General features: G+C 40.7%; 2 protein-coding genes and 1 long non-coding RNA gene across 4 annotated transcripts in view; 2 read left to right on the forward strand and 1 right to left on the reverse strand.

Annotated features, from left to right (window-relative positions):
• Positions 1 to 3,426: 3,426 nt before the first annotated feature.
• Positions 3,427 to 26,098, reverse strand: GPR161 (G protein-coupled receptor 161). 2 transcript variants are annotated; one of them, XM_063450154.1, is made up of 6 exons: positions 26,010 to 26,098; positions 13,651 to 14,056; positions 12,102 to 12,820; positions 9,850 to 9,954; positions 7,754 to 7,870; positions 3,427 to 5,281 (listed from the first exon to the last, which is right to left on the reverse strand). In XM_063450154.1, exons 2-6 carry the CDS (start codon positions 14,013 to 14,015, stop codon positions 5,040 to 5,042), a joined length of 1,548 nt encoding a protein of 515 aa, XP_063306224.1. In that variant the 5' UTR covers positions 14,016 to 14,056; positions 26,010 to 26,098; the 3' UTR covers positions 3,427 to 5,039. The 2 variants fall into 2 exon arrangements, with proteins under 2 accessions (XP_063306224.1, XP_063306225.1); XM_063450155.1 differs by having other exon boundaries at positions 25,956 to 26,088.
• A 13,855-nt stretch (positions 26,099 to 39,953) lies between these two features.
• Positions 39,954 to 72,089, forward strand: part of GPR143 (G protein-coupled receptor 143) — a 32,829-nt gene continuing 693 nt past the window's right edge. The window contains exons 1-8 of the mRNA XM_063444278.1: positions 39,954 to 40,267; positions 44,517 to 44,626; positions 48,904 to 48,998; positions 52,846 to 52,938; positions 54,601 to 54,710; positions 58,840 to 58,948; positions 61,558 to 61,675; positions 66,009 to 66,261. Coding sequence (XP_063300348.1) covers positions 40,012 to 40,267; positions 44,517 to 44,626; positions 48,904 to 48,998; positions 52,846 to 52,938; positions 54,601 to 54,710; positions 58,840 to 58,948; positions 61,558 to 61,675; positions 66,009 to 66,261 — 1,144 coding nt within the window. The 5' untranslated portion in view covers positions 39,954 to 40,011. The remainder of the gene's footprint in view (positions 40,268 to 44,516; positions 44,627 to 48,903; positions 48,999 to 52,845; positions 52,939 to 54,600; positions 54,711 to 58,839; positions 58,949 to 61,557; positions 61,676 to 66,008; positions 66,262 to 72,089) is intronic.
• LOC134588532 (uncharacterized) lies at positions 66,728 to 67,868 on the forward strand. Its single transcript, XR_010086641.1, has 2 exons — positions 66,728 to 66,782; positions 66,824 to 67,868. It is a non-coding gene; the product is annotated as an uncharacterized LOC134588532 (long non-coding RNA).

A 72,089-nucleotide genomic window follows, 5' to 3' on the forward strand; every position in this document is an offset into this window, starting at 1 on the left:
CGAGCTCTGTCCAGCTAAGTCTAATGAATGTTGTTTACAATAAGCAAACAATCCGCATGTATTTGTAAATTGTACTAAGAAGTACTAAGATTGTTTTTTAAGATCATGTAGAATTCTGTCTTTAAATTATAATAATCCATATGCTAATAAACTCATATGGTTCCTTATAATTTAACAAATAGTAACATTCTATTTGCTGATTGTCTCAACAGTGTATGAAGAACATATTCCATATTCTAACCCGGTTGATTGAATTTATCATGAAATAACAATCCTATCACTCTAAAGAGTTTGAAATTGTTACTGAGATTGTGATACTGTACTATACCATTTCTTGTTCAATATTATTGAAAAACTGTTGACAAATTTAATGTATAATTACACGTAACAAAAAACTATATAATTTTTATAAAAAGTTGTGATGTTGATTTATGAAATATTAAATTTGAACAACGTACTCCAGATCTAAAAAGAGTTAAAATAGTGAGTAACTCTTTGGTTTAAATAATAAATGAGAATAGCGACAATAAAATATTAACCCCTGATATTTTAATAAAGATAATTTTTATGAAAATATTTTTCATTAATGAAAATTAATAATTAATCCCCATAAATATCCTCACAGTGTGTATGTCTGTCAGTGAGTGTGTGTGTCTGTCAGTAAATTTATCTGTCAGTGTGTGTAAGTAAGTGGTTTTCGGTCAGTGAGTTTGTGTGTCTGTCAGTAGGACCAGTCTTTGGGGTGGGCCAGCTGTGCAGTTACGCAGGGTGCCATGACAACAGAGGCGCCTGGCAGCCAACACAGCTTGCAAGTTGGAGACACCAGCATATTAAATTTAAATGATTCCCTGCTAGTCCACTGGTGTGCACCAGCCGTAGGTGCAGTCAGATCATATCCTCTCCTTTGTGGTTCCGGAGCTCAGTTAGTTAGAGAACAGGCTCAGAGATTCTCAGCCTGCGCTATGACAACATTGAAAGCCAGTGCCGTGAAGGAGTGGGTATTATGATCTGAAACAACAGGACGTGCGCTTCCTGCTATTCACCACCAGACTGCCAGGCAACGGGTATAGGATACCACTGGACCACCAAGGTCAATTGAGGGGGCATTTGTGACCAAGCACTAGAATGAGTGGGGTGCTGCAGGGAAGAGTGTCACAGCTTGGAACATGGTAGGGCTCAGGAGAGTGAGTGACTGCTTTAGAATGCAGTCGTGAAAACCTCCCAGCCCTAGAAACTCCCCCAGTATGTAGCTGGCAAATGAGCTGCTGAGTGTAGGTGGTGTTACACCAGCAATACTCTGCTGAGTAACTACCTACCAACACACCTGAACACCAATTCAGTTAACCTACCAACCAACCTGCTATACATAAGCCTGTGTCTATGTGACTGAGTGTGTTGTGTGTCTTTATGTGCCTTTGTTTTTTTTTTTTTGTTTAAATGAATGTTTGTAATTGTGTTAATGCGTGTATGTGTTTGACTGGGTTTTGGTGCGTCTGTGCCTGTTTGGTGTGTGATAATTCATGTCTGACAAGATTATTCACTAAAACAATTGTCAGGTATACAATGCTTCCAGTTTTACTATTCTGTCATCCACTTTGAAATCCATTATGAATTCCTGACAATTCTTATTTTTGTGAATTACCCGGTATGTATGTATGTATGTATGTGACTGTGTATATTGGTATGTGCCTCTGTATGTGACAGTGTGTGTCTATATGTGAGTGTGCACATGTCTATTTATGTATGAAATATGATCTGTGGATTTATATGTATGTGTTAATTTGTGTATGGGGTGCATACATCACTGTACATATACAGCATCTGAAATAAGGAAAACAATTTTACATAGAAGCTTTGCATTAAAAAGTAACTTATACAAATGAGTTTATAGAGATAAATGTTTAAGAGGGCGTCACCAAGTCTAGAACTGCTGCTGCACAGAGGGAAAGCAGAAAGGAATACCTGCCTCCCACTAGACACAGGGGACCCTGGCCGCCTTTCCTCCTCTTAGTGTTCATGACAGCAAGGACTGTGTATATGTGACACTGGAGAGTGTGTGTATGTGTGTGACTGATACCGTGTCCATGTGACAGTGTGAATGTGGGTGTATTGTATGTGACTGTCTAGGTATGCATAGGGCAGTGTGTGTGTGATTATGTATGTTGTGATTTAAAACGCTGAGTGCTGGACTTCCTTGTTTTGTGTACCACTATGTGACTGTCAGTGAGTATTTCAAATCGGTGAGATTGTGTATCGGTCATTGAGAGTGTATGTCAATGTTTCTGTCTGAGTATCTTTCTGACAGTGTGTGACACATCATTGAGTGTGTGTGTGCGCCTCTCAGTGAGAGTGTGTGACTGTCAGTGAGTGAGTGTCTAGATGGAGCGGTGGAGTCGTTGCGATATATATATATATATATATATATATATATATATATATATAACACACACTATACTATGTAGCCATTTCTCTTTATGTAGAATCTAAATCTGATATAGATTGCCCTTACCCCTTACTTATCCTGCTGCTTTCAACACTAGAGCCCAGTGTCTAAACTAGCTCTTCTTGTGTGTTATAAATACACACTGTATATCTCATAACTAGTTGTACCATCTGCACTATTTTCTCTCCATGTTTTTTTATGTTTCCTGTAGCCTTCGTAACATCAGAAGTATTGTGTGCTCAACCTACTTTTTGTTTACTGGTAATATTCCTCTAAACACCAGTTGTTTCTTAATGTGAACTATTAAGTAATGTTAATGTAAAATCCAGAGAAAGAAGTAAGCAATTAAATGGCACACCTTGATTTCACAGAGAAAAAAAAAACACACACACCACACCAGACAGCTTGGATATTTTTTTTACTGCCAAAATTCTAAAAAATAGTAGAAAAATGTTTTTTTAAAAAAGAAATTGCATAAGAAAAAATATAAAAAAAATCAAAACTATTTTAAAAAACATGCATGCAGAACTAAAACATAAAAAAAGGAATTTGCAGTTTTACAGTACCACTTGCTGAATACAGATATATTCATACAAAGAAATCAAAGAAATTGAATTTAGAAAATGTGGTCCAAAGCACATTTGGAAGAAGAAAACAAATTAAGGCAAGTCAGTCTTTTCCATTAAAAAAAAAATAGAACAATAAATAAGTAAACATATGTCTGCATTATAGGCATTGTACAATGTTTTAAATTGTAATCCACTTTTGTGCACGGTGAGTTTATACAATAAATGATTGCAGTACACAGTACTGGATTATCACACCTTTCCTATGTCAATCAAAACATGATAAGTAACACTTTCAAAACAATTTGAACAATAGCATTTGTAGTGACGGATATATAGGATATACAGTTGCAATCAAAGTTATTCAACCCTCATTGATAACCAGGTTTATCATCAACATTTGCAGAATTTACAGGTATCTCAAGCACACCTGATGCAACTCATCAAGGGCTTCATTAGTTGCACCAGGTGTGCTTGAGCAGGAACACTTGAGATACCTTAACTGGCTATGGGTTTGTTGAGTGTCACCTTTAACTGCATGTTAGAAATATGACTAAAAGAATGGTCCACAAAGTTAAGAGAAGAGATCATCGCCCTTCACAAACAAGGAACAGGATGCAAAAAGATAGGCATCTTTGGAAGCATAGTCCGCAAGTTCAAAGATGAAGAAACAATGGTTACACTACCCAGACGGGGCATGCAGCCATTGATGGCTTCCTTTGTAACCAGATTTCTCAGAAGGTAGGTTGTAAAAAACCTGTGAGTGACTGCAAAAGACCTGCAGCAAGACTTGCTGGCAACAACCACTGAGATATCAGTGAGCACAGTAAGGTGCGTACTAAAACGCAGAAGGTTTTCCATGTCAGAACTCCAAGACATACACCACTATTTAAACAAAAGCACTGGAAAAGTCAGCTCCAATTTGCTCAAAATCATATAAAGAAGCCACAGAACTTTAGGGATTCTGTTCTGTGTAGTGATAAAATAAAACTGGAAATATTCAGCCCAATGGATCAGTGGTATATGTCAGGAAGAAGAAGAATAAAGCATACACTTTGCATCCTCTGGCACTGGAAACCTGCAGCGTGTGAAAGGCAAGGTGGATTTATTAAAGTATCAGGAAATCCTAGGAGAAAACGTCATGCCATCAGTGAGGAAGCTGAAACATAAGCGTCATTGGACCTTCCAACACAAAAAAGTATTGGAAAATTCTACAGTGGCCAAGTCACCTGACTTGAAACCCAATTTCTGGTGTGATATTAAGGCGGCGGTGCAGCACGCAATCCCAAGAATATAACCAAACTGGGGGCCATTGCTCATGAACAATGGGCTAAGATTACTCAAGAATGCTGCCAGAAGCTGGTTTCTGGCTATGCATCTTGTTTGCAGCAGGTCATAACAACAAAAAGCTGCTCTACTAGGTACAAAATATGCTTGCCATGAAGGGGTTGAATAATTTGAGATTGACGAAGTTGCATTTTCAGTTGAATTTGCCGAAACCACTTGAATCATTGGTTGTGTTGAGCTATTTTAATTGCTTTTGTTTGATGTGTTCATTGCAAACAGCTGAAAGTCTGGCGGTTGAATAATTTTGATTACAACAGTATATATAAATAAACACTATGAAAAATGCATGTTACGTGGCACACAATAAATTGATCCCAATGTAACTGATCCCAGTGATTTGCTCCACTTGTCCCAGTGACTATATTGATAAGTGGTTATTACTGTAAGAGAAACACTTCCATTTAAGAATACCATGTCTTATATGTTATACTTTATATTAAGACAATACTTTAGGGCTATTTAGCATTGCAGTTAGGTTTGGTGAATGGAACACAATTTCTCCACAAACCAGTGTAACATTCAGAACACATTCTAGCCAAATATTCCTATTGTAAACTTTTAAGTCAACAAGGACTCCTAATACTAACACTTGCAATATTAAACCGTTCTCGACATACCCCCTGGGTACATGTACCACAGATAGAGAAGCACAGTCGTATACAAAACAGCACACATCAGGCTATTTACAGATTTCCTTCATCAATACTTTGCAGTATGAGCCTCTGCTTTGGGATAACATGATTTCGGCTGCCTTTGTTTATACTGCTGTTCCCTGGTGTACTTCGTAGTACAGAGGAAGCTTGCATTGCGTCTTCCCCAAATAAACTTATTTTAGCATCCATTTCAATGGCTTTGGCTAAACTAGATGCAAAGGATTCCAAAGAGGTATCACATGCCTCCATTTCAGCTGGCACTGGGTGAACATCTGTAGGGGAGGAGAAAAAAATAATCAAAAAGTGAAAACATAATGAAATCTTTCACATCACAATTAAAATCAACTTGCAACCTGGCTAGAACAAGATATACCTGTCCATGAGATTTAAAAGCTTGCTAAAAGAATGCTCCAAATACATAAAGCAGTTAGGTATGCTGAAGTGCTTTATATGTCTGGAGTCTGACATTTTTTTGACAGTTTATAGAAGTGTCAATTTCAAAAGAAATTACAATTGTTTTATAAATCTGTTCAATGGAAATCAGCACTTTTGTAACAGCGCCATAACACCTTTCCAACTATAAAGTAGACACCCAGAGTCGTCCCCCGCCCCCTTTTCCGTTAGCTCCACAGAGCTAAAGGAAGTGGCATGTGTGCCTGCCTTCACCACGTCTTAGAAAGCTGTGATCATGTGTGTACACACAGCTCCAGTACAAAAGATTCTTAATGAGAATCCTCTGATTGATCAATGGCGATAAAAGGTAGAGTTTGCAAAAGATAAACAAAGCAGGTGTGCAGCTTTTGCAAGCTGTTTATATATAAAATGCACATTTTTATTTTTTTCTTTGGGGGTATATGTATTAAATAGTAATACAATAAAAATTGAAGGGAGTATTTATTTAAAATAGAAGCTGAACTAATTTTCCATATGTCAATTTTTTTTTAAGTATATCCATTAAGTAGAAAATATATTTTCAACATATTTTTCCGCCTCCTTTTAAACACTGACATACTTAACTACTTCAAAAGGTAACCACTTCTAAAATAATTGAGTGGCTAAAGGCTACAGGAAGTATATTAATCAATTCTATTAGTAGCCAACAGATACTTCACTGGCTGGGATTAACAAACTCCCTTGGTTCATAGACATGTGATGCACTCATAAAACCTAGCTGAGCAGCATACTGCTATGTAATCAGGTGTAATAAATAAGCAATATTTTCATATCATAATTTAAAGAAATGTAGAAGTGTGTTAAAGGGACACTACAGTCGCCAGAACAACTACAGCTTAATGTAATTGTTCTGGTGTGTATAGCCTGTCCCTGCAGGCTTTTTAATGTAAACATTGCTTTTTCAGAGAAGATGCAGTGTTTACATTGCTGCCTAGAACAAGGGTCTGCAACCTATGGTACGTGGGTCATGCGTGAGGCTCTGGCCCATCAGGAGTCCCAGTAGGACTTCAGATATCTTCTAATTCAAACTGAGCAGTGATTCCAGGTGGTAAGAGACAATCCTCAATTTACACATTGCAGCACATATAGGAAGTGATCTCAGATCACTTTCTCCCAGCATTTGTTAACAGGAATCCGCACTGGAGAAGAGCAGCTCACAGCAAATATTGAGCTCCTGTCCTTGACCTGACCAGCCCAGTCCAGACTGGATCCCGGGAAGCCAACCACACTGCTAGATATACACAGAGCTTCAGAAGAAACCTGCACCTCATACAAATAATCCTCACACACACACACACACACACACACACACACACACCACTGACAATCCACACACACAAACCAAAAGCAGCCTGTCACATGCAATACCACAAGCAGTCCCACACATACACACAACCAAACACACTATGTGACATATCATACAGACACACACACAAGCAGCCTCCATACAAAATCCCATAGGTATCATACACAATACCACAAACCAATCATGAACATATACAATGTAACAGTCCACATACACACATACATACAACACATACAATAACACAAGCGGAATACAGCAACATACATACCTCGATTTAACACAAACACAATTTGGCAACATACACACCTCAATTTTAAAAAATAGGACCGGCACACCAAGAGACTTCAAGATCTTGTTTTGGCACAGCACTAAAAAAAGGTTGCCTACCGCTGGGCTAGGAACACCTCTAGTGGCAGTCACAGCCAGACCACCATAGAGGTGCTTCCTGTATCATGACGTTCAGCGTCGCTCTGCATGGAGCCGCTAAACGCTCCACATAGACATGCATTGATTCAAAGCATCTCTATTAGGAGATGTTGACTGGTGCAGCGCAGAATTTTGTCACACATGCGCAATAACCTCCCAAAGCTTTCCTAAGGAAAAAGCATTAGATAGGCAGGGATTGGTAATTTTGGTGATCTCAGCCATGGGGCATAGCTAGCCACAGCAAGACTGGAATAGCAATGGAATAAATGCAAGTTTTATACTTTAATTTTTTTTTTTTTTTTTTTTTAAAGAGGCAAGGGGAGGCCAGCCACCTAAAATGTGTTTTTAACACTATAGTGTCAGGAATACACATTTGTATTCCTGACACTGCAGTGTTCCTTTAAGTGTTTTTTTTTTTTTTCTAATTCCAGTAATTGCATGTGACTGAGCTAGAATTTTCCTATTTTATTTAATGCTTTTACCGGTTCAGGGTACAAAAAGTCAGTCGGATCCCTTTTTGTTCACACCTATCTCTAAAATTGTACATTTAATTGCTTACCACATTTCTGTTCCACCTCATCTTCAAATGTTACAGAACTTTTTCTTCTAGAGTAAATAGATCTAGTGTGCTGGGTACTGTCCGAGCTGTAGTCATCCAGCAACATAACATCTGTACCTAGAAAAAAGAAAAACAGATATTTAACCAGCTAGAAAAAACAAACAAACAAACAAACAAAAAATAAAATAAAAACAACAGTCATCTATAGCTCTACTTTAACTCAATAACTAAGTGGATTATTTCATTTTGGATATGATCTATAAACAACAGATTGTTTTGACGGCAGACCGCACTGGTACTTAAAAGGATAAGCAATAAAAATATACGGATAGTATGGTAAAATATGGTCAACACAAACGAATTATAAAATCTTATGTTATTGGATATTTGACAATGTTAAATGTAAAAAAAAATATGCCATGTTCTTAATCCATCTGGTTAGATTCAGAAAGCTTGCATGGAACTCAAAAGGGTAAAAGACAAAATAATATGATTTGGTATAAGGTAATGGTAATTTACTAAACAGTGATGTGTGGTAGGCTGACTACAGGCTTCTGACTTTTCTGGAACACAAAACTCCACCGGCATGTTTTGTTTACATTCTGCAAAACTGGCAGTCAACTCAACACAAATTTATTGGACATTGCACTGTTTAAGGCTAAATGCATAACTACTAAATCTGGTGCTTCAAAACAGCCTAACAAGTCAGAATGCTTTAGTCTGTGGGTGCAAATTATACAGTGTCCCCATTTTAATGCCAAACTGTATTACTCTATGATCTATTGTGACTGGCATTTATATAGTGACAACATATCCCACAATGCTTTACAATATCATAAAGGGGGAAACACAATAATAAATATGTACACTCGTATCTTATAAAGTTATGATACAAAACAAACAGGCAATATCTGAAGGAATTAAAAATCGGAATTCTAAACAAAGAAATAAATGGCATTAGAAATTTCAGATCCCTGGTGGGGAAAATGTCCACACCAGCCATCTAGTTTAAGGCTATGCAAACTATTCACTATTGAGCTTCCTCACGATGATTACTAAAACCGTAAATGCTTGTTTTAGAATGTTACCTACAATTGCATAGTGTGCAACAGTTGAATTGTCATTAGACAGACAGAATATCATTCTAGACACACACAAAAAATTCCCTGCACTCTTTTTTCGCTCCATTTAATTTTTCTTTTTTTGTTTTTAGTTAAAAGGAAAACACTTTCACTTTACTTTTATTAAATGTTATTTACTTTTCCTTTGTATATAAATCGCTGAAGCTTTTCTTTTTTCTTCCATTAGCAGAATAAAGAGACACATTGTCAGTGTAAAGGGGCAGATGATAGCCTGAGGCAAACACAGCCTCTTGTCAAAACATCAAAATATATAAATAGTCAGAATCCCAGAATTTAAACAGAATTGATCCAGGTATTTCTATATTTACTTTGTCTAGACAGGTAGTTTGAAAGATAGATGCTATTCCTTTCTATAGGGAAACACTATGCTAGGAATTATTTGCCTGTAAAGAGAGACTTTTCGATGTCCAAGGGATGTCTGGTGCATGTGTAACCCTTTCCCAGTGTAAGGGCATGCCATCCTACAAAAGGAGGGCCTTATGACATTAGGGTCTTGCTGCAGGACAAATACTCACCCTCGGCTTCGGATCAGATTAGGTATTTTGCCCCTAATCAAGCTGAAGAGCTTTAATAGTGCTGATGATTTCAGCCAATGAGTGCAACACGACAGGACTCAATATAGCGTGCAGACATTCCTGCTTAGTAATAGGGAAAGGGAGCACACCTGAAAATTCCAGGTAAGAAAACGTCTAACCGTTCAAAAAATATAGCTTGGCTTCTTTCACTAGATGTGGGGAGGCCTGGGCACGTCTGACACCATAACCACTAGAGAGAACTGTTTCTTTATTATATTTTCTGTAACAAGAGATACAAGATATTTTATGGTTTGGTCATTTTCCCATGAAATTTAAATAGCGTGTTCATACCTGTGTGGTCTCTGTACATACATTTTAACAGCCATAGATCATTGGGTGTCAAGAACTGAACTACACATTATCAAACCAAGAAAATTACCGGAATCGTTTGAGTAGCTGAAGGCTGTGTTGGTCGTAGTACTTTGGTGGTCAGAATCTTTTCCAGCTGTCATAAGACTAGTGAGATGAGGAGGCAATCCAAGATCTAATGGGGGGAAAAAAGTTCAATCCATAATTAACAATACAAACAATACTTAGTTTATATAGATTTGCAATATGATAAAGGCAAACGGGGTGGAAAAAACATTTGAAAATTGGGTAACTTGAGGAAAACAGAACTGTAGGAAGTTTACATTTCTGATCTCTAACACCTTCATGGATCAATGTACCAAAAAGTGGGGCAATTACCATGTAAATTTATGAGCATCTTCTCTAACGTTCTAAAATTAAATTATCCCCATGGAAACAGTAATCCTTCCAGTTGATAAATACGTCTTTATGGTGATGTCTCCAATTTTAGAGTTTTGACATATTTTCCAATGTCAGGAGAAAATCTACCCATACAGGTGTTTTATGAGAATCTCCAATAACCTCAAACTTCCTATTTTGCTTCAGTAATTCTGTGTGTACCATGGAGTAACCAACTGACTGTTTCAAAGAATTCTACAAGCTAAACAGCACAGGAAGAATAAATGTGGGAAAAAAATTATATATATATATATATATATATAAAAAAAAGAAAAAATACCTTGCACTCCAACTCACATCAATATGGACCCGGTGCTTGATTGCACAAAATAGATACAAGCAAAGAAAAATCAGCACTCCCAGGATTTATCCAAAATGAAATGTTATTTCTTTATTCCAGTAGTCTGACTGGAATAAAGAAATAACATTTCATTTTGGATAAATCCTGGGAGTGCTGATTTTTCTTTGCTTGTATATATATATATATATATATATAAATGCCCTGACTACAAGATAAGATACCAAATGTAGAAAATAACCAACAGAACAGATATATATACATAAATATTGTTGGAAGTTTCAAGAGGAGGCAAATATCTGGGACAATAAAAAATAGCTTGTGTTTAAAAATGTATTTTCATTTTCTGGTAAAATGCTGTGATCAAAGAACAAAAAGAAACTCCTCCACCCTTTTAATTGCTAGAAGTGCTGTGCAGGGAAAGTTCTGAGATAATGTTAGCAATAATACTCATGTAAACTGCTGTGGAATGGAATGTCTCTCCACTAGAAACATACAATATCAATGTAAGTTGTACCGCCAAAAATCCATCTTAACAAGCAGAGCAAAAATAAAAACAGAAACAAATATTAAAAAGGGGCACCATAATGACTTTATTACAATAAAGCTATTGTGATGTGAGGTGGTCGGGCATCAGGTTACTAGAAGAGGTTAAACCATTATCAGTTTTACCCCAAAATCTTAAAACAGGTGCCTGATTGCACTGCCCCTGTACTCCCGCTCCAAGTCTGAGGCTTCAATCAGGAAGCCTCCGAGCAGCAATCTGCTAATAGGCTAAGAGTGTGTATCTATTGAGAAAAATAAGAAAACTGGTCCCTTACTTTTTCACACTTAGGGGGCTCTTCTTATCAAGAAGTGACCAATCCCATGTGCAGTAAAGTGTAGCATTTATAGCAGTACCAACATAACCTCTACATTTACAGCAATGCATACTACAAGTATATTGCTAAAGGTGTATTGCGCACGAAACATATAGATGTTATGATGTTGCTTCATTTAAAACGTATTTTGATGAGGATAAGGATTTAAACACTATATGAAAAAGAATATCACTTTCTTATATTTAAAGGGACACTTTAGTCACCAGAACAATTACAGCTTATTGAATTGTTTTGGTGAGTATAATCATTCCATTCAGGCTTTTTGCAGTAAACACTGTCTTTTCAGAGAAAATGCAATGTTTACATTACAGTCTAGCGATACCTCCACTGGCCACTCCTCAGATGGCTGCTAGATTTGCTTCCTGGGGCAGTGTTGCACAGTGTGCAGCAATGCCATTCAGGGTCTCCACCCACTGCATGGAGACACTGAACTTTCCTCATTGAGATGCATTGATTAAATGCATCGCTATGAAATGCTGAATAGCCAGGGCAGTGTTTGACTTGTGCTGGCTCTGCCTCTGATCTGCCTCCCTGACAGTCTAGGTCAATCCTAAGGGAAAGCACTGCGATTGGCTAAGTTCACTTTCCCAAAGATTGTTTGAGGATCCCAGCTACTACTTGGTTACAGGATCACATAGCTAAAGCTTCTACTGATCAACGCGAAACACTGATCTACAGGTTACCAATAAAGATGTATTACATTACCTGTTATTCGGTTGGAAATGCTAAACATTCTCGATGTTCTAGGCTGATGAAATGGATCTCGATACCGGTTTCCAAAGCACATGCTTAGGAGTTCTTTGCGTACCGTTTTATTCCAAAGTCCATAAATAAGTGGGTGGCATACTGCACTAGTAAACGATAGCCAGGTAGCTAATGTCTCCAGCATTGGAGAAACACTGTTTTTCCCCCATAAGGCCTCCGTGCTTATGACAATCATGTATGGTCCCCAAGTAAGAACAAAAGTACCAATAACAACAAGTATAGTGATGAAGGCTTTGCATTGGTTGGCTGAATAAACAATACTGGAAAAGCCATTTCTCTTGCTTCCTGAAGAGGATGTAGAAGTACTGGAATTTTTTCTTCCATTCTTTTGGGAAACATCTTGGACAATAATAACAGTTCCACAATGAATTTTACGTGCTTTTATCCTAGCCACTCGAAATATAAAGCCATAGCAAATCATCATTGTCAAGAATGGCAGCAAGGCACACCATATTTGCCAAAACGCAGTATATCCTGCCTCTTTGTGCCAGGCGGCTACACACATCCATTTGAAGTGATCAAACTCTAAAGAAGACCATCCAAAGAGAGGTGGTATACATCCGATGAGAGAGTGCAGCCAAACATATGCTATGGCCAGAACAGCTCGGTTCCCAGTGATCTTCATAGGATACACCATAGGATAAAGAACAGCATAATACCTAGAATAGAATAAATCACACTAAATAAAGGTAAAAATGCAAAAGGCATAGTAGAACATCAAAATTAGAACACATTTCATGATGAGAGAGACCAATATTAAAACGGATACTCTAAGCACCAAGACAACTTTACCGTACAGAAGTAATTTTGGTGTAAAGATCATACACCTGCAGACTCACAGGTCAATTCTCTGTCATTCAGGAGTTACTTCTCTGTCATTCAGGAGTTACAGTATCTCACAAAAGTGAGTACACCCCTCACATTTTTGTAAATATTTTATTATATCTTTTCATGTGACAACACTGAAGAAATGACACTCTGCTACAATGCAAAGTAGTAAGTGTACAGCCTGTATAACAGTGTAAAATTGCTGAGTGCATGTGGTATATTGACTATCACACAATGCTGAACAATGTAATCTTCTGAAATAAGAAAGAGGGTGCGATAAAGCTATCATTGTAGATCTGAGATTAATTATTTTTCAATAATTACCTGTGGTTATGAGCATCACTTCATGAGGATATTATTCCTCAATCTATGGATTTAAATAATATGCAAATAGAGCAAGACCTACATCTAAGCCCTGAATATTCTATTACCAGATATTATCCATCAATGATATCTGGAGAAACCAAGAACTGGCTGAGACTTCTCATGGAATGCCTTTTAATGAAGAATTAGTAATCATGCAAGTGTATGTCTCATAAACATGGCCCTAGCCCAATCCCCCTCACCCAACAAACAAAACAAAAACAGGACTCTAATGAAAAATGTAGGAAGGGGACATGTAAGGTTCTCCATACAACATGTAAACAGAAATATAACTTACCGATCAATTGCTATAATCCCTAGAGTAAGCATACTGGCAGAACTGATCAGCATGTACAGTAGTGCAGAAAAATTGCACCAAACTACTCCAAAGATCCATTCCCTAAGTATTGAGCTGACGACAACAAAAGGAAGAACGAACATAGACATAAGCAGGTTTGAAAGAGTCAAACTGAAGACAAACTTATTGCTGAGGGAGAGCAGGTAGGATTTCTTGTACAGGGTTACCACAATGACAAGGTTTCCCAAGCATATTAGAATATCAATAATAATTATGGCAATGGACTCAGCTACTATAGTAGCTCCATTTTCAACAGCAGTGCCAGTTCTCAAACCATTCCCATCTTCAGAAGTATTGATGCCCATTGTAAGTCACAATAGTATTCGATTTGAAACATGCTGGGAACCTAAAATAACAGAGAGGAAAAAAAAAATATTAAAATACCAACAGTCATACACTATACATAATTTATAACAATGTAATAATAGGAATATGAAGAAATAGCTTAATCTAATATCTCGCTTATTAGAGAAACACTATAGTCACCCAGACCACTTAATCTCAATTAAGTGGTCTGGGTGCAGTGTCCCTGTCCCTTAACCATGCCATGTTTACATTGCAGGGCTAAGACTGCCGCCTCTGGATGCTGTCATCCTACGTGCAAGGCCTCATGCTCATATCGGAGGACATGAAACCAGCATTGAGGGGGGAATGGAGCAGAGGGACATTGTAGCACTATAACTATTTCATCTCATTGAATTGGTTATAGGGGCTAGAGTCCCCTGGTGCGCTCTCTCTTTTCAGTATTAAAAACGATTTTCAAGCAGTTTAACACTGATTTAGAGTTCCTGTATTCCCATGGTCCTGCCTCCACTGGAGATGTTGCTCAGGCAGAGAATTATACACTTCCTTTTAGCCATACTGATTCATACCGGAATGCTGAATGGGCACTGTGATACGCTGAAAGCAGTCAGCTGACACGCTCATCCAATCACAGCCGACCAGACTAATGCTTCCTTATTAGCCTGGGCAGCTAATCGGGATGGGCTTCTGGGGACTCTCGTATAGCATTAAAACATTAAAATCTGTTTAACAGAGAATAGAAGGATGGTGCCACGTGACTCCAGACACTGTAGCCACTGCAATAAGATGAAATAGTTACAGTGCCTACAGTGTTTCTTTAATTAACCCCTTAAGGACACATGACATGTGTGACATGTCATGATTCCCTTTTATTCCAGAAGTTTGGTCCTTAAGGGGTTAAGCAAAGCTTCATTTAGCAGCGGTAAGGACAGTGTTGCGTATACTAAGTTAGTAGTAAATTCCATTATTCTATAGAGAATAAGGGGTCAGACAGGGAAATTAAGATATGGATAGCAGGCTTAAACATCTATACAAATTGATTTGTTTCCTTACCGTATTCCACAAACTGAATAAAGTATGCATCAATAAATTAAATGCAAACATGACTACTGTTTACTTGCGTGACAATTCCCCACCCTCAATTAATTGGATGCTAGTCACATAAGAAAGCTGTTCCTCATAAGAAAATAACTGCATGGTTTATAGAATATAGCTGTAATTGCAAAACCATGGCATGGGTGTAAGCACTTAAATGCTACGGAGGTAGCACTCAGTGTCCTCGGCAGAGGGGCCATTATTACTGTAAGGCCAAATAAACATGTGCTAAACCACTGAAATGATAACAGCCATTTTGTTTGTTTATATAAAAAAAATTTAAAGTTCGAAGCACTTTTATTTTGTTTATTTTCTAAAATCTTGTAAACTATCCTTTTTTTTTTTGCCCACTTCTTCCAACACCTTTTTTCCCCTACGTGCGCGGCCATTTTGTGTAATCTTCAGTTGGAATCAGCTGTTATTCGACTCAAAATCCCCCCCTTTCCCTCTCCTGTCCTGTCCTGTCCAGCTGCTGCACGTTCACAGAGAAATGATGTCACCAGTCATTGCTATGTGCAAGCAGGTTACAGCTTTCTGTGTTGGGTTTGCTTTTTCATCTCTTCTGAGCCTGTGGTATTTACTGCCGCTCAGAATTGTGTTTGGCAAGGATCAAGGATAGCTGCCCGAAGGGATATGGATTAAGAAACATAGTTCCTAACAGAATGTGCATGGATATGGAAGGGGTTGAGAGTAAATAAGGCATGGCAACTTGTAGGAACTGGAAGATGAAAAGAAATGGGAGATAAAGGGTGATGTGTTGTGAAAGTGGGAAAATTATGGAAATGGTGGGAAAAGCGAGGACAACTAGAATGAAAGGGGGGGGGGAGTGGAATTTACATCAGATGGTCGTTGGGATAAGGGAGCATTACATGGAGGAGGTAAGAAACTCATATAGAAGGGGATGCTGAAACTCATTTAAAAAAAGAGGATACTAAAACTCATATAGAAGAGGATACTAAATTGCAGGAAGCAAAAAAACAAGAAACATAAGAATGAAGAGACAAGGAAACTTTAATGGGGAAAGTGTCATAAAAATGGGTTTGTTACTTGCTTACTACAGAGAATCTGTCACTTATTATCAAGAACTTCTGCTACCATTGGGATATGGCCACCACCTAGGTTTCCAGTCTGAATCCAAGATACACACTTCTTTCATTTAAAAATAACAAGTGTATAAGAAGTATTGCAGAGAACTGCTTTTTTCCCCCTTTATTATTAAGCAGCAATATTTAAAATTTGTACTAAAGCAGTTTGAAAGAAAAATTATCATATATATATATATTTGTGGTCGGTTATTATCGTATAGTGAAGTACCTTGTGATTGGAATTAAGTCGGTGTGGTGTGCCGGAACCGACGTAGAGGGTAGGCCTGAAAAAGAGGGCCCCCTGAATGAATTGTATAAGAGGGAGAGGTGGGTGGGGTGAACAGCGTGCGTACGGCAGGTAGGAAGGGGGGGAGTAGCGTTTATATGGAACGCTTAACTCCTCCCACAAATACAGGCCTTACGGCCTTAAAACTTGTGGTCGGTTATTATCGTATAGTGAAGTACCTTGTGATTGGAATTAAGTCGGTGTGGTGTGCCGGAACCGACGTAGAGGGTAGGCCTGAAAAAGAGGGCAAAAGGAAATGCCAGAAAACACACTTATAGCACTATATAAAATCCATGTCTTGCTACTCCTGTGTTGGGAATGTTCCTGTATAATATATAGCCGATTCCTAGTGCCTCTAATGTTTGTTCCGGCGTACTGCTACTGGATGTCGTTCTTATAGAATGGATGTGAAAATAGCAGCTAGTGGTCCTACTAACTCTAATGACGGAACGTGAACGTAGAATCGTATTTAGAAGTAGATAGGGAGTGATTAGTGGTTAAGTGTCTCGATTGTCTGGTTCGAACGTTGACGTGACGCGGTGTAGTGTTTGTACCTTCTTAAATTTTCCTTGGGGAGACATGACTTACCTGTCTGATTAGTTGACTTACCTGTCTGATTAGTTGTGATCATGGAGTTGTAGGGTTCCCGAACCCTTGTATGGTTGCAGGCACATAGATTTAAGACCTGGTTGTGTGGCGCGAATGCTGTTTTTAGGGAGTCTGATACTGCCCGGTATTCCCATCTGTGTACGTACGTTACTGTGGAGCGATAAACCAATCATCTTTGATGTCTTGTGTAAAAAATGGGGTATGGTTTGAAAGGCTTGTCAGAAACGTGTATGTCAGTTCGGAATAGTGCGATCATGTACGTATGAAGGTTTGAATAAAAGGTGGCAAAAATGTAGAAAAGACTACAGGGTGATCAGTATGCCTGTGGAAGTCATGCTCCACTGATTCTTGGAAGAATGTCACGATTCTGTTATATGTATCTTAGAGCAAACGAATAATGTTCTAGATGATAACTTGTGTCGAGCCCCAACAGCCGAGTGACCGGAAGGGGATGCCAAAATGCGGATTATGCCTGAGAGATGTGAGTTGGGTGAGGTACGAGACTGAGCGACTCTTGGATAGTCGACCCTAATAGACACGAAAATACTGCAATCCCTCGTCTGACGTTGTCTTTGTAGGACATCCTGAAAAAGAACATGACAACAACAATGAACTCAAATAACAACAATACGGTTAAGAAAAATAGAACTGGCTGGCTAACTAGTGCCGAAGCGAAAAGCTCACTACCCCGTGACAAGTGAGGCCCTGCTAGTAGCCAAGCGGCTGGTGAGAGGCTCTACCTATGATTTGGGCGTGGGGCTCGAGCCACTAGCGTGGTGGCGGGGTGGTGGCCTCTCGGTGACAGTAAAGATCCAAAAACGTGTGGCCGTGTCAGGTGAGGCCCTAACTATAAACCCGATAGGTGGGTGAATGCGAGGCACTAACTATGATTTGGGCCGAGGGGCGAAAATCTCCGTGTTGAGATCGGGGAGTTGGCCTCGCGGGACCAGCTACGTTGCACAGCTAAGGCCAGCTCCTAACCCTATATAGCCAGTTCTCTGACCCTAGACGGGGGCTTGATAAGGGGGTAACGTAACGTGCTTGGAAACCCAAGTTGTAGTAAATGATAGGTACCCGGATATTCCCAGATAGAGACAGAGGAAAAGAAGGGAGAGAAAGGAGGAAGAAAGAAGAAGGAACTGAAGTCGAGGGAAGGAAAATAACGTGCAGTATAGTGAAGTACTATGGAGATGTAGCTGATAGTGCAGTATCGATAGACCCTGAGGGTGCTGAAGATTCTCGTGATGGTTACTATATAAACCTGAAAGGAGATGAATGAAGGTGTTGTGCCAAGGAAACGTCGTAGCAGCTGACGGAGAGAGGAGGGTGAAATTAGCAAGGTAGTGAGTAACAAAACGATTGTTACGGGTAGCGAGTACGAATGAAGAGTTGTGGAGTGGAGCCGTGGCCTGACGAGGCAAGGCAGAAATCAAGCCCCCGTACCCCAATCATGTAACAACGTGGCCTAGTAGAGGCAGTTGTTTGGAAACACAACGAAACCAAACCTGATAGAAATAGGTGATAAACGTTTAACAAAGGCCAATCGTGTAACAATTGTAGGAAATGTGGACGAAAACACTTTTATACCAGATAGAAACAGGCGACAATAGCGAACCAGTAATTGTCTACTGCTAGCAGATGACAAAATGAAACAAATAGTAATTGTGATTGTCGGTTCGATACCCCATCGTGTAACGACGTGGCCTTGTCGAGGCAGTTGTTTGAAGTGTGGATGAAACAAAATTGTACCTGATAGAAATAGGCGATAATAGCGACCTAGTGATTGTCTAATGGTAACAAATGACAGTATGCAACATTAATAGAAATCAGCGGGGAATGTCAAATGGCGGTTACGCCTGAACCTGAGGTAATTCGATACATGTATAACAGGAGTTGCATAAGTGTTAGTGTAATCTGGGAGATAAAACAATCCAACATATACAGTGTTTAGTTAGTTAGATTAACTTGACCCAATAAAACAGTACATGCATAGCGTCAGGCATTTAGTGGTATTACATGGGATGCACCAATAGTAGAAACACCACTAACAACCTGAAAACAGGACGGCAGAGAAGCTACACATTATACAGAATAAAACAGCAAATACCATCAAACCACTAGGTGGAGATACCAGCCGAATAAACTAGGACTTTGCACTGATACGTTAAAACATAATGGAAAGTAAGAGTGAAAATTTTCGTAGCCAATATGTCGTGCATGATATAATAAAATTACTGGCATCCCTTCCTTTACCCTCTCAGTAGAAAAGCATAGCCTCTATAACAACATGAGTCTTAACCCAAGTGGATTAATATATATAACCATAGCAAGATTAACGTTTGGACCGGAAATTAATGAGTCCGTGAAGGGGTGAGGGGGAGGGGGGGGGTGTAGGACCCCGACCCCCCAGACGGGTGATTGAAAGTGACCGCCTAGGTGCTGGCGTGAGGGGAGCATGGGTGGTCCCCGGTAAGATTTATGTGACTACCAAGTAGCAACGAAATTCATAAAATACAACCTAACCTTTTAGCATAGATTAAGATGACAAGACTGTTGTCCCAACCAAATGCTGCAATAGGTTAACAGCTTGTTCACTAGAACCGCCATAATGGTAGATAGAGAAACAAGTGAAATACAGCAGTTAACTGTATTATTTAAGTTAAATACGTAGCTTAGTAAATGCGTGTATTTACTTGATCAACACGCATGTAATTTAACCAGATAGGGAAAACGTTTAAGCTGGTTGGTGACGGCAAATTAATGAAACGTACAGCTCTTTGAGGGGTTAACACTTACAGAAGATTACTATCCAAGAGCCAACTTTACATTAACCCTGTAATAACTATGCAGATAGCAAATGCCATCAATGATTTGTAAATCATGTTTGAAAATGATGCTCACACTATTTACCATCTGCGCTATCCCATTCACAAGTGAGATATTATTTAAGCAGTAACATCAGTTATGCATGAGACCTTGTTCGGTCAAAGTTGAATACATTTTGTTTGCCGTGTAGTAACCCCAGTAGTAACATCAATAGATTTTTAATACACATGAAAAAAGGTCCTTCAGTGTCTGAAGGTGTTAACTGTACAGAAGTGTAATAGGGGTAAAAGTGGTAGCAGCATTTGTTAGCCACCGGTGTAAACGAATTGAACCGAAAGGGTATGAGTTATGCGAGCTGTTAGCCCGTGCAGGAGAAATGTGAAATAAAAATGTGTGGAACGGCGGGAAACAGCCCGAATGCGGCTATTCCCGCCGATTACCTGGTGTTCGCTTGTTAGCATCCTGTGCGAACGAAAGGAGCAGACAGGCGAGAAATCTGCGAGCCGGAAGAGCAGCAGGGAAGAGACCCGGAAGTTCGGCCGTCATGAGGCGAGGACCGCAAGCACTGTCGAGGACCCGGAAGTTGCTCTGACGAAAAGGAGGCGAGCAGGTCAGGTGAACAGCGTGCGTACGGCAGGTAGGAAGGGGGGGGAGTAGCGTTTATATGGAACGCTTAACTCCTCCCACAAATACAGGCCTTACGGCCTTAAAACATATAAAAAATGTCAGAGCTCATGAAGTGTGTGTTTTTTTTTTTTTTTTTTGCTGCTTTTGCTTGGTTAATGCAATATGTATATAGATCAATAGGGAAACACTGTGTCAATAAGATATCTGTGGTGGACGTATTTATTAGATTTTATAAAGCTGCACCGAATGCACACGTTGGTAAAGGTCACTGTGCACGCGCTGGGAGGGATGACACTTGAGAAATCAGATGGTGGACACTGGCCTTTATGTACGCATGGCTCCCTCCCTCCCCCCAGAATGTATGGAAAAAATTGCCTATTTTATGAGCAGAGAATGTATGATTATTGCCCAGCATATAGAAAAACAAAAAATAAGGGGTTTCCACAGGATATATACATCCACATACAATATACAGCCAATTGATGCCAGGAGTGCCCTGATGCCATTCCAATTTAAGTACTTAAACCATTTTAGTATGATTTGACAACTTACCTGAGTCCCACTGGTGTCTGCCTTGATTTATATATATTTTTTTTTTTTTTTTTTTTTTTTATTCTTTATTTTTGCTGTGCAGGTGGTTACAGGATATCAACAGACGCCACAACAGCGTATTTCAGGATGTACAGTAGTTAAACAGTGGCATGACAATTCGCACATTTTTCTATTTTTTTTAGGAAGCTTGACTAAACAGCTGTATTGTCAGAGTAAGATTAAATAAAACAAAATAAAATAATAGATGCTTAACTATTCAAGTGGAAAACAAGCAATGCTAGCACATCTAATGATTGTGCCCAAGAGTTAAAGAGAGGCAGTTATACATGACGTGGTTATTAGCAGCAAGTTAGACGATTATAATGCGCTTGCAAATTATGTTAAGATGCTAAGTGTGATGCCCTGCGTATCACATTTTTAATTATAGATATAATTTGACAGTGTATCTGCGAGTTACAAAAAAGGCCTGTGTTGCCATATAGGAAAGTACTGGCTAGTAATACAACATATATTAAGCATTTGTATGTCAATAGCTAACAGCACTATTTTTCGTAGATTCAGCGTATATTTAATATGGCAACACAAGCTTGATAGTGGTGTCAGATTACAAAGACTGACTGTGTGAAGCCCTCTGCAGTTGGTTTTAACCCGAGACAGGTGGGGTAGGTCGGGAGGCAGTGAGCCTGCTAGATCCAATGGGTACTCAAACCTAGTGCCTGTGTGCAGTTCACAATACCCACTCAGCCTGCTCAGGGGGTTGGCAATCTTACAGTGCCCACAGATAGTTCATAAAGGGCAAGTGTCTCAGAGTTGTGTCGCCTTGTGTTTAGATCTGTCTTGAGGCCAGGGGGACCCAGGTAAGAGGCAGCCTTCCAAGCCTGGGTACGGTACCTGTCTGGCCCCCAGCCCATGGGAGAGCCTGCTGGCGGTCGGGTTGAGGTTCAGGTGCGCTGCGGATGCCAGCAGCGCTGAGCCCCCGTGATTGTTGGATCGCGTAGATAACTTGTTGTACAGGCACCATATCAGAGCTGCAGTTCCGGTCACCTTTCAGACGGTGCCCCGCAGGGGCTAGGCAGAGCTCCTTCGTGGTGGATTTTTTAGCTGGCTTGGGAGCCGTTGAGGTCGTCGCATGGGCTCAGCCTGATCTGCACAGTCAACCCCCCGCACTTCGAGCTTGTGGGAAGCAGAGACCGCGGGGGCTCAGGAGGTGAGTGTCTTGTTGAGGCTGGGTTGGGGGTAGCTGGCTTGAGGGCAGTGCCGTCAAGGTTGGTGCTCGGATTGCGCCGTCTGCCTGTGTCTGCACCTCGGCGGTGTCACCTGAGGGACACACAGTTGGGGCTGCTCCAGGCACCGTTCTCCGGTAGGTTGGCACTGGTGGGTAGGAGCTTGTCTGCTCTTTTGCCGCTTTGTTCGTGTTTGACTTTTCAGTCTTGTGCTAGTGAGTCTGCCATGTGAGTGGGCTGTAGAAGGAGCGAGCTCCGGTCTGGCGGCCATCTTGTTTTGGGCCTCGAGCTCATGTGTCAGCGTGGCATTGCCTCCAGGTGCTATTGCTATGGGGCGAGGACCGGGATATCCCCCCCGGTCCAGAGGGGGGGGGATCGGGACCGGGACCGCGATGGTCAGATTCATTGTTGGGTTCCGTAGGGCAGGATAGTGGAGCGGCGGCCGTCCACTCCACTCACCGCCAGGTAGGTCCCGCTTGGTGCAGCGGTAATCTCTCCCCCGAGGGACTAAAACTCTGCGAGCTAGCCTCTCCTCGGCTCCGGTGGCCCGCAATCACCGAGGGTCGCAGTTGTGGCCCCTTTAATCAGTCAAAGTCCCGATTTTCTGGCTTAATTTTGACCTTTTCGCAGGAGCAGCTCTTTCCTGCGACCGTTAGGCTTGGCGGCCCGGCCCCGCCCCCCGATTTATATATATTAAAGACATAAAGCTTTAACCCGGGGACCCAGGTAAGTTGTCAAACTATAGCACAACACTTTGCAATGTGAATTTCTTAGCAGCATGATCACTACAATTTACTGTAGTGGTTATGGTGCTCGGAGTGTTTCCATAATTTGCAACAAGTTCTCTGTCATTAAACAAGAAGTAAATAGATAATGTAGAGACTCACCGAAGTGAGGCTCATGAGCTGGTTTAAATACAATAGATACTGAATAGTTTAACATATATATAAATGACTCAACCAGACGCACTGTATAGTATCTATATTTTCCTGATGTGTAACTCCAGATAAAGGGCATAGATTCTAATAAAGATACTTTATAATGTTCTTTAACAGAACAGAAATCCATAAGAACACATAATGCCACTGGGGAGTACCAACAGGGAGAGATACGATATACTTAGAAATGGAATGCACAGGCTATGAAAATAGTAGTAGATTCTTTAAACAATGAACATAATAGAGAATCGCCCAAAGTCAGATTGGTATACTGCAAATGATGCCAACGAAAGCTTAATCCTAGATTCCTAGATAATGCGCCTCCAAAGTATATGAGGCTAATCACTGGTAAATCTGAGAAGTTCTAGAGGTAGAAATCCAACTAAAAAGTGGTCAAAAGAGCAGTTATCCCTGCAACTCCTAAAAGACACCTTCAAGGGTGTTCTATACTTTCCCTGAAAGCGAAAAGAAGGAGAGATCGTACTATTCCAGTTACCTTAGGTAATCTAACCTCTGATTAGCATCAAACAGTACCAACTATACCAGGGGAGTAAAAGCAAAGGAGCAATAATATGTATCCCTATAAACTCCTAAGGAAACACCTTCAAGGGTGTTCTATGCTGACCCTAGGAGCTCCAAGAAAACAGGGACATAGCTACTCCAAATGCTTATGGCGTTCCAATTCTTAATATAAGCGGTGCTGTCTGGACAAAAAACTTAGGTGACCCAAATAAAGATAATTAAACACCTAGTGTTCCCATAGTGCTACGTGAACAAAATAATAAATAAAATAAAAGGACCCGACGCGCGTTTCGGTGCGTTCTAATGCACCTTCGTCAGGGGCCTGATGAAGGTGCATTAGAACGCACCGAAACGCGCGTCGGGTCCTTTTATTTTATTTATTATTTTGTTCACGTAGCACTATGGGAACACTAGGTGTTTAATTATCTTTATTTGGGTCACCTAAGTTTTTTGTCCAGACAGCACCGCTTATATTAAGAATTGGAACGCCATAAGCATTTGGAGTAGCTATGTCCCTGTTTTCTTGGAGCTCCTAGGGTCAGCATAGAACACCCTTGAAGGTGTTTCCTTAGGAGTTTATAGGGATACATATTATTGCTCCTTTGCTTTTACTCCCCTGGTATAGTTGGTACTGTTTGATGCTAATCAGAGGTTAGATTACCTAAGGTAACTGGAATAGTACGATCTCTCCTTCTTTTCGCTTTCAGGGAAAGTATAGAACACCCTTGAAGGTGTCTTTTAGGAGTTGCAGGGATAACTGCTCTTTTGACCACTTTTTAGTTGGATTTCTACCTCTAGAACTTCTCAGATTTACCAGTGATTAGCCTCATATACTTTGGAGGCGCATTATCTAGGAATCTAGGATTAAGCTTTCGTTGGCATCATTTGCAGTATACCAATCTGACTTTGGGCGATTCTCTATTATGTTCATTGTTTAAAGAATCTACTACTATTTTCATAGCCTGTGCATTCCATTTCTAAGTATATCGTATCTCTCCCTGTTGGTACTCCCCAGTGGCATTATGTGTTCTTATGGATTTCTGTTCTGTTAACCCCTTAAGGACCAAACTTCTGGAATAAAAGGGAATCATGACGTGTCACACATGTCATGTGTCCTTAAGGGGTTAAAGAACATTATAAAGTATCTTTATTAGAATCTATGCCCTTTATCTGGAGTTACACATCAGGATAATATAGATACTATACAGTGCGTCTGGTTGAGTCATTTATATATATGTTAAACTATTCAGTATCTATTGTATTAAAACCAGCTCATGAGCCTCACTTCGGTGAGTCTCTACATTATCTATTTACTTCTTGTTTAATAATCTAACCTGGGTACAAGCCCTATATGGTGGAACTGGAACCACCGAACTGACCACTGTTTGTCACTCACCCTCATATGTGTATGAGGTGTCTGACACACTCCTCTTATCTTATTTAAGTTCTCTGTCATAATGAAGATGGAGTGTAACATTTTCTGCAACTATAGGCCTGTGCCTGTTCCCTATGACATAACAGGACTAATCAATGCTATTGAAGTACAAATATTAGTGCACCATGTTGTGTGAATCCCTACCTCCTCAGTCTGCTCTGAGAGGACCTGATATGTAAATACACAGCCGCATGGTTGGTGATTGGTTGTGCTCAGACCCATTCACAAAAACTGCCAATGTCTCTGTCTGCAGTGGTGCAGTTTCTACCCACTTATTCTAGTGTTCTATTCATCAGAACTAATGAGTGCAACTGTTGCTTGTTGTTGAAATACATATTTCATAAAACAAATGGTAATCCACAGACCAGAATATAGTTATTTTATGTTTTTACACATTATCACCTGTAGGAGAGGGATATATATATAGAAAAAAAACAACCACATTTTTAATACCACTACCAGCCAGCTAAATTGCTTAACATCTGTAAGGAGTACTATCCTCACAACTCGCAGCCAGCCAATTGAGCGAGTTGCATATTCAATTAACCCTATCATACAACTCAAGGTAAGCGCCCAGAACTGTGCAGAGCCATCAGGCACCGTACCCTAAATCTATTAGAGGTGTCTGAGCCAGGAGCATGCATGCAGTGCCATGTAAGGTACTCTTTGTGCCTACTTTCTCTCCACCCTGCCTGTTAGAGCACTTTCTCTGCTATGTACAAGTATTTCCAGCAGTGAGTTAACCCAATGCTGCGAACCGGCCCCATCAGCCTGCTCACACTGCACGATCAGCCATACTTGCCAAAGCTTGCGATGCTTCAACGAAATCCCACCGGAGACCCCGAACTCCGCGACACCCGTCCAGGTTTGCAGGGACTCTGGGACACCGCACATGCGCACATGAAAGGTAAAGCTCACTGCGCATGCGCTGGGAGGGGGGACAGGCGATACATCAGACGGTGGATGCTCGTCCCGGCGCGCATGCGCAAATGACTCGCCCCCGATTGTATGGTTTCCTTTTTGGTAAAGTTGCCAATGTTATGTGCAGAGAATACACGGCGATTGCCCAGCATAAAGGAAAACATAAAATAAGGGGGTTTCTGTTCCGGTGGAGAAAAAGGGTAACATGCTAAGTAGGACTTTTAAAAGTGTTACTTTAAGTACCATAAATACTTCACATCATTGCAAACTATATATGGTGTAGGGTCACTGCACTTTCAGCTGTGATTGCTGCTAAGGCTACAGCTATAGGCCACCAGCCACCTCCCCCTTTTTCATCAGTCAGCTAAAATGTTATTATGATAGGGGGTGGGGGTGTTTGTGTTTTATAAACTGCATGTAAAACTTGGGCAGAGCTCTCTGGTTGCTATGATTTTATAAATTCAGCACCACTCATACTATTAGGTTTACTCACTAAAGTGTGCCAGGAATTAAATTTAATTAACTTCTTGGTCACAGAGTTAAACAATGACCAAAATGTTATACAGGTGGTCCTCGTTTTGCTACTGTCAGGATTATAGTTGATCCATCATACAGAATAGTATCACACCTAGGACTAAGGATAATGTCTAACCGGACCTTAGAATGGCCGGTCTTAATGTACCAGAGAATAGTCAAAATACTCGCCGAGGTCAGGGACACAGAACGTGACACAACAATGAGGAAAGCCAGAAGTCAAGGATACCAGAAATCAGGGAAATCAAAACAAAATAAAATACCAGAAAAAACACGATCAGGAACACACTCTCGCTTAATCAGCTAGTGAAAACCACGACAGGGCACTGACAAAAAGGTAATTTGTATTTTTATTAACCCTCTTTAGGTTGTAATTGGCTGTCTCTGACCTCTGACCCCAAAACGTGCGTGTGCTTCTATGAGGTGACGAAGGTAAGTATGAAATATCTCTGTCGGTATGTGCAGCCATACTGGAAGAAGAACCGGGAGCAGTGACAGCGACCTACGTGTTTTACGACGGCTCGCACTTACGACCAGCTCTGTCACGAGTGGTAAGTGCGAGCCGTCGTGGGAATTAGAGGAATTCCCTGATCTCCTGCGTTTGTCTATGTTCAGAGTCATTTCCCCGAACATAGACAAACGCAACAGAGCAGGGAATCCCTTAAATCTATGATTGGGGAAATTTTCCCGAGCATAGATTAGAGGGATTCCCTGCTCTTGTGCGTTCGTCTATGTTAATGGGAAATGTCCCTGGACACAGACATGCGCACCTTAAATCTATGTTTGGGGAAATTTGCCCGAACATAGATTAGAGTGATTCCTTGCTCTGGTGCGTTCGTCTATGTTCGGGGAAATTTCCCCTTACATAGACAAGCGCACCAGAGCAGGGAATCCCTTAACGCCTCACTTACCGACCAACTCGTTCTACAATCAGGTTGTAGGAACGGAACCCAGTCGGTAAGTGAGGAGTACCTGTATTTATATGATAACTTGAGGCATAGGCGTGCGCAGCCTATTGCATAAGGGTGTGCACCCTAAAGCACAAACACACACGCCGCATATATATATACATATATATACACACACACACACACACACTGCCATGCAAACTAGATACATTTCTCTTTCTTTGTTACTAAAAACACACTCTCTAAATCAAGGATATTCTTTCTCCAAATAGTTACAAAAATGAACGACTATATATTGGTAATCAGGGCTTGGCATTTGGAGTCCTATGCTACTAGCCACTGCAAGCCATGGCATGCCAGCCAGGGTTGAATTCTACACAGCATGACTAAATTTGCATTTGCTAATGTCTAGAGCCCTTTGGTAATGACAAATTGGCAATCAGGAACGACACTGCAAATTTAAAACTGAAACAAGCATGTTTGGGCTTTCCCGAAGTAAGATTCTGGCTCCTGGAAGCTCAGAAATCAGATTTTTAGCCATAATTCAACAGATTTGCAGTACAGTCCCAAACACATCTCCAAGTCTAGTTTATACCTTAGTTACTGAGCTATTCAGTGGCTAAAGAAGTCTTCATGTGTCTTTACTTTTAAAGGTTTGAGGTGAGTTTAGTCACTGCCACGATTCCCCAAAACGCCAAAAACAAACCCTATTTAAAATATAAATATCTACTGCACTTTTGCAAACTTGGGTTAAAATTCCATCTTCACTGCATGTTATTTAATACTCTCCTAAAGCCATATCCTTAGAATACGTTTAGACAGAATTCCTAAACCTATTTTCAACACACATGAAGGCCAGATTGAAAACAATTTCATGCCAGATAAAAATAACCGAGTATACATTTCAAGCGTTGGATTGTATCAAATGTGGCACAGCTTTCAACATTTTTAATGTACAGTTGACTTTATTGCTTCTTTTCTCTAAAAAACTTTCCAGTACTCAAAAGAACGTGTGATTCTTCTCAACCAAACCTTATCATTAGACAAGTGTCCTAGTCTTGCAAATACAATACGTGTGTAAGGAACTTTCACACCATAGCTGTGGTGGAATACAATATTCGTCCAAGGTTAAAGAAAGAAACCTTTATTGTTGCTGGCTATTAGAGCTTACCATTAAGCCTTCCCCTAATTCCTAAATCCAAACCCAAAAATCATATAGTGATCTACTGTATATAACTTAAATCTTCTACTTTAAACAAATAATGTATCATAATCTATTATCCTAAAGCTAATGCCAACAATAATTGAAAGCTGTATTGTTGATAACCCTAATCTTTATTCCTAAAACTAACCCAAAATGTATCTGAAAGCAACATCCTTAAAGTAACACATGAAGTTTTGTTTTGCTTTCATTAGTTTAACAGAGCTAACGGAAGTGGCAGGCGTGCTGCTTAGCCTCCCTCCTTCTGTAGTACAGCTCATCGAATAGCACTGGAAAGCTGTAGATGAGCACATAAGCACGGTCGTTGCTCCGGCACAGATGTTCTGAATGAGAAGCCTCTGATTGGTCAGTTCCTTGGCTTAGACTGAAATTCTGTGTCAGCGTTTTTATCATATACTCCAAAAGAAAACATGCAGATAAAACATATTTACATGTTTTCTTTGGGGTATATCTACAAATAGCTAAAAAAAAATAAAAAAAAAATAAGTGTTCCTTTAAGAATGAATTGGTCCAACATTATTGCAGTTCTTTTTAAAACACATCAGCAGGATTGGAAGGAATTTCATTAAATCTGTGCTGAATAAATATATCCAAAGGCAAAATTGAAAAGAAATTCACATAATTCATGCTAAATAATAGTATATGAGAGTAGAATTGAAAGGTGTATCATAAAATTCATGCCAGATATTTAAAGGTTTGGTGAGTATCAACTGTGACATAGCATTTAATATGATATGATATAATATAAGGTGATATTTTATGTAAGTTTGTTTTGCCTCACAAATTCATATACTAAGGAAGCTGGGGTGATAAAAAAAAAAACACCTCTATTGCAATTTCCTCTTCTTTGGTTAAAGGGACAAGCCAATTTTTTCTTTTTTTACTATTTAGAGCGGCACTGTCATGCCGAATCACGTTTTTTTTTTTAACCCCCCTCCCGCTTCCACTACATCCAATCGACCCCCTAGTCACCCCCAAATGCCCCTAAGCCCCCCACATTACCTATTTTTTATTCTTTATTTTCTGCCCGATCTTTATTCAGGGCGCCGCCATCTTTGTGTGGGTAGGTGAAGTCCCTGAGGGACACGTCATCTGCCTACACTAGATAGCACTGAGATTCCCGCACATGCCCAGTGAAACACCTGGACATGCGAACGGGAATTTCATCTATTCATTCATTCATCAGACAGACGAATGAATGAATAGAAACATCAGACAAACAAACTAACACTGAGTATCAGTGTTAGTTTGTTCGTTCAGTTTATTACAAGGAGGGAGCTACCGGCGTGCATCTCCCTCCTTGTAATATGTAACTATAGAAGTGGCAGGGAGCAGTGCTCCCCACCACTTCATAAGCCCCCCCAGGTCCCCCCTCACTCTATGGAGGTCAATATGACCCCCATAATAGCACAAGGGAGATTAAAATCTCCCCAATGCCCCTACTCGCTATACCGCGAGTAGGGGCATGTCCACTAAACAGTGAGCAGCCTGTGGCTGCTCACTGTAAAAAAAAATTGTAATAAGGGGGGGGGGGAACCTACTGTCCTCCCCCCTGGCCCCCACCCCTGCGCGGTGGGTGGGGGCCCTAATAAAACAATAAGGGGGGGGGACCTATTGTCCTCCCCCCTGGCCCCCACCCCTGTGCGGTGGGTGGGGGCCCTAAATGAACCCCCCCCATCAAGGTGACTAGGGGTCCCAAGCCCCTAGTCACCCCCCCCACCCAAAACATTCTATCCCCTACCTACCCCCCTCACCCTAAAAATAGTGAGGGGGGAATAAAATAACTAACCTGTAAAAAAAAAAAAATTAATCTTATCATTTGACGTCTTCTTTTTTCTAAATTCTTCTTTCTTCAGCCCCCCAAAAGGCCAAATAAAAATCCATCATACCCATCGCAAAAAAAAAAGAGCGCAAACAAAAATTAATCCATGTTCACCCATGGAGGGCACGCCGCGTACTGAGCTCCGCAGGGCGGGTCCAGGCTTATAAAGCCTTGCCCCGCCCTGCAATTAGGCTTAGAACACACTGATTGGTTGGTTTAAGCCAATCAGAGTGCTCTGTGTCATTTTACACAGCGTGGGAAAATTCAAAAGAACCTTCCCACGCTGTGTAAGATGACAGATCACTGTGATTGGATGGTTTTCAAGCCATCCAATCACAGTGCTCTGTGTCATTTTACAAGCGTGGGAAAATTCCAAAGAACTTTCCCACGCTTGTAAAATGACACAGAGCAGTGTGATTGGATGGATTTCAACCATCCAATCACAGTGCTCTGTGTCATTTTAGTAGATAGCTCCCTGATACCGTGGGAATTAGGGAGTTATCTACTAAGCGGCTGCAAGATGCAGCCGCGGCAATGAATAGGATCGGAGTTTCATTCATTAGAATGAAATTCCGATACGATCAAAGTACCGAATTGCATCCTAACACCAATGGAGAAACTCTTCTCATTCTGTTAGGATGCAATTCGGCAGTTTTGCCGGCGTTCTGTCTAAGTGACAGGACGTTCGGCAATACTGACAGGAAGCATTGTGGGAACAGGGAGGAAAGCTAGGGATCATGGGAAAATTGCTCTCACCAGCGGAAATGAAGCACACTTTGCTCCTCCGCTGGTCTGAGCTGGTCAAGTGGAGGAATACTCCATAAGACAAAGAGTCCCTACTTTGTCTTATGATTTTAAAGAAAACTAAAGAAGACAGGAAGAAAAGAAGAACAGATCCTGAGAGAGGGGGAGAAGAGGAAGAGATTGGGGAAAGGTAAGTTCGGCATAACAGTGCCGCTTTAATACAGGGGTGGGGGCAATCTTCGGCCCTCCAGATGTTATGGACTACATCTCCCTTGATACTTTGCTAGCATTATGGCCCTAATAGCATTATGGGAGATGTAGTCCAAAACATCTGGAGGGCCAAAGCTTTCCCACCCCTGATTTCATAGATATACCCCCAAGGAAAACTTGCATACGTTTTTGGAGGTTATTTGAAAATACAGTTTACAAAAGCTGGAGACCTGCTGTCTGCAGCCTATGCAAGCCCCCCTCCCCCAGAATCCTCCTCTTTCACAAGTGCAGACTTTCAATGTGTGGCAGGGAATATACCAGTCAGTGCCTTCTTATTGACAAGCCTCTGTGCTAGAGCCACTAGCGCGCACACAATCACAGCTTTCCTATTTTTCACAATCAGCTGTAGTACATCTCATTGAGAAGGGGTGAAGGCAGACACTCTCTAGCCCAGTGCACTGCTTCTTCTGTGTCGCTTCATTGAATGTGTTTTGGCAAGTTTAGCTCCTTAAAAGTGTTTCGGCAAAGGTATAGGAAAGTGCTGATTTCTGTGAAAACCATTGTATAAAGTGTCATAAATTGGACAGACTCCAGATGCTTCAAGCACTTCACAAAGCTGAGATATCCAAAATACTTTTGGGATCATCAATTGGACCTATGGTGCATGCATAGAAAATCAGTGTGGTCTGCCAATCGGATGTATCTCTTAGAGAAGCAATGAATAAAATGCTTCTCTGTGAGAAGCATTCACAGCTTCAACAGTATCTTGCTGTATGTAGTATTGACAAATATGAAGACATTCAAAAATTGTAGCTCTTTAACAAGGAAGTGTTTCTATTAGCAGTCTCTCTGATAGCCACTAGAGGGGTAAGACCAATTTAAACATTAGTATTTCGCTGAAGTGGCAATGTTTTACATATAAAAGAGACAGTTTTATGGACCAAAGTCACTTCAAGTTATGTGGTTTTGGTGCTAAGAGTGTCCCTTCAACTCTCTGATAGCTCCTATCAATAGAGAGGAAGAAATATTAGACAAACATTGTATATATACAATGTAGAACTTGCACAACATGTGTCCCAGTAACAATCCCTTATAAAAAGTCTTATGCAAACCCAATGAGCAGTTTTATGTGGTGACCAAGAAACAATAAACATTAATGTAAAAGCATTATGTCTTCATTACGTAAAGGTAGTAAGATGATACATTCTAAAATTCCATTTTCATATGTTTTAAACAGCAGAACAGCAAAACAAGCACCCGAAATACAGCAATAAAATAAAATCAATATATTGACGATACCATGTATTAAGTGCTATTTTATATATATATATATATATATATATATATATATATATATATTATATATATATATATATATATAAAAAAAAGAAAAAATACCTTGCACTCCAACTCACATCTATATGGACCCGGTGCTTGATTGCACAAAATAGATACAAGCAAAGAAAAATCAGCACTCCCAGGATTTATCCAAAATGAAATGTTATTTCTTTATTCCAGTAGTCAACGTTTCAGTTCCTCTGGGGAACTTTCATCAGGACAGAATACTGTATTCTGTCCTGATGAAAGTTCCCCAGAGGAACTGAAACGTTGACTACTGGAATAAAGAAATAACATTTCATTTTGGATAAATCCTGGGAGTGCTGATTTTTCTTTGCTTGTATATATATATATATATAGCCATTAAGACATGAAGACCTCCACATGTTGGTGATATGATTTTGATAATAATCAATCCTTGGGTCCCAGGTTTCGTGGAATTAAGGGCAAACCACAGTTTTGTCCACTAAAGAACACTCCAAGTACCATAACATCTCTCATCCTGCTGTAGTGGTTATGGTGCCATGGCTGCCCTGGCCCACTCCCAAAATAATTTGTTTAACCAATTTAGAATGGTTGTACAACCTACCCCTAGCACCACCTCCATTCTCCTGCAGCTTCTAATTCCTATTTATAAAGCGCAAAAAAAATAAAGACTGAAAACAAAATACTTATTTTATTACCTTTTTAAACAAGCCGAATGTGATAATTCCTGGAATGCATGCCGAATGTCCAATATTGTATATACATTTTATGTATCTTGATATATGCTATTGTTCCTGACTTGAATTAGCAGAGACTTTTTTTTTTTTTTAAATTGTGAAAAGAAACAATTCTGAAACATCAAGAAAACACTTGGAAGAAGGCCAACTCAGCATATGTTCTTCAGCCCAGGAAACAGAGAGCATACTGCGGATACATCCAACATTTGTATTCCTACAGACAAAGAGAAAAAGAAGAAAACATAATTATTTACAACCATAATATAAAAATTATAAAGCGCCATATGGCCAAAGTTACAAGGACACTGTCCTGGCTTTCTCTTTGGGAATGGTGTCAGACTGTAATGTCTATTAAGGCCCCTGGGTTCCTAACAATCTGATTGTGACCTCAATCAAAATATTCTGATATTTATTTATATACTGATATATTTTCTAGATATTACTTCTATGTTGATACTTTAAAATTCTGAAAAAAATTGATTTTAAAAGTTTAACTAAAAATATGAGATCATTTGAAAAGCCTATCCAAAAATAATAAATCGAGGACAATATTGGAAGCTTATCTGTGTTACCTCTTTGAGTGAGCATTTGTATTGAATCAGTCACTTGGAATCTGAGTTGTGCTATAGTGTGCTTAAAGGTACACGCCAAGCTCAATGTAGTGGTTATGGTGCCAGGAATGCCCTGGTGCCTGTCCCCTCTGTAAATAGTCAGCTGACATTCTCAGTCAACTAGCCAAGTGTCAGGAGAGCTGATATAAGTTATTTCTGAGGCTAGTGGAGGCGAAGATGGTAGTGGACAATATTAATGGTAGTGGAGACAAGAAGCAACATCCACAGGGCCTCAGATAAGAAATCAAACCATTAAAAACAGTTTCACTTTCTACAAAGGACTTCAAAGCAACATGTAGTGGTCATGGTGCTTGGAATGTTCTTTTAACTTGAGCAGGCAATGAGTAGATTATGGTTTCTCCAGTTTTTTTATTTAAGTATGTCAGATTTATGTTTAGAGATGTGCTCTATTATTTTGAATAGATTGTCCTACACAGGCCCGGACTGGCCATCGGGCACACCGGGCAAATGCCCGGTGGGCCGCGATGGCCGTGGGGCCGAGGCCGGCAGGGGAGATCACAGGATCTCCCCTGCCAGCCCCAGCAGGGCCAGCGCGCTACCCGAGCGCCGGCCCTGCTCTGAGCCTCCATGGGCCGGTGGGGAGATCAAAGATCTCCCTCACCGGCCCAGAGACACTGACAGGCGGCCGCCGGCTGTGGAGTGTGAGGGAGGCAGCAGAGAGGACCGGCGGAGCTCAATCCAGCAGCTCCGCCGGGTCCTCTCGCGAGGTCTGAGCGTTGCCGTGGTAACCGCGGCAACGCTCAGATCTCGCGAGAGTGAACTCTAGCCGGCAGGTTAGAGTTCACTCTCACCACTGGACCACCAGGGAAGGAAGCTGCAGAAAGGATCCGCCCCAGGCAGAACGGCTCCCCCCTCCCATGCTAAAGGTAAGAAGGGAGGGGGGGATATAACTTTTTTTTCTTTTTTTTAATTATTAATAATATATTTAAATAAAAAAAAAATAATAATTATTAATATATTTAAATTAAAATATTTAAATTAAAAAAATCACACCAACAGCCCCCTCACACGCACAGCCCCCCCAGACACACACAGCCCCCCCCAGACACACACAGCCCCCCCCCAGACACACACAGCCCCCCCCAGACACACACAGCACCCAAACACATACAGCACCCCCAGACACACACAGCCCCCCAGACACACACAGCACCCAAACACATACAGCACCCCCAGACACACACAGCACCCAGACATACACAGCACCCCCAGACACACACAGCCCCCCCAGACACACACAGCCCCCCCAGACACACACAGCACCCCCAAACACACACAGCACCCAAACACACACAGCACCCAAACACATACAGCACCCCCAGACACACACAGCCCCCCCAGACACATACAGCACCCCCAGACACACACAGCACCCCCAGACACACACAGCCCCCCCAGACACACACAGCACCCCCAGACACACACAGCACCCAAACACTCACAGCGCACGCAGACACACAGCGCACGCAGACACACAGCACCCTCACACACTCAGCACACATCACCTTCAGACACACACAGGACCCTCAGTCACAGACAGGACCCTCACTCACAGACAGCACCCTCACTCACAGACAGCACCCTCACTCACAGACAGCACCCTCAGACAGACAGCACCCTCAGACAGACAGCACCCTCAGACAGACAGCACCCTCAGACAGACCGCACCCTCGCTCACACACATACACATATATAAAATAACCCTCAGTGAGTTAACAGACAAAGAAAATTAGAAACCTAGAATGTGACGGCAGATAAAAACACCCTCACACACAGCACCCCTCTTAAATACACACACACTGCGCCCCTCACACATATAATACGTCCAAATATATATATATATATATATATATATATACACACACACACTACAGCACCCCTCACACTGCACCACCACACACATTACGCTCCAGATACACGCTAGATCCCTTACCCTATATGCACTCTTAATCCTCTATATATACACACACACACACACACAATCTCCTATACACACTCTGGGTCCTTTACACACTAGATCTCCTACACACCCTCTCTACAACCCCTACACACACTACGTCACCTATACACACACACACACACACTACAGCCTGTATGCACACACTCGCTACATCCCCTATAACACTATGCCCCCTATACACACACTATCTACAGCCCCTAGCCACACATATTACACCACAAACGCAAATGAAATTGACCTATTTACACAATACCACACCACACTCTACACACACGCAATTTCACAAGCAGGCTCCAAACACATGCACCATACACTTTCCTGGCCCAATTGTCCTCTGGTATCCCACTTGTGGAGACACCAGAGACAATTTAAAAGCAAACACAGCGCAAGCCTTTTTCTAATACCAGAGCTCTTCAGCGGGGCTCTGCGCATTGAACCAACTTGCTCACTTTGAGAGGGGGTGTGCTTGTCATTAGTGATGACAAAACACACCCTCTCTGGCCCCGCCCCCTTCTTAGGGGGCCGCTCTGATTGAAAAATGCCCGGGCCTAATTTTTTTCCCAGTCCGGCCCTGGTCCTACATAAATCAGGTCACAGATTCACAACTTAAGAAACTACGCTATACTTCCCTGTGTAGATGGCAAAAGTGTTTGCCCTTAATAACGTTCCAAGAGGAGCCATGTTTGGTGAAAAGGTTCTAGTATTTGTGTAAAATTGTACCAAATTGTGGTGTTGAGAATGGTGGTGGTGGTGGTGGTGTCATACAACTGTCATACATTTATTCTTTTGTTTTTTCTTTGTTTTGTTTTTTTTCCAAAAGATTTTATTTGCAATATTTATAGGCAATATATCAGATATTGAGATGTCCTCCAACAATTTGTTTCTTAGAGAATAATTCGTCAGGATAACCTGTTTTACTGAACATAGTTTACATCAGTTTGAATCTCTTGTCACTGACTTGTGGGTCAATTACAATACTCAGTAAAACTTACCTTAGGGTAAGGTTGCGTACAATTTTTGTGAATGTGCTCTTTTGTAAACAAAACACTTGTTTAACACTGGACGGAGGCAATTATCAAAGTTCCGAACCAAAACAAAACCTAGAATTTTAACTATATGTCTGTTCAACCATAATTTACCTCCCACACATTGCACCCACACTTATTATGTATAATTTTGTTCAGGAGAAATAGGGATTTCATGTCTCATTAAATTATGAAACATCATATATATAAATAAATAAAAAAGTGTGAAAAATTGAGAAATTTCATTTTCCAAGATCTGCATGGCATTTTACCTGGGAATGTCATATTACTGTTAACTTTTACTCTAATGCTGTAATGTCCCACAAGTACAGCGATGCCGCCAATGTCCAGGTTTTTTGGAAAGTTAAAGGGTCAAATAAAGAGCTTGCCCATTCAATTTTTACACATTGAAATTTGCCAGATTGATTTGCTGGGTCTATGTTGTCTTTGAGACCGTATGGCAGCCCAAGAATGAAAACACCCTGAAAGCGTTAAAGCGCTCATTTTGTAGGATGGCATAGCACGCCTTAATGCCAATGGAGGGATTAGTTTTGTAAAACTGAACTTTATGGTGCATACACCCACTGCTCGGGGACTCTCACACTTTTCAAATCACTGTAGTTACAAGCAAGAAAGGGATAGGCGACCTTATTGGACCATAACCTACGCAATGAGTAGAAAATAATATAGTGCCTGCAGCATCCCTGTAAGGATTCAAAAACTTCCTTTTAATGAATTAATGACGGATGGCTTGTCAGTGCAGTCTTGATAGGAAAAAAAAAATATTTCGGAGGGGCGGAGCCTAACCACCGAGCCGACCAGACGTGTTGGGAACCAGCTCCCACAATAAGCGACGAAAAAGGGGATACAAATCCCGAAAACGGACACGTTCTGGAGCCGGAGTGCACTCACCGAGTCCGGGTGACCATGGGGCAACGAACGATCCGACAAACGTGCTTCACTTTGCCCGGGAACCCGAACCAGGTATATGGGGCCTATATGCGGCGGAGCCAGGGAGAGACGGCCGCTCTCCTGGTTGGTAAAGCCAGACCTAGACTCCTTCACGCACCCACTTTCATCCCCCCCCCTCTGGACCGGTGGGGGTTATCCCGGTCCACACTCAACACCAACGGCACACAGCTAAGCACCTCACATACGCACAACCGAGACATGCTTACCAGCAGGCCCTCCAAGAGAATGACCAAAATGGCGGCAGGCACAGCAACCCACATGGCGAGTGTGTCACATTCTCCAGCACCGGGGACTGCACCACTACGGCGACAGGAGGCATTACTGCTCCACCTCTGGGACTCATTCAAAAGGCAGCATCAAGCAGCTAAGCCCATGTCACCTTCACCTCAGTTGAAGGGTGAGCGGAACCATGCGAGGCGGGAAGCAGGGGGGATACCCTTGGGCACACATCCGCCTCATCATCCCATCCACGCACAATTTAACCCACCCGGGCAGCAGGCCATAGGGCGAAGAGCCCGCAAGCATCGTCCACATTGGCGGAGGAAGAAGCAACGCAAGCGACGGACAACGACCTACTCTTCCGTCCCTCCCATAAGTGGAGTAAACCTGGACCCCAGCGGCAACCGAGTTTGTGGCAAGAAGATGCAGGCCTGCACACCAGCCTGGGGCTGGGGAATCACCCTCGCCGACACCCGCACCGCAACGGGGCACAGACGCCCAGCAACAGATGAGCACCGCGTACACACCTATAGAATGGCACCGAAAACCTGCAAGCCAAGAATCGGCATGGGCTGAGGAGGTCTGGTTTGCGGACACATAATATTCTTTATCTCTACCCCCCTTTTATTTTTGCTTTTTACCTCTTAGTTTGAAATCATTGGTGTAGAGGACTGCCTGTCTTTTTGCCCTGCACTGCTAGGACTCTCTCCAGTTCACAATACTGTTATGCCATACATCTCTGATAAAGAGGGGGATATATCAAGAAGCCTGTTACCTCTTATGTAGCCCTACTTAATGGTAGATATAGTGCACTAAACGTTATAGTCTGCCACCTAGACTAATTTAGGCTCATCTATATGCATGTACCTATCTTGAATGTCTTAAAGGAATGCTTGCAGGTACCCGGCGAATACCACTCGTTGTTTTTTCTGCTGTGACCTTACATATAACTTATTTACTGTGTACCTAAGTTTTGCATAGTTTTGCATTAATCACCTATGGTATATCAAGATAGATGCTGATACTAGCTACAACACGTTTCTGTTAACATACTTAAAAAAGAGGCATCATCACTCAGGAAATGTAATTTCTTAAGCTAACGATGTACGAACCCTTTAATGTAATACGTTTTTGCATTTCCCTCTCTCTATTTCTGTATCCCATCTAATATGCTTCAATAAAAGAAAGATTGACAAAAAAAAAAAAAAAAATATTTCCCTAATAATTCCCTTATAATGAAGGAGTTCATGAATGGGAAATTGTACTTTAAAAAATTATTTATGCGCTCTGTGAGCTACGTCTATCAAAATGTATTGGTAAGTTATTTGGTAGTGAAAGTGTTACTGTTAGAAGGTGTGACTACTACGCAGTTGATTCGAATGGAGCCTCCTGAAATGTCATGGTTGCAAGCAGGGCAGAGACATAGCTGTAGGGATTTTGGAGCACATGATCGGAGTAAACTCGTGATCAGCAGTGCCGAAGAATGAAGCATAAAAGTAACTGTGGATTTTTTCATCTCTCTCTTGTCTATTCCTGACTTGTGTGGACTTGACGTCTTTCTCAGACTTGTCATGGCTTCTCCTCGACTGGAGACATTCTGTTGCCCCAATAGGGACCTAGCCACTGAATTAGTCCTGGACTACCAGCCTCAAGTATTTGGTTCCTTGTGCATAGGCAGTGGGTTAGTTAGCATGCTTTTGACCATTCTACAGCTTCTTCCAAAAACCAAACAAGGCTACCGGAAACTGGGAAGATTCACTCTGCCCAAACCATCCTCGTCCAGAATTCTTCTTCTAGTTGTCATCTGTGACATGCTGGGCTGTTTAGGTAATGTGGTTTCATTCATATTCATGATTGTTTTATGTTCCCTATTGTTCAATACTTTAAATATCTCAGCAAAAGCTCAAGCCATGGATTATATTTTAATGCATTTAGATTGCTTTTTATTGAATTTAAGAAATTCATGTCTCTTTTTAAAACATATGACAGGAAACTGGAATTAACATCAGCAAGGGTTTTCAAATGAGAAGTCATTAGATGTAATGGTTAGTTAATGCGTGAATGAATTGGATACTGCCCATTCATTTGCTGAATAGAAATGATATCTCAAATGTGTTAAGCTAAATTCATAGTTCTTTTTCCTGCTACTATGTTCAATTTTGTGATTGTGTGCTTATTATTATTACGTTTTTGCTCTCTAATGACAGTAAAAGACCACTGTCATGGAAAAAATATAACTTATATCTGCAGGTCAATTTTAAGTTTTACACAGTAGAATAGTTTAATGTTGTAAAATTTATTTTGCTATTTTGTGCTCTACTTTTATTCTTCCTCGGTACTTAAACCTGTGACATAACCTACTTTGTATCTGCAAAAAAGAAATCAAAGAGACAGGAACCACATCAGCTATTGGGAATTCAAAGTTAATTCAATGTGAATTTCAAAATTTCAACCAAATTAGCAGATTTGGTGAAATTCTCCACGTCATTTCTGTGTTTAATTTGGCTATTTTGGCATTACTTTTAAACATCACTTTGCATTTACTTTGAATTCCCTGAAATTCTCACTTTAGTGAATAACCCTTTGAGTTCAGTTGTTTATTACATCAAAATTATAAATATTATAATAAGGCACAGAGTGATTACAGCCGTGATAATATTTACAAAGCATCTCATCTGGCTTACATTTTGCAGTATACTTTACAATTTGCCACAATTCACTGTTTAGTTAATAAACCCCAATGTGTCTTTCTATAAATATTACTGATTACACGTATTCTTGCTCTGGTTATAGGTTATTCTTAGAGTGAAACATATAATGGAAGCAAATTACAACAAAAAGCGATGCAGATTTAACTAGACATCTAGATTTTAAAAAAAGCATATATTTGTACTATGCTTACTGCAGTATATGCAAAAAGTAGGGGAAACTCTGCTAAAAAGACACGGTGTTAAAGGAGCACTGTGGTGTGAAGTACTGAAATGTTAGTATAGTGTATTCCTAATGCTACAGTTGTGATGCCCCTTAATAATTAGGCCACCCTCTATAATGAGTAATGAGCTGCCATAACCTCCTCCTTGCAATGACGTCATCCTGGGGGAAGGTAGAGTGGGCAACTGCCTATCCACGGGGCAGGTGTCTACTCTGCCCAAATGTTACAGGATTGGGGAGATGCAGTGGTGAGTGAGCTGTGATCAATACTCCCTCTGTCTGCACAACTCCCTTGTGTGCCATGTAATGAGACCAGGAGCCGGGATGTGACGTCCCCCCACTGCTCTGGCATCACTACAAGATATGAATGGGAACTATAATACACAGAGCCAGCGCAACCGTTAGGCAAACTAGGCATTCGCCTAGGGCACCGCCCTGCTGGGTGCACCCACCGGGATATTTCCTGGTGGGCTTCCCCTGTCTAGGGCCGCAGCGCTGGGCGAACGACTCAAGAGCCGCCCCCCCCCCCCCAGTGCTATGACGAACCTCCAGGCAGCCGAAAACCTTTAGGTGTCCAGAGCAGCCTTGTCACAGGGGGGCCTGGAGGTGGCCATCTGGCCACCTCAGGGCGCCACCGATGCTGTGCTACAGTAAAGCAGAGCAGGCGCCTGCTTACCTTGATGGCAGGTGCCTGCATTGCCAACAAATGCTGTTTACCTGAGGAGAGGGGGATGGAGAAAGCAGGCAGCGAGGGAAGCTGTTCTTGCAGCCTCTCACAACTCCCTTGCGCGCCCTCTGTGATGCCGGGAGCCGGAATATGACATCATTCCGGCCCCAGTATACTAAACAGAGGGTGGGAGAAGTGAGGAGCTGCCCCACACTGGATCCCAGGGAGGTGAGTGTTTGACTGTCAGTGAGTGTGTGTATGTGTGTCTGTCAGTGAGTGTCTGCCTGTGTGTGTCTGTCAGTGAGTGTCAGTGAGTGTGTGATTGTTTGACTGTCAGTGTGTGTGTGTGTCTGTCAGTGAGTGAATGTATGTATGTCTGTGTGTGTGTGTGTGTGTGTGTGTGCCTGTGAGTGAGTGTATGTATGTATGTCTGTAAGTGTCTGTGTGTGTGAGTGTATGTCTGTGTTTCTGTCAGTGAATGTGTGTGTGTGTGTCTGCCAGTGTGTGTCTGTCAGTGAGTGAGTGACATAATGGGAGCGGCAAAATGGATCTTTGCCTAGGGCGGCATAAATCCTTGCACTGGCCCTGACTATACAGCTAGAGCATGGTGATCCCAGCAGCACCCCCTGGCCACTAGGGGCAATATACACTCCAACTCTCGCTGACACAATTAAGAGGCTAGGTGGACCAAATATATATATATATATATATATATATATATATATAAAAAGAAAATCATGTATGTGTTTGAGAATTAATGAGTATGTATGTGTGCAGGAGAATGTGTGTGGTTGTGTATGTGTGCGAGAGAATGTATGTGTGTGAAAACGTATATTTAGGTGTTCATGAGAATGTGTATGTCCCTATTCACAACAACACCACCCATGTAGACCTTTGAAAGAATATGGAAAAGTTATAGTATTAAGTGACAGGTGTGCCTATTTCAGTTTTTACATTTTTGTTACCACATTGACCAGCATTAAACTTTGAAGCTGTCATGATCTCGAGCAGGTCAGGTAAGAGACAATTGCCAGGGTTAACGTTTGGTTGTTTATTGGTGACTTTAGACATAGTTACACACAATTAGTATACGCAACAAGCCAAAGAGGGATGTAAGTATAAGGAGTGATAATAGAAAAGAGAGTTAGGCAATTGGTACAGGAAAAACCTATAAGCGGAATTATAGGAAAAGGTTGAAGGAGAACCTGTTAGAGGAATTATGGGTAAGTAGGAAGAAGGTGAAATAGAAATAGAGGTTTAGGCAATATGTCCCAGACAGGTTGTTACCAAGATATAATTAGAGAATAGCAAATACCTATAGTTGAAAGTATAGGATATATAGAACAGAAAGGTATCAGAATTGCAAATACAATAGAAGATTAGTGAATCAGCCCCCTGTTGGAAGGAGCACTGATAAAGCAGGTAAAATACTCTTTGCAATATGACTTAGTATCGTAATTCAGGTTGGTAAACTGCAGGTTGGTTGAGTCGTTCAGGTTAGAATAAAGCAGGTTGGTATTATAAAGCAGATTGGTAATAATGCAGGTTGGTGACAAAGGTTGGTTTGTAGAAGAGTTCAAGTTGATATAACGACGCTTGGTAGCACAGAAGGTTGTTGTGTAGATCAGCCTGGAATAAAGGAGCTTGGTAGTGTAGATAATAAAGCAGGTAAGTACATAGGAGCCAGGAATAGAAGACTTTTCACGTCGACCATCAACTTCAATGTAAAGGCCCTGTATTGAGCAGGGTGTAGCCTTTTGTAGCATCAGTACTTAGTCCAGGCAGGCGAGGGTGAGTGAAAGAATGTTCTGACCTAGTGGTTAGGGAGGCCACTAGTGGCAAAACATAGTTACTGCAGGTTCAAAATTGAATGAAATGTATAAAGTTCCGAAATTAGATTTTGGATCCTGACAGAAGCTATGTATAATCCTAGGTAAATTTAATATTAACCCTAACTCTATCTAGACCTTATCTAAACCCTAGATAAGCATAACTTCAGTTAACACTAAGCTTGGAAAATCCTAACCTTAGCTAACCCAAACTGTAGTTGTCCCTTACCTTAGCTAGCACTTAAATTACCTAACCTCCCCTAATAACCCTAACTCCACCTAACCCTAGCAAACTGTAACCCTACAAAACCCTATAGGGACACACTAACAGACACACTCTCAGATACGCATACTGACAAACTGACACAAACGCAAATGGGCACACACATCAATACAAAAATCACCTATTTCAAGCTACCTTTCTGTGGGGTCTGTCTGTGGTGGACACTTTGGCTGCACCACCAGTAGTTCTGCCCCGTAGAATGCGGGACATGTCCCAGGGCTCTTTGTTTCTTGCTGGGTCAAGAGCTTAAAACATGGGAATGTCCTGGTAAATTGTGGACAGCAGGCAACTATGGAATATTTGTGGTCTACTGTAAATAAAATACAGTTGTTTGCTTTATCATTTTGTCTTCCCTTTACTGTGTAGGGATTGTATTGAGATCAATAGTATGGATATCGTCTCCAGCTTTCATTGGGAATATGTCTATATTGAATACAACAGATATCTGGCCTACAGCCTTTTGTGTTGGAAGCGGGGTATGTATGATAGATTTGTGGCTATTTTGCAATGTTCACAATACTGGATTTCCCTCTGTAATCAATATGTTAAAGCTTGCAAAATTATAGGGGGTTAATCTACCAAACTACTAACTGAATATACCTAATTTCATAAATTTATAGTAAAATCCAAATTTAACCCTACATTATGATTCTGATGATGTTTGTTGTATACAACAGCTTTGAAACACAACTTAGGAAGTAATGCAAAGCCAGTGAACCACTCATGGACATCTGTTTCATTGTTAATGCAACTCACCAATATGAGGTTGGTTACTGGCTTGCAAATGAGGCTTGGCGTTACTTGCGGAGCAAAAACCAAGAGACTTATGGTGGGGAAAAAAGTGATTGAAAACCCACCTGAAGTCAGTGGATAGTCAACAATAATTCCAAGGAAATACTGCAAATATAAATTTAAAAAAATCCATGTTTTAAAATGGAATAATGAGGAGAAGCAAGTCTTATGGCTTGACTGGTGTGCAGTTGCTGGCCTAAGCCTGCAGGATCCATAACACTGTCAATAGTCCTGACACAAAATGCAGATCTTTAGGTACTATGACTAAGGTATAGTGAGGTATACACTGATCAGCCACAACAGTAATACCACCTGCCTAATATCCTGAATGTCTAGCTCATGCTGCCAAACCAGCTCTCATCTGTCAACACATGGACTTCACAAGACCTCTGATTGTCTCCTGTGGTATCTCTGGCACACAGACATTAGCAGCAGATCCTTTAAGCTCTTCAAGTTGCAAAGTAGGGCCTCCATGGATTGGATTTATTGTTCCAGCTCGTCCCCTAGGTGCTCAATCGGATTGAGATCTGGGGTAATTTGGAGGCCAAGGCCAAGGCACCTTGAACTCTTTGTCATGTTCCTCGAACAATTCCTGAACAATTTCTGCAGAGTGGCAGGAGGCATTATCCTGCTGAAAGAGGCTACTGCCATCAGGGAACTCTATTGCCATGAAGGAGTGTATTTGGTCTGCAAAAATCTCTAGGTAGGTGTTGCGTGTCACAGTAACTGTAGCGGACCCTGGGTAGCCCGACCGGTTACCTCCGTTAATTCCTTCCTTCCCAAACTTGGGAACCATTTTAGAGTATACAGAGACCCATTTCCCCCCAGTAACTGGACGAGACACAGCTCTGGAGGTACAACACAATTTTATTGCCACACACGGCTTTTATGCATAGCCCCATGCAAGGGGTCTTCCACACACATAAGCAGGGGTTATTCCAGGATCCTCTATGCTTGGGGGGTTGCTTTTCCTTTGTCTCCCAAATAATGACAGGGGGGGGGGTCTTCATCACAGGAGCCAAGATAATGGAAAAGAGACCGTCCCTTGGTCTCCCAGGTGCAGAAAAGCCCGCCAAACCAGCCATTGCCCCAAAAGGGTCCCCACCAATCTCAGGCGCCCTCACACTGGCACATTATCTGAGCAATCTCCGTTCACGAGATTCCTGTGCTGAAATGTGCAAGGGATGTGTCTTCTTTCGGGGTACGAATGCTCCCCCTGGTTGGTGTTCGTCTACATGAAATGGCGGACACCCGATAATTACTTCCACACTGGCACATTATGGTTGGTGTTCGTCTACATGAAATGGCGGACACCCGATAATTACTTCCACACTGGCACATTATCTGAGCAATCTCCGTTCACGAGATTCCTGTGCTGAAATGTGCAAGGGAAGTGTCTTCTTTCGGGGTACGAATGCTCCCCCTGGTTGGTGTTCGTCTACATGAAATGGCGGACACCCGATAATTACTTCCCTTGCGGTTTGACACTTATATTGCCAGTGCGAACGTTGCAGTTTCACACGTATGTTGCCAGTGCAAACGTTCTGATTAATTGGTGGGAGCGTTCTAATGGGGCACCGGCACCACGAATGCTCCCCCTGTCTGGTGTTTGCTTATACAAAATGGCGGCCACCCAGGGGAGCGCTCACTAATTGTTTCCCTTGCGTTTTCACAACTAGTTAGGGATGTGAACGTTCTAACTAGCTCTCTAAATGGGATATTGGTGAGATCCCCGTTCGAACGGGGAACAGGGTACAATACACAAAATGCATAGAAGTACATGGGGAAACACAGGGAAAACACTTGATAACAGTGGAAAGCACCCGAACAAGCAGTGGTTCTGCCACAGTAACATCCACATAAATGCCAGGACACAAGGTTTTCCAGCAGTACATTGCCCACAGCATATCACTGCCTCCCCAGGCCCGCCATCTTCCCATAGTACATTTTGCAGCCCTCTCTTCCCCAGGTCAACAATGCACATGCACCCGGCCATCCACCTGATCTACAAGAAAACATAGTCAGACAAGACAACCTTCTTCCATTGCTCCCTGGTCCTTATTTGATTTTCACGTTCCCATTAAAGACACTTTCAACGGTGGACATAGGTCATTGTGGGCAGCCTGACCAGTCTGCAGCTACACATCCCCATAAGCTAAAAACTGTGATGCACTGTGTGTTCTGACACCTTTCTTTCATGGCCAGCAAGTTGATCAGCCCAGACGGGCAAGTCTTTGCTCCCCATATGCATCAATGAATCCTTGCACCACTTTTAGTATGTGCTAACCACTGCATACCAGGAACAACCCACATGACTTGCCATTTGGGAGATGCTCTGACCCAAGTTTCTAGCCATCACTATTGGTCCTTGTCAAAGTCACTCAGATCTTTTCACTTGCCCATTTTTCCTGCTTCCAGTAAATAAAATTCAAGAACTGACTGTTCACTTGCTGCTAAATTTACCCCACCCCATATGCCATTGTAATAATATCAACAGTGTTATTTACTTCACCTGTCAGTGGTTTTAGTGTTGTGGCTCATCAGTGTTAAGGCATATTACTAGACCTGATAGTGGCCCAAGGTTAACACAAACCGAAATAGTAGAAACAAGCCAAGGTCAGGGAGACAGAGAGACAAGAGAAAGTAGACAAGCCAAGGTTTAAGAAAAACAGAATGGAGAGAATAGTCAAAGTACTAGCTGAGGTCAACAAGCCAATATATGCACTAGACAATAAAGCGTTCTTGGATCACCACAAGGAAAAACCATGACAGAGTACGTACCCTTTGGGGAGGAATTTACATAGCCCTAGAGAGCATGATAAGATTTTTTTACATGATTCCAGAAGGTGCATGTGCTGTGTTACACAAATAACTCTGGCACATATGTGTCAAAAATTACACAGGTGCACAGTGACCAGCATCATATTATAGCCATAAAGAAGCAAAGCACGGGATGTTCTGTCAAATGACTCATGTGTTCAGGATGTTCTGTAGAGTGACACACAGGTGCAGGATGCACAGTGATATGTCACCCTTGTGCTGTGACCAGGGCCGGCCTTAGCTTGCAACATGGCTGGAATTAAAGTGTGTGCACCTGCTACCCGGGTGCAGGATTTCATTTTTCTCCACCCGGGACTAGCCCAAAAAATGTGAGCGGGGCTTACCGAGTGGTGGGGCGAAGCTAAACAACAGCAGGGGCGGAGCTAAGTGCTCACAGAAGCCGGTGCTGCACAGGAAGGGGGGAAGCAGGAAGTAGTCCCTGCTTCCTCAACAACTCCAGGAGCTGCAACTGCCTCCTCTCCTTCCTTACAGCTCATTATGGAGAAAGGTAACTTTCCATTTGTGTGATTGTCTTCTTTCTGTGTGACTGTCTGCCTGTGTGTGTGACTGTAAGTGTGTGTGAGTGTGTGACTGTCTGCATGTGGGTGTGACTGCACCTGTGTGTGACTGCAACTGTGCGTGTGTGTGTGACTGCCTTTGTGTGTGTTTGTGTGTGTGTGACTGCGTGTATGAAGTAACTGTGTATGACGGCCTGTAACTGTGTGTGACTGTCTGCCTGTGTATGTGTGTGTGTGTGTGACTGACTGCCTGTGTGTGTGTGTGTGTGACTGACTGTCTATCTGTCTGTGTGACTGTAAAGGTGTGTTTAACTGTATGTATGACTGTCCCCTAAACAAACACTAAACCCCTCTACACACACACAGGGCACCTAAGGGCCTAAGGCCGGCCCTGGCTGTGAAAACCTCCAGCATTAGCCAATATCATCTCTCTTGCAGTTGATCAGGGAGTATTTATCTCTTACATTTCCCCAATTTCCTTATGATAGTTTAAGAGATAAAAAGTAAGGGTAGCCCTACTTTAGGTACCACAATATTGTTTTTGGTGGGTATTTCACACTGTAAATGAAGACATTTCCTTGCTGTATTATGATTATGTGTATGGTTGTATTCTTCCTTTGTAGATGTGGATACAGCTTTTTTATAGTGCTAGTTTTTGGTGGTTGTTTTGCTATGCCATTGATGCCTATCTGGTGGTTCGAAGATCAGCAGGAATAAGGTAAATTAATCAATACTAACATCGTCTTGCATCTCTTAATTAATGCTTCCGTGCCACCATTTAATATATTGATCATATAAGATGGCAATATTGATCTATAAAGTTCAAATGTGCCCTGAATGGAAAGATTTAAGACTATCCTAAAGATGCAATATTAATCTATAAAGTTCAAATGTGCCCTGAATGGAAAGATTTAAGACTATCCTAAAGATGCGCAAATTCATTTAGTTTCTGTTAAAAAAGTTAGGTCCCAAAATTTACATTATCCATATACAATATGAGACATATATTTATTATGCTCCACAGTGCATTTCTTTTGCTGATCCACACCTTCATTCATACAAACACACACATAATAAGCCAAACTTACAGAACTAGTATAAACATTCAATTAGACAAGCAGACAGAGTTGTCAATTCATACATGTAATTAGTCATGCAAACACACCCATTAATATATAACTAGCCACTGACACGCATACATAGCAACATGCTCTCACACATTCACACATAAACGCACAAGCTTGCAAAACTAGACACATACTGACAAGCATACAGAGACAAACACTGATACAGCAATCACACAGACATCCACTAACATGCACACACAGACAAACACGAATATGCATATATAGATATATATCTTGCATACATATATATACACTGATATTCATACACTAGCATGCATGCATAGACACACACTGACACAAAATCAAACAAGTTAGCCAAATAGCTGACACTATCCTTGAATAGCATTCATTTGATAATATTGATATTTGTTCATTTCCTGTACAACATGATTTCAAACCAACATGATTACAATGATTGTGGTGATTTTTCCATAGATATGCTTAGCTAAATGTCATATCGATAGTCTACTGAAATATTGGTTGAGCAGTTTTCCTGGACAGATGTAACTTCTACATGCTATCAGTCATTACATAAGCAATCCTTCCAACTAGTGGGAAGAAATTCTACGTTTAGATACCCATTTGGTAAGCATCAATGACAGTCCATGTTGGCAGGGCCAAACCAGTGCTAGACATTTGTACATGAGCATATAGTAATGTAAAATAAAGGGACAGTATAGGCACTTTTGGCAGACCGCCTGGCACCCCGACTGGGTGCCTCTGCCAATCGCTGCTTCCTAGTGCTTACCGAGTTCCACAAGCACCACCACCAGACACCATCAGCACTGTAGTCTCCACTTCCAGCATTACAGCTTGGTTGGGGTCTCACTGTCCTCCACCCAAGACCAGGATCAAGCTTCCAGTGGGTAGACCTCTCCTCCAAGAGAGTGTAACAATATATTGTTACCAGATATCAATACAGGTAGACTTTAATTAAAGCTGTAGTCATTGGGCCAATTTGACAGAGTGAAGAGAAATCTGGTCTAAATCTTCAGCTGTGCACATTGAGGCTAGCAGACTTGTCTGTTGATCAGGAATTTGAAGAATATTTGATTATGTGGCTGAAAATGAAGCAGGATACGTTACACTGACATACAAGGTCTGTCCGGAAAGCATCCAGCCACGTATATATATATATATGAAAAATAGCGACATTTATTACATGTATGTACATAGGACAATGATGCCTCAATCCCCTTCAAAGTAGGCACCTTGGGACCTCACACACTACTCCAAGTTCAAAAAACTGTTCAAAACACTGCAACATTCTTTGTTGGAATCGCCATCAGCTGCATCGTCGTATTTACCTGAATCTCATCAATGGTCTTAAATCTCTTCCCTTTCAAAGGTGATTTTAGTTTTGGGAAAAGTCAGAGGTCTCAGGATGCCAAATCTTTCAGATTCTCGACCATATTTGAAGCATTTCTGACACACTTTTACCCTCGCTGCACTCATTGCATTGTCCCCAAACATCCTTCTGAATTATCTTCATAGTTTCCGCAGACGGATGTTCAAGCTCAACGCAAAAGTTGAGGCAGATTAGTTGCTCTCCTTGCTCGGTCATTTTGACTGCGACGGCCACATAGTACACATGCTTACTCAACGGCGTCTAGCGCTCCCACTGACTAGTGAAGTCATCATTGTTCATGTATGCATGTTCCAGTCCACTCTCCTTGGCTGCCAGGCTACATCAATGTCGCGCAAACCGTTCTCGTTATATTAACAATGGCTGGACTTTTCCAAACAGACCTTGTATACTGTGAATGCATTGACTACACCAGTTCTAGCAGTACTTATGTAGATCCATGTGTAGTGTTGGCATGTTTCTTAATCCCAAAGCTTTTTGATTGGTATACCAGCCACAATACCTCAAGGGACATTATTTTTGCATATTTTTGGTTGCTACATATAGAAAGTATGAATCAATGAAAGTTGTAAGGCTTCTGACTTTCATTTTTGTTTATACTAAATCTGTAATTGTTGCTTCTATCTGCTTGTCTTCAAACGATGACGTTTTACTGTATAAATAATTTCATTGATGTTTCTTTTTGACACATACCATGTAGCACAAAGACATCTTTACTTTCTGTAGATAGCCACAGGCAAAATCATCTGAATTTCACATGAGTGTGGATGAGAGATGCTGTTATGAAAAGGTCAACATTTGACTGAACCTGGCCTTTTCATCACTGTTTTTCTCATGTAATACTCTGTATTAGTGTTAGTGGAACACTGAGCTGTGTAAGTTTGGACTATGATGATTAAGAGAGACACTATAGTCACCAGACGAACTACAGCTTATTGTATTTGTCCTGATGAGTATAATCAGGCTTTTTGCAGTAAACACTGTCTTTTCAGAGATAATGCCGTGTTTACAATACATCATTGGGATACCTCCACTGGCCACTCCTCAAATGGCACCCTCTGCATGGAGACACTGAACTTTTCTCATAGAGATGCATTGATCTAATGCATATCTATGAAGAGATGCTGATTGGCCAAGGGCTGTGTTTGGCTTGTGCTGGCTCTGCCTCTGATCTGCCTCCCTAACAAGCTCAGCCAATCCAATGTTTTCTTATGGGAAAGCATTGTGATCGGCTGTGATCAACGGTTCTGATGATGTCAGCGAATCAGGCAGATCAGGGGCAGAGCCAGCAGCTGCAGATTGGAATAAAGGTACGATTTTACTATATTTAAGGGAACAAGGGAGGGGGAGGGGGGCTAGGGTGACTAGATGGTGCTTTTAACACTATAGGGTCACAAATAAATGTTTGTTTTCCTATCCCTATAGTGTTCCTTTAACTTTGGCTCCGAAGATGTTTGTGAGTTATATTTCCAATTATGCATATCCATCCTAGACTATATCAATAAATTATGTTGCATGCAGGATTTTATATATATATATATATATATATATATACACACACACATTAGTTGCTGATTTAAAACATGCTTCAAGTTAATTATGTTTTCATTTAGGCTATTTTGATGATTCACATGTCTGACAATTCACACTTTAGGTAAATAGACACTATAGGCACCCAGACCAATTCATCTCCTTGAAGTGGTTTTGGTGCAGTTTCCCTATCTGTTCAGCCGTGCTCAGAGATACTGCAATGTTGACATTGCTGACAGAAGACTGCCTCTAGTGGCTGCCTATGAGAAAGCCACTAGTGGCACTTCCTGCAGTTTTATGGAGTTTGACTCTGTGAAATGACGCTGGACATCCTCATGCTTTGCATATCACTTGATTTGACTGTTTATTATTTTCTGCCATATCAGTTGGTAACATTATAAATTATTAGTCATTGTAAAGTAGTAAAGAAGTTACACATATATTTATTTTGGTCTTATCTCAGATGACATATAGCCAAGTATGATAAGTGTCTTTCGTAAACGTTTGTGATACATGTTTGCATATTTGTATTACTTTTTCAGCACGATTGTCCTGTATCATATGATGACATGGGGCTTGGCAATCCTACTTTGCATTGAAGGTGTTGCAATGCTTTACTATCCTTCTGTATCCAAGTAAGTTCTAAAAACTTAGCTCAGAAATATGTATACAATATTTGTCTTTAACCTGGCAATAATTATTCATACTCATATAATCAAAATCAATGGTTATCAGGTCATTTCAGATAAAACCAGTTTTCTAGATATTGGCCTCCAAAATACTATTCTTGTGTACAAAATAAGTAAAATGCGTTGGTTGGCTTGATTATACCATGATACAATTACCATTGAGATAAGGAATAGCATATGGGTTGTAGAGTCACACACATTCATTAAATGATATCCTTTACTTAATGCTTCCATAATGTTGAATTTCTTAGTGCTATATAAATTCATTTTAATTATAACATTTCGCTATATAGCATATATGCCAGTGGTGGGACTACCATATTTATTTACATGTGGGCACATTGAAAATCATCTGGAACTGAAATTCGAGTTATATCTTTAATGCCATGTATTATAGAGGAAATACTAGACTGAGTAAATAAATACTTATTCAAGGATATCTCAGATTTTTTATAAAAAATCAGTGATGATCCATTCAATTTCAAGTCCTGCCATTTCCCATGTTAATTGATCCCCACTATACCAACATACTACAGATGTCATACTTGGCCATACTGGCACCTTCTTACTTTCCTAGGTATTCTTAAAAGGACATTATAATCATCCAGGCCACTTCATCTCAATTACGTGGTCTGGGTGTAGTGTAGTTTTAACCCTGCAATGTAATACATTGGCATTTCTTATAAACTGCCATATTTACACTGCAGGTTTAAGTCCACCTCTTGTGGCTGTCCTACTGACAGCCACCAGAGGCGCTTCCACTGCACTGGCTAATGAAACGTAATCATGTGATTCCAAAATCCAGGAAAGCATTGATTCATGGGAAATCTTAAATCAGCGCGTTTCACTCACTGCACATGTGCATTGAGTTCCGAATGCTCTCTATGTCACAAGAGGTGGCGAGGTCAACAGCAATAAGGGAGCCTTGGTGCTGGAAAAAGGTAAGTAAAACTTTTCATGAGGGGGGCCTCTATACATCTAGGACAGGGACACTCTAATATTTAGAAGGCAGGTTTGTATTCCTGACACCATAGTGTTCCTTTAAAAAAAATATATACTCTAGGCAAGTGTCTAGAGTACTTTGTGGCTAATTTGTCCCTGAATACAAAAACCATAAGAGGAGGCCAATATTGATAAACTATTAGAGAGGAAACAAATCACAGGAAAGAGCGTGACTTGCAATCTCCAGTTACTAATGAAATATACTGATATATAGTCAATGTTTTGTAATCCTGATGAAGTTTTAGAGAACTGCAACTGTTAAGGGATACATGTGAGCAGAAAATAGTGCAATATACTGCAATTTGGGGTTTTCAAAGTTGTATTGTTTCCTATGTTGTTGTATAACGGCTGTTTGTATGGGAATGGCACAGGCAAAACTAAATATATGCACATTCGTTCAGCTTTTAACTTAAAGTATAATGTTAACGATTTAACTATATTTATTACATTATTACATTTATTATTACATATAAATATAGAGAGATGAAGGGTGATGTGTTGCAGTAATCCAGTAAACACATTTTGACCATTATTAAGACCGCTCCTATTTAGTTTTTTTTTTAGGTTTTATATTACAAATACAATAATGAAATTATGTTTTTATAGCTGTGAAAATGGATTGGAACATGCCATTCCTCACTATGTCACCACATATGCTCCTCTCCTGCTTGTTTTGATTGTGAATCCGGTCTTGTTTGCAAGGACGGTATCAGCAGGTAAGCATGCTAAAGGGTTACTTCACTTTCCAATATTTTGAATATTATGTTTATGTATTCACAATTTTTTTGATCAATTATGTATTTGTGAGGTGTGATATCTTATCCCACAGAATTGGTTTGGCTGTGGGTGACAGGTGGTTGTTGTGAAATGTTGGAGCATGGCAGGGGTAGGCAACCTTCAGCACTCCAGATGTCGTGGACTTCATCTCCCATGATGCTTTGCTAGCATTATGGCCACAAGTGCATTATGGGATATGTAGCCCAAAACATCTGGAGTGACGAAGGTTGCCTATCCCTGGAGTATGGAAATGTCGAGCTACTGAATTTGTTCATATTCTCTGTTTGTGGAGTATAGTCATGCAAGTAACTGAAGAACTCTAATGATGGTTCAATAATAAAATAATGGTTACAAAGTCTATAACTTGAATTTACACTTTTCCTAATATATAAAAAAGAAGTGAAATCTATTAATTTCAGGGGCAAATGTTACTTGATCGGTTTTCCTTCTTTAGATGGTGTATGGAGACCCTTACATCTGTTGTACTGGCTTGCTGACATCTTCACTGTTGGCTATAGAGGGGCTAAATGCTAGGCATGTGCATGGGGAAAATATTCGGCTTGGATCGGCATTCCGAAATTCGGGACTTAATCAATTCGGGACTTCGGCAATTCGACACTTCGGAACTTCGGCACTTGACCACTTCGGAACTTCGGCACTTCGGAACTTCGCCACTTCGGAACTTCGGATCTTAGACACTTCGGCACTTCGGCAACTTCGGCAACTTCGGAACTCGACTTTTGTTGCAGCCGCTTTGTAGATAACTCCCTAATTCCCACAGTATTAGGGAGTTATCTACCAAAAGGCTAAAAGACCTAAATTGGTCTTTCAGACAAATTTACTAATACTAATTTAAAAATTACTTAGTATTAGTAAATTGTGCCCCTACTCGCAATACCGCGAGTAGGGGCATGTCTATTAATGTCTATTAAACAGGGGCATGTCTATTAAACAGTGAGCAGCCTGTGGCTGCTCACTGTTAAAAAAAAAAGGGTCCCCCCTCCCTGAGCGAGTGGGGGCCTTAAAGTAAAAAAAGGGGGGAGGACCTATTGTCCTTCCCACCGGCTCCCACCCCTGAGCGGCGGTGGGGGCCCTAAATAAAAATTGGGGAGGGGGACCTAATGTCCTCCCCCTGACCCCCACCCCTGAGCGGTGGGTGGGGGCCCTTAACAAGAATAAGGAGGGGGACACCCCCCCCCAGATGACTAGGGGTCCCCAAACCCCTAGTCACCCCCTCCCCAAAAAAATAAACTCCTACCTACCCCCCTCACCCTAAAAATAATGAGGGGGGACCATTTAAATAAGTACCTTTAAAAATGAAAAATAAACTTAACATTCAATGTTTTCTTTCTTCTAAAATCTTCTTTTTTCAGCCCCAAAAAAGGCCAAATAAATATCCATAATAACCGACGCAATAAAAAAAAAAAAAAAACGAGCGTAAAAAAAATAATCCATCTTCACCCTGCTAGGGCTCTGCGCAGACTGAGCTCTGCAGGGCGGGGGAAGGCTTATAAAGCCTTGCCCCGCCCTGCAATTAGGCTCAGGGCACTCTGATTGGTGGGTTTAAGCCATCCAATCAGAGTGCTCTGACAGGTAAATGAAGAGACTGACAGGTAAGTCTCTACATTTACCTGTCACAGCACTCTGATTGGTTGGTTTGAAATCTACCAATCAGAGTGCTCTGTGTCATTTTACACAGCGTGGGAAAGTTCTTTGTAATTTTCCCACGCTGTGTAATTTGACTCATAACTCTCTGATTGGTTACTTAAGCCACCAATCAGAGTGTTATGAGGAGGACAGGGGTTAAATATGTATTTAGGGCCCCCGCCCGCCGCTCAGGTGTGGGGGCCAGGGGGGAGGACATTAGGTCCCCCACCAATTTGTGTTTAGGGCCCCTACCCACCGCTCAGGGGTGTGGGCCAGGGGGGAGGACATTAGGTCCTCCCCCCTTACTTTTGTTTAGGGCCCCCACCCACCACTCAGGGGTGGGGGCCAGGGGGGAGGACATTAGCCCCCCCAATTTGTGTTTAGGGCCCCCACCCACCGCTCAGGGGTGGGGGCCAGGGGGGAGGACATTAGGTCCCCCCCCCAATTTGTATTTAGGGCCCCCACCCACCGCTCAGGGGTGGGGGCCAGGGGGGAGGACATTAGGTCCCCCAAAATTTTTATTTAGGGCCCCCATCGCCGCTCAGGGGTGGGGGCTGGTGGGGAGGACAATAGGTACTCCCCCCTTTTTTTACTTTAGGGCCCCCACCCCCTAAGGGAGGGGGGACCCTTTTTTTTTTTTAACAGTGAGCAGCCACAGACTGCTCACTGTTTAATAGACATGCCCCTACTTGTGGTATAGCGAGTAGGGGCATAATTTAGTAATACTAAGTAATCTACTTAGTATTAGTAAATTTGGCTGAAAGACCAATTTAGGTTTTTCAGCCTTTTAGTAGATAGCTCCCTAATACCGTGGGAATTAGGGAGTTATCTACTTATTCATTCCTGTCATTACACTGACTGGCTTAGTAACTTACATTTTATATGAATGTATGTTACTTGATTGTTGGAAGTGTTGCAAATGCTTACAGCTGAATCCTGTCTATGTTTGTATACTTTTTATTTGAAATTGTATACAGTATAACAATCTTCTTCTTTCACTGGGTAAGTATATTCGTACTTAGGCAATACTGTGCTTCGGCACTTCGGCACTTCGGCACTACTACACTTCGGAAATTCGGTAATTTCGGCACTTCGGGACTTCAGCAATTCGGCACTTCGGCAATTCAACTATTCGGACATTCGGAAGCACCCGAATGTATGAATTACCTGAAATTCGGCTGAATTTTTATTCGTACCGAAACAAATTGCACATGTCTACTAAATGCCCTCTTCAGATTGACAGTGGATGAGAGTGGCCACCCCACTTTATTCCAGTCAGAAACCGCTCCAGATTAACCCCTTAAGGACACATGACATGTGTGACATGTCATGATTCCCTTTTATTCCAGAAGTTTGGTCCTTGAGGGGTTAAGATAGGGAGATATAAATACATCAATATCTTAGCAATCCACAGTACTGCACTAAGGTTTGTAGGGAATACACACTCTGAGAAATGAATTATATATATATATATATATATATATATATATATATGTGTGTGTGTAGCTTGAAAATGTAATCTGATTAATGGTCTGAAAAATGTTTCAGATGTTTGATAAATATATAGAACATTTGAGCATTTTGTTATCTAGCTACTATATAGATAAACTACAGTCAATGCGATTTGAGGGCTTGGGCCACTTTGTGCTGTGCCCCCACCATACGATGTAAAGGGTTGGTGTTTTATGCCAGTCAAATGTTCACAGCATGCTATGAAGGAAAAGAATGAGGAAATGATGATGGATGATTTTTTAACCTGACCAGAGATGGGTATTTCTCTTCTCTTTTAAAGATGAGTAAGGCAACTAGCGTGAATATCGTCTACCTCAACTTGGAAAAGCAGACTTAAAATTGCTGAATTCAGTTGCTGACATGTTTCCATCAAAAGTCAGTTGACAAATCAACATTAATAGACTATATCACATGGAAGATGTTTCAAATTTGATTTCAATGAGTAGAAAGCAGTGCTCATTCTTTCTCGAATTTTATAATATTATGTAAATTACAGGTGGTGTTGGTTTGGGATTGAAAATGTTCATTAAATATTTTGTGTAAGAAATTCTTAACTTATTTAATGTGCATGAGCTCATGTACGCAAAGAAATAGAGTATTCTGAGCATTGAAATACCCATATATATTGAACCACACATATACAATGTTGCTTAGCAGAAGTAGCCAAGACCTACACTTTCATTTTCTAGGAAAATATCATTGTAGTTTTCATCTGCAGCATTTCCGCTCTAAGTTCTAAGCACACGAATGCCTAGATTAGGTATTGACACGAATATTTACTTATCAGAACATATGCCAGTCTTTAGGTATCAATATCTGGTCCTTGTTGTATTTGAAGTAGACTTAAAACAAATCAAAGCTTCAGATATAATCAGATATCATGTAACATTGCTTTTTATAATTTCATAGTTGCCTCTCTACTAAAGGGAAGATCTGGAATTTATACCGAAAATGAAAGACGTTTGGGTACAGAAATTCAGATCCGTTTTTTCAAGATCATGCTGGTGTTCGTCATCTGGTACATCTGAGTATTATTTTACTATTATGTAATATGTAGAGTCAATTTGTAATGGGAAGAGGAAAGCTGGTCCCTGGCTCTAGACTCACAGTCCATGGCATCTGAAGTATTAACAATAGATTATATAAAGGAGGTTCACAACCCATCAACTTTCTCCTCGCAGGACTTTGGCGGCCAAATCCTCCCAACTATTTTTCACCAACTCGTCACATAGCCACAATTTGTTGTTATCCTTCACACACAGGTTCTCCTTTTTGCTTTTCCCAATTTAGCTTACCTTCTTCTGGCTATTGCTAGCCAAAGGTTCAGAGAGGGACAAAGTCACCAAGCCAACATGAACGACTCAACCGGACTCAACATAAATGCTTAGAACGTATCTACTACCTTACAAGACAAAGAAAGCTGGTATACTATACCCAGCTTGCTTCTCTAAGCCACCTTCCTAACCACTGGAGTCGTAACCTTAATCCTGAATCAAAGGAGCAAAACAATAGGGATTCCTAGATTGTTTCCCCATAGAGCCCATCTGGAACCTTTGGCAACTGTACTCGTACATTCAGTAATTATGGTAGTAAATGTACTCTTAATCACAGAAAACTGAATACAAACTTATTTATAAAAACAATAGATTAGAAGACCCTCCAGGGTGAATAATAGAATGCTATAATGTTATAGAATAAAACTCCCATCATTCTTAGCTAGGTAAACCTAAGCTGAGAGTGATTGCATCTAGAATCTGCATTATCTCTAGGGTCCACATTAGTTTAGAAGTCTACCGATGGGGGTAAGTAGTTAATTAATGAATATATATATATATTTGTAATTGCAACATTGGTACACCATTGAACCCACAATGCAAGAATAATTCAAAGGAAAAAGTTAGCCAATTTTGCAAAACATGGCAGGTAACCCCAGATAGAATCAACCAAACAAACACATTTCACAGAAAGTATATATGTAAATGAAAACATAGCTTTTAATAATAGAACAAGGTCAATAAATGAATATTGTAAGAGGGTAGCACTAGAGGTTAAGAAAGTATACATAGTATTAGTAGTCAGTGTTATTAAAGCAGTGCTGTGAACCTCCCCACCCCTGAAAAATTAGTATTTCATAAAGATAGAATCTAAATGAAACACTCATTTTGACTGTGTTGGCATTTCACTAAAATTCCAACTCAGTCAAGAGGTACCTTGAGAAAAAATAGGGACTACTTTGTCTCTGTATATTTCCTATGCCTGACAATTCTAGACACTACGCTACCGCTGTCTTCAAGTGTCCATCCCCCAAGGCATCACCAGTGACTGCTGCAGGGAATTGGCTCTGTCTATGGAAGAAGGTTCCATGATCTCGCATGATCCTCATGCTGTACTCTCTTGCGTCCTTTGATGCGCACTGAAACGCCTTTACCTGCCCCCTGGCCTCTGGACCCCCAGTGGCGATGTCACCGTCGTGGCTCTTTGCTAATTCAGCATAGTCTCCAGACACATCCAAGAGATAGGATTTATTTTAGACAATGTAACAATTGAGACATCAACTAGTAACAGAGTGAATGAAATGTAGTAGTAAGCAAAGAACGTTCTCAATTATTGCTGCTTATCATTGTCTGACAGAGGGAGAAAAAAAAGAAATGAATCTATTTCACTTGTACAGGCTCAACCACAATGCAAGAACTCAAGCTATAGTTGGTCTATACACAGGATTATTTATTAAAGTAAGCATTAAAAGTACATTTCAAATTTATGGCCAGAGTAGCCAAAAAGAAAGCATAGCTATTAACTTAGAGAATTGTTCCAATTATTGCTATTTTGACCTCAAATTTTAAATTCACTTTGAATTCTCACTGTAGTTGATAACCCTGATAATCTTTTAATGAAATAATAAATAACCCAATTTTTCTTATAATCATAAATACTGTGAAGAATGCTCTTCCTTCCTTCAAACAGAATCACATTTTCTGTCATGTGAGCACATGGCTGCCTTTAATCGTTTTTGCTCGAAGCTGATCAAGAATTCCAACTAATTTATTCAGCTCTTACATTCCTCAAAGTCAGTGATATATGCCAGTGATCAGTGTTCTGTTATAGGAGAGAATCTTCTAACTTTTTTTTAATCACACAATGGATCATTTATTATTAGAGTGGTCCTCTCAACAAATCGGGTTAAAAAAAAATAACGCCAACGTATTAATATTAATTCTATCTAACCAATATAGTTAGCTGGTACAACAGATCTGGCAGTTTCTTAGTGAACATGTTGACATTTTGAATATTAAACCATAAGTGACAAATACTATTTAAAGAGGCAAGGAAGGCCGTGATGTCAGGATTCAATATGAGAAGCTCCTAGTTCTCCACTTTTTTGACAATGTGTGATCAATGCCCAAGAAAAGCAAAGGTTATGCACAAATGTTTTAACATTTTCAAAAGAAATGCTAAAATTCTAATTATTTGCACAGTGTACAAGTTGGCATTTAAAGTGCTATACAATACTATGTAGACAATTTGTGAGATCAGTGGACTGCAAGAAAGAAAAGGAAAATCGGCAATTTATTATTTAAAGAAATCTGCTGTTAATGTTGTTATAAGCCGTGTTTTGTCTCTCGTCAGTTGGGCAGCCAATATCATCAATGAGTGCCTTTTGTTCTATCTGGAAATGCAACCAGATATCAATGGAGTGCTGCTGAAAAATGTGAGGAATGCCGTACTCATCACATGGTTCATAATGGTAAGTCAGGCATGATTTCAATCAGACTAGACAGTATAACTAATTAAATATGGTAAGTCTGGTCACTTCATGTGTTTGGAGTAGTAAAAACAGAAAATATAGCTAAAAATAGCCAGATCTCAAAGGCTCTATAATTGGCTTATTAATATTTATGAATTATTAATATTTATAATTGGCTTATTAATATTTATGAAATGAAAGTGAAATCCTTCCATTGAATGTCCTGTGTTATAAGCTTTTTTTTTTATATACAGAAGCTACTCAATGCATTTAAAAATGTTCTACCCTTATCCAGGGCTAGATTAACATAGAGCTAATGGAGTAGAAGCTCCAGGTCCACGCACATTTAATAGGCTCATTGATTTAAAAAAAAAAAATTACAAAATCTTTGTACTACTTTCTATTTGTGATTGCTATGTGCTGAGGAAAATTAGTATGGGAACTTAGGAGGGATGTAGAGAAACAAAACTTGTGTGGACTGGCTGACCATAAATTAGTTAAAGGGATTCTCTAGTGCCAGGAAAACAAACCCATTTTCCTGGCACTAGAGAATCCAGAAGTGCCCCCCTCCCATCCCCCATCCGCCGGCAGGGAGACCTAATGTGCATGCGCGGCAATCGTCGAGCGCACATTACACCTCCTCATAGGCAAGCATTAATCAATGCTTTCCTATAGGGGTTCCGGTGACGCTGGAGGTCCACATGCATAGAGTGAGGACATTCAGCATCATTTACACGACCAAAAGTTGTCTAAGAAGCCGAAAGTCCCTCTAGTGGCTGTCTGGTAGACAGCCACTAGAGGAGGACTTAACCCTGAAAGGTAATTATTGCAGTTTATAAAAACTGCAATAATTACACTTGCAGGGTTAAGGGTGATGGGAGTTGGCTCCCACGCCACTTCAATGAGCTGAAGTGGTCTAGGTGCCTACAGTGTCTCTTTAAGATAAAGCTGACTTTGCACACTGTGCACATACTGTTGTTGCTTCTGTCTCTCTAACAGTGTGGCATGTCCCCTTAATTCTACACTCACTACATCCACCTTCCAAGGGAAGGAGAACAGTGGACAAGAGAGTACTGCGTGACACCAGGGAACTGTCCCTAGAAAGCAGACAGTGACAACATCATTTGGCACACAAAATTAGAATCTAACGATTAGATGTGGACCAACCAATAACACCTCAATGCTCCCCCATAACATGTAACAAATTATAAACAAAGATTTTAGTGATACAAATAAAATATGTAGAAAAAGATGATTGGTAAATATAAAAATTGTGTTCACTTCAAACAGTTATAGGAAGTGTGTAAGCACAATACAGAAAAAATGCACTATAGCTTTACAACCACTCCCAATGTACTGTTACTTTCAAACCTCTTGTATATGAAACACAATAACTTATTTTAATATTCCTTTATGAGTGGTAATTCCCAGAAGCTCAAAAATGTTCAAACGCTTTATGGAAATATAGGAATACCGAAAAAAAGAAATATATAGCATAAAACCCTTCTTATTACATACACGGTAAAAATAAATTAAAAACACAATGTTGTTGGGACTTTGTGTGCCTCAGTACCAAGTTCTGCAGCTTAAAGGGACTCTATAGTCACCTGAACAACTACAGCTTAATGTAGTTGTTCAGGTATGATCTATAGCTCCCTGCAGGCAATCTAATGTAAACACTGTATTTTCAGAGAAAATACAGTGTTTACATTGATTGATAGGAATACCTCCAGTGGCTGTCACTCAGACGGCCACCAGAGGGACTTTCTATCATGCAGGGCCCTAAAAAGGCCCTGTACACGTCAGACGTATTAAAATACGTCTGACGTGTGCAGGAGAGAGAAGGCACTGTGTGCGCGCCTTCTCTCTCCAGCCTGTCAGCAGAGGAGGGGGCGGGCAAAGACCGCGACCTGAGCTGTCAGTCAGCTCAGCTCGCGGCCGCGCACACCGCACGCATGCGCAGTAGTGCGCTCAGGACTTCAGAGGGCGGCATGAATGCCGCCCTCTGAAGTATGTGCGCATTTGTGGCAAAGCCGCGCATGCGCACAAGGGAGCAATGACGCTTCCAAACGGAAGCGTCTGATTGCTCCCTGCTTGCGCCCGCCTATTTCATCATTTTGATGAAATAGGGGGCGTGGCTTCACAAGGCCCCCTGGCGCTGGAACCAGGTGAGTAAATTCGGCTGCCTGTAGAGTCCCTTTAAGCAGTCCTCATTGTGTACCGTTCACTGTACCATCCACTGGACACTATTTTCCCCGCTTGTGTTTGCCTTTTGAATGCTGAAATTTGATCTCGCCAGTGACCAGAGTTGCTTGCAAGATTTTAACTTTTACAGCTCTGAAACAGCTGGAACTCAGGACCACATGATAGCGTACTGACGTCACTACTGACGCATTTCGCCTAAGGAACCAGGCTTGCTCAAAGCGTGTACTGTCACGATCCACCATTCATTTTCTTTAATACACTGTCCAGTTCTCATTTAACCAACTGATTCCCACTTTTGTTTTTATCAAATTCCGAAAAGGGATAAGATCATTTTCAAATAAAGTTCATTCTGTTGTATATCCGCAGTGATAAAAACACACCCTACATAATAACACCCTACATATAAATACCCTTCTATATCTTCTGTAGTCCAGTCAGATTGATGATATTACAGCTAACAATCATCTTTTATTGGATATTTTCTTTGTACAGCATCATTCGACACATCTTTGTCAAGCTCAGGGTGTCTGCCTAGTTCACGTTTAGTTGGCTGGCCTGCAAGCTATTTTAACTTTTCTAATTCATCGTGCAGACCTGCTCCCTTTTTCCAGGCAGGTCTGACCCTTTTGACAGTGACAGTGTCATGGCCCCTTTTACCGTGCCCACTGACATCAGGATTCACTGGATGCCAATGCTGGGGCCGTATAGATTTTGTTGAGAGATGAAAGCAAAAGATTAGGGTATGTGTATGCTTATAAATACATCCTGTGAGTTTCCCTCCGGCACCACCTCTACCAGGTATATGTCACTTAGGTTAAAATTTTTAGTGTTTTCCGTTAAAAGGATTCTGTAATTTGGTCCTTCATAATTGTCAGCACATGGTCCAATTTGCTTTTTATTTGACATTTTTTTTATTTCTTTATTTTTGAGCATCACATTATAATAATAAACATATGACATAAGTATGGGAGACTTCAACAGAAAATGCAGGTCATACATCACAAAAGCAGTGCACTATTTTTGTAAATCAAGCAATCAGAGATCTAGAAACAATAAAAACGTGCTTGGCACACATAGTATCTGAGACAGAACCATCAGTGTTTCCATTGTCCCTAAGGAGCTAAAGGAAAAAATGCTATAGTCTGACATCACAAATCTGCATGAATGGAGGTGATCATAGAAGTGCATATATATGATTAAAAGAACGTGGATTAACAAAATTATGTAGAGTATATGCATATAGTGCTCGTACATGATGGGTCTAGAAAGTTACGAGAGGCGCTCGTGACCTAATAGAGTGCTCCTCTGGGGACTATGCCTCGAGAATGGTTTACATTTTCCTGCACAGAGCTGATGCTATAGGCTCACACATGGGCCCACCAAGCACCTGTCTGAGCACATAGGTCACCATTTCGACATTCTGTCACTGGCGCTGACAGGCATGCGCTGCATCCATAGAAAATGGAAAATTAAGTAAGGTCATTGTGCACACAATGGTATATGGTATTCTGGATATTTGTGATAGGGAATTCCTATGTACTATAAACATAAAAAAACATCATAGGGCAATATGTATACAATAAAATGATAATACAAGATAACTTGGAACACTCACAATGTTTAGAGCCCCTATAAGTCAGCTCTAATCAATGCTGTCATTTTCATCAATATAACGGTTAAAAGTGTAGATGTATTCATCAGCCAGTCCTCCATGGCTCGTCAATGCATGATGACGTCATTCCCATATTGGCATCATCCAACTTCTACCCGTAAAGCCCTCAAGAGTCCCAAAAGCAAGATGGCTGCATCTCCACCTCCGGGTGCTCAATGGACTCATCATAGCTTCATCCATGCCAATCAGAACTAGTGATCAGGGATACACTTGCACATTTTTTAACTACAAAAATAATTTTACAATCAGGCATTGACACTGGGAGCCAGATCATAGCTCCAACTATATATGAAGAGCAAAAATAGAAAGCACTATAAAACAATCTCCTACACTCGGTATCATCATCCCTTCTAGTCTAAAAAAATATAGCATAACACTTCAGGACAGGTTGAACGTCACGGTGCTACAGTGTAATGGTTTGCTTTTGCTTCTATTAAATTCTTGTTTCTGTTTTAGGGAATACTGAATCCTATGCAAGGCTTCCTCTTTACACTAGCTTTCTATGGATGGACAGGATGTCATATAGACTTCAAATTTAATCAAAAGGAAATAGTTTGGGAGCCGATATCTACATCAACTGTTGGTGAACCAACGCACAATGGTCATATTACTTCCTTCCTGAACTATCCTGGTTACATCCAGAACCCAAACAAGACTGATTTGGAAAATAGCCATCAAACTGATGAAGCACTTGGCATGCTCTCTGAAGGTAATGGGATAATAGCCGAAAGACTAAAAAATAATTCCCCAATCTACCAAGGCTATTAGTTATCAGATTGTGGGTTCCCATCCAATTATAATTCCCAACATGTCCTTACTTTGTTGCAATAGTCAGTGTGGCTCTAAAACTGTGAAAGATGTAAATGCTGCACTGACGTGGATGACCAATGCATTATGCTACACTTGTGTCCTATTCTATAGAGGGAATTAATACGGCAAATTCGGACTATGATCGCAATGACCCAGATAGCAACCTTAATTATAGACAGAAGTAGATTTTGCTTACATAGTTATGTAGTTAAATAGATTTAAATAATCACCCTGTATATTAAGTTTAAACTCTTTAACTTCACAAACCTATCTAGATAAATGCAGAAAAGCCCATTGACACACTTAGACTCTGATGACCCAATTTCTCAATAATAAGGTGTGATAGTTCCACTGATAAAAATTGCATATTTTACACCTACTGTAAGTTTAGTTTCTTATAGACACAATCTTTTTAAAATTGTATTTCCATTAAAGTATTATCTGTTTATTCCAATCACAAGAACCTCCAAGCATTGGTTTGGTCCATTCCTCCTCTGAAATAGAGCTTTGGTTTGGATGGGGTAAAACATAGTAAAAGTCTTAACCCAAAGCACCAGGTGACAAAGGTACTCCAAGTCTGGACAAAAAAACAGAGGCCAAACTCAAAACAAAAAAATGTCTGTCTCTTCAATGTCAGAAAATTCCACACTATATTAAGCCACCATGACCTTTCACACTTTACAGCAGGGAGTCTTCACAATTTTGTCTTGATGACATAACAAAAATTCTTGCCAACTACAATCACAATACAGTTTTTCCATGTATCATTGTTCTCTGTTGTTATTATTATTTCTAGGTTTAATACAGATCACTGCTCTGCAATATCCAGGTAGACTTTCATATGATAGCCCTCACTCAATTAAGAGGGATGCTCTTTTTTGTAGCTACTGTTTGTACTGTTTTTCTGCGTTGAGCACATTGTATGCTGTTTACTAGACAGGAGATGACAATTATTAAGGCAATTAAAGAAGTATTAGCAGATACAAATAACACTCTTGTTTTGTCTTCCTGTCCTGTTTGAGACTAATGGGCAGTTTGAGATGTTGGCCCATCCAGACATAACTCCAACCTGCTTTAATTTTGCATTGGCGCATGCTAAAAACATATAATCCAACATATCATCACATGACTGGTTTTCTTACCTTCGTAAGGATGTGAATCATCTTGTCAGACATAACCTTGACACAAATAATAATAAGTCATAGAGCATCTATTAGGTAAAATAACTAGAACCCTATGTATACATAAAATTGATTATCTTTATAGTCTTCCCTCTACACACCATGTAGGGCTTATGAAATCTTTACATTCTGAATAGTGCTTTAATGAAGGGCTCTCTGAAAATAACATTCTTTGAATTTGAAAAGCACTTTAATTTTAGAATTGTTTGTTCTGAAACTGTTTGCAGTATTCTACAGAGAAAGAAATGGGTAAACAAATTGTTACTGTCATACAAAATAAAATATTTTCATCGGAACATTTGGCAATAAATGTATTTTACATAAACGTAGTGTCTCTCTTTTTTTCTCTTAACATATTTGTTAAGATGCGTATAGAATGAAAAAGATTAAAATTAGAATAAAAAGGGTATCATTAAAATACATCTGCATCTATATGACTATATGAGTAATAAAGATCTCTTAATATTCACTTTTAATTTGTCCTTAGGTCAATTAGTGTCCAATGAGTGCAAAAACAGCTGTGATCAAATGTTTTTTTCAGTTGCCCATAAAGTCATTCTACAACCCCTTAGCCACTGTGATATAATGTATAAGTAATAGATTTCATATATCTAATACAGAATATAAAACCAATGCTATTTTTTTATCAATGTGACCCTAGATTGTCATTTATGAGACACATAAAGTATACGCTGGGTCCAGCTTATTTAGCATCCACTGCACGTCTTAATTGTTTATGTCTAACTGCGAAATGACATGTGGGTTTGTACCTCTGAATGTATGCTGCATAAGGCAATATTCTATTAGCAGAGACCAGAACTATATCTATAGGAACATTTATATTCAGTTACAAGTAGGGATCAACTGATTATTGGTTTGGCTGATATTTAACATTTTGGCAATTATCGGTATCACCTTATAATGATACAGATATTTCTGATAAAGCGGGAGGCAGCGAATACTCAACACACACACACACACTACTTTTTTTTTTTATTCTTTATTTTTGAAAGTGCATTGTTGATTACACATGTCAGTAATGCCAAAGAATATTACAGACACACACTACTTTTAGCTGCTCTCTGAGTTGGAGAGATTACATGCCGGAAACAGAGGATAGCGTGTGCTGGGTCCCAGCCATCCTCTCTATAATGTTACTGGCATCAGGGTGGACCACTGGCAGAATATTGTTACCAGTTATCGGCTATCGGCTATCGGCCCAATAATCGGTGTCAATAGCGCCCTTAAAGGACCACTATAGGCACCCAGACCACTTCAGCTCAATTAGGTGGTCTGGGTGCCAGGTCCATCTAGGGTTAACCCTGCAGCTGTAAACATAGCAGTTTTAGAGAAACTGCTATGTTTACATTAGGGTTAATCCAGCCTCTAGTGGCTGTCTCATTGACAGCTGCTAGAGCCGCTTCCACGTCCATAGGAAAGCATTGAAAAATGCTTTCCTATGGACTGACTGAATGCGCGCATTCAGCGGATGACGTCGGAAGAGGGAGGAGAGTCCCCAGCACCGAGGGAGCCCGGTGCTAGAGAAAGGTAAGTGTTTAACCCCTTCCTCCCACTTCAGACCGGCGGGAGGGGGACCTAGAGAGTGGGGGGGAACCGAAGACCCTATAGAGCCAGGAAAACGAGTTTGTTTTCCTGGCACTATAGTGGTCATTTAACCCCTTAAGGACCAAACATCTGGAATAAAAGGGAATCATGACATGTCACACATGTCATGTGTCCTTAAGGGGTTAAGTAAGTGATATTGGTTGTCCCTAGTTACAAGTGATAAACATAGTTCTGAACACACATGGTTATTCTTATAAACTGTTGTAAATTAAAAATGAGTTTAAAATGTTAGGGTAAAATAGCTGAACTAAAAACATTGTACATGCTTTTTTCCCCCTAATTTGGCTACGTTGGCACAAATTGTGAAACTTGTTTTAAATTCCTCATAGTCACTTTAATAAATTACTATGATAGATGTCAACCCTCCTCAGTTTTTCAGTACTAGAAATATTATTGATAAATTATTGATTTGCTCTCAACATATTATGGAATTTGTACTGCTACAAAAAAAATTCATCTACTTTTGGCCACCTCTGTTTAGGTTTCCAGCTCTATCATCTATTATACTACATTAGAATGTGCACCTGTGCATTGTGCTACAGGTTTGTATTTCTGAACAATGGTGACCAATGAGTTACATTTCCATTTGTCACTTAGTTAAAAAAAAAATAAGCTGTTCACACAAAAACAACAACAACATAATTCTGAACATTAAAAGAGCACTATAGGGTCAGGAACACAAACATATATTCCTGACCCTATAGTGTTAAAACCACCATCTAGCCACCCTGTCCCCCCATGCCTCCCTAAAAATAGTAAAATCTTACTTGTATTCAAGCCAATTCAAACACAGCCCTGACCAATCAGCATCTCCTCATAGAGATGAATTGAATCAATTAATCTCTGTGAGGAAAGTGCAGTGTCTGCCAGCAGAGGGAGGAGACACTGAATGTTTGGATGCATTTTAGGCAGCCATGACCCAGGAAGGATCTCTAACAGCTATCTGAGGAGTGGCCAGTGAAGTTATCACTAGGCTGTAATGTAAACACTGAATTTTCTCTGAAAAGACAGTGTTTACAGCAAAAAGCCTGAAGGTAATGATTCTACTCACCAGAACAAATCAATAAGCTGTAGTTTTTCTGGTGACTATAGTGTCCCTGTAAACAAGTAGAAATGGATAAAAATATCCATTTCAATTGCAATAACTGGTGAAATCTTTTGCCTCCTGTCTGAGTTCCTGCAAAACCAACTCCAATCAAATAATAAACATATAAAAATATCCACAAGACATTTAAAACTAGTGCAAATGCTTTCTTTTCTTTTGGGTAACTTCAATGTACCTGCGATAGACTATACAGCTATTGTTCCAGTTTGGATCTGCTATTAACGAGTTCTGCTTACTACAAGTGGGCTTGCTAAGGACTCATAGGGTCTCTAGAGACAGGAAAGTCCTATTAAAAGAACACTCCAAGAACAGTAAAAACTACAGTGTCCAGAGTGCCTTGGCACCATCCCATAGGAAAATGTCAAACTGATTTAGCACGGTTTGACAATTTACCTGGGGACCCAGAGCCCATTGGACACTTCTTGTCTTCTCCAGCTGGAGAAGCCGGTTTGCTTTATAGAGCAGGACAATGCAGGACCATGCACTCCAATCACACCACAAAAAGTACAGTGACTGGAGTGCCTTGGTACCATCCCATAGGAAAATGTTAAACTGATTTAGCATGGTGTGACAATCTACCTGAGTGACCGGACCTCATTGGACTTTGTCTTCTCCAGCAGAAGAATTCGGTTTACATTGTAGAGCAGGACCGTGCAGGACTGCACTCTTTGGCAGTGGAATGGTCTCAGCCCGGGATTATGCTTCTGCATGACCTTGAGTTACTCTACGAGACATCATGTTTCTCCTGCTGGAGAAGACTAGATGCACTGATGTGATGTGGTCTGCAGTAGTTATGGTGCTTGGAGTGGTCATTTAATAAAATTCCTCAATTTATTTATACATTTTAAGTGCTATAACTTATTTACACTTAACAATACAGGGTTACAATTTACATGTCATTAGCATAAATATATTTATCAGATGCAATGAGCCAATTGTGCAGGTAGCTATAAACCTGCTCTAGTATGTGATGTTTTATGTCAAAAACATGGACAAAAAGAGTACGGGTTTAGCTGGGCAAAGCAAATTTTACACATTTTCTTAGGCTACAAAAATATATAGAGTTGTAATTAAAATTATTTAATTCACACTGAAAATCATGTTTATTGTCAACATTTACAGACTTTCAGTTGTTTGCAATGAACAAAGCAAACAAAAGCAATTGAAATAGCTCAGCACAATGAAATGGTTTCCCCAAATTCAACTGAAAATGCAACTTATAATGACTTCTCAAGTCTCAGAATTATTTAACCTCTTCATGGCACGCATCTTTAGTACTTGGTAGAGCACCTTTTTGCTGCTATGACCTGCTGCAAACGAGATGCATAGCCAGACACAAGCTTCTGGCAGCATTCCTGAGGACTCTTGGCCCATTCCTCCATTGAATTACTATTCTTGGGTTTGCGTGCTGCAACCCTCTTCTTCAAATCCCACCAGATATTTTTTGTGGGGTTCAAGTCAGGTTACTGTAATGGCCACTGTAGAATTTCCAAGGATTTCTTGTGCCACCAAGCCTTGGTGGAATTTGAGGTATGCTTGGGATCATCTTATTGTAAGGTTCAATGATGTCCAAGCTTCAGCTTTCTAACAGACAGGATGTTTTATCATAGGACTTCTTGATACTTCAATGAATCCATCTTGTCTTCCACATGCTACAGGTTTCCATTGCCAAAGAATGTCACTTCATTCTTCTTCCTCCAGATATACAGCTGATCCATTGGGCCGAAAAGTTCCAATTTTGTTTCATCACTAAACAGAACAGAATCCCCAAGTTTCTGTGGATTATATATATGATTTTAAACATACTGGAGCCAA

Source organism: Pelobates fuscus, chromosome 1 (assembly GCF_036172605.1).
Source record: "Pelobates fuscus isolate aPelFus1 chromosome 1, aPelFus1.pri, whole genome shotgun sequence".
Classification (NCBI taxonomy): Eukaryota; Metazoa; Chordata; class Amphibia; order Anura; family Pelobatidae; genus Pelobates; species Pelobates fuscus.

Bases quoted from the DNA above. Each gene is read 5' to 3' on its own strand.
- GPR161 (XM_063450154.1), bottom strand. From the start codon at position 14,015: ATGGGCATCAATACTTCTGAAGATGGGAATGGTTTGAGAACTGGCACT. The intron at 12,821-13,650 runs GTAAGTTATATT...ATTCTATTCTAG, and splicing joins GGGATTATAGCAATTGATCG to GTATTATGCTGTTCTTTATC. The intron at 5,282-7,753 runs GTAAGCAATTAA...CCTCCCCTACAG, and splicing joins TGAGGTGGAACAGAAATGTG to ATGTTCACCCAGTGCCAGCT.